The 72089-nt window shown below is 48.3% G+C and overlaps 2 protein-coding genes across 2 annotated transcripts; one reads left to right on the forward strand and one right to left on the reverse strand.

Annotated features, from left to right (window-relative positions):
* Positions 1-1509: 1509 nt before the first annotated feature.
* On the reverse strand, positions 1510-14586 carry POMGNT1 (protein O-linked mannose N-acetylglucosaminyltransferase 1 (beta 1,2-)). The gene is made up of 22 exons (XM_069981181.1): positions 14396-14586; positions 13052-13243; positions 12164-12266; positions 11976-12091; positions 11827-11892; positions 9756-9869; positions 9417-9534; positions 9216-9314; positions 8761-8888; positions 8111-8181; positions 7743-7818; positions 7361-7444; positions 7183-7224; positions 6672-6730; positions 4344-4416; positions 4136-4264; positions 3923-4048; positions 3491-3555; positions 3149-3193; positions 2922-3057; positions 2189-2298; positions 1510-1796 (listed from the first exon to the last, which is right to left on the reverse strand). The coding sequence occupies exons 2-22, from the start codon at positions 13157-13159 to the stop codon at positions 1709-1711; spliced, it is 1956 nt and encodes a 651-aa protein (XP_069837282.1). The 5' UTR covers positions 13160-13243; positions 14396-14586; the 3' UTR covers positions 1510-1708.
* Positions 14587-27350: 12764 nt separating this feature from the next.
* On the forward strand, positions 27351-36098 carry LURAP1 (leucine rich adaptor protein 1). The gene is made up of 2 exons (XM_069981182.1): positions 27351-27604; positions 35267-36098. Exons 1-2 carry the CDS (start codon positions 27434-27436, stop codon positions 35798-35800), a joined length of 705 nt encoding a protein of 234 aa, XP_069837283.1. The 5' UTR covers positions 27351-27433; the 3' UTR covers positions 35801-36098.
* The last annotated feature ends 35991 nt before the right edge of the window (positions 36099-72089 follow it).

The following is a 72089-nucleotide window of genomic DNA, read 5'->3' on the forward strand; positions in this document are numbered from 1 at the left end:
CCAGCATGTGACAGACTGTGATACGGACAGTGGAAGATAACTGGGGCCCAACTACTGTGACACTAGGGTTTAGAAATAACGTCATATTTATAAGGGGAGTTGTTTTACCAGCTGACAACTGTTTACAAGCACTTTTATCCCCTTCCTGGTGGGCTGGCATAATACTGTCTTATTCCTTTAGGCTCCTGTTCTCCAGACTTCATCTTCTTTGACCAGACTCCTTGGCACATCTGAGCAATCCTGTGTGCTCTATGGCAGTGCTTCTCAATTCCAGTCCTCATGGCCCACCAGCAGGTCAGGTTTTGAGGATATCCCATACAAAGAACACCTGTGATAATGCCTGATGCACAGAGTACAGTTACATCACCTGTGAAATACAGAGGAAGTCTTCAAAATATGACCTGTTGGTGGCCATGAGGCCTGGAATTGAGAAACACTGCTCTATGGGGAGGGTTAGGCCACAGTCGGTAAGCTCTGGCTGTGGCTTATCTCTCCCAGAACAAAGGGGTCGGTGGTGATTTTCCTACATCATTTGTTGGTGGATCCCTCAGGGGAGAACTTTATTTCTTCAGAGCCCTCGGGTCTTTCTCTATACCCTTGTGTAAAAAGACCCCTGTTGTAGCCACTATACACTCCAGTTCCATTAAATCTAATCAAAATGTGTCATTAGTGGCATTTATTAAGTCACACAAACATTAGCGTCTGTGGGGGAGTGGAGAAATCGGTTTCTCAACCAGTCACATAAACTCTTCATCACTTCTGGGACGTCCTAATATCATATCTCATGTCCCAGGGCAAACCATGTTTACCTTAGTGTATTAGGCTCTGACCACATGTGGCAGATTTGCTGCAGAAATGTCTGACTGTCCCAGTCACATTACTCCTGCAACAAAAGTGCCACAGGTAAATGAACCCAGAGTGTGTGCACACTGTGCACTTCACACCTTATAGCAGCTGCACAAATCCTTCAGTGTACAAGACAACAATGTGCTCAAGCTTGTTATATATGGATCCAGGTAACATCACAAGACATGCAAGCTGGAACTGGTGAGGGGAGGGAAGGATGGAAACCACTATGGAACAGGGATATCCTGTCACTAATCCAGACCATAAGAGCGCCGCTGGACCACGCTGCCACCTACATGTATCCTTCCAGGACAATGATCATGTCTTTCACAGAAAGGACAGCTCCATGCCACGGTCACTTGCAGACAGATAGGGAACCAGGGCGCCAGGAACCATCACACTCACCAATGCACAGACAGGCTAACTGTAATAAGGCACTGAAAAAGGTCATCCCCAATAGTAAGCAGGTGACAGCTGAAGTTGTCTGGACGGGACGCTGCCATCCTCTCCTCATCAGAAACAAGAACAGGGGACATTCAGGCTGTTTCTCAATAAATTATATCACACATCTTTCAAAAGAGCAAAAAAAAAAAAAAAAAAGTCTGATGAGGTTAGAATCCTCCTCTGGTTCAGTTTAAACCCATCATTGCTGATAAAAGTCAGTGGACGAGTACTCAGCGGTCATGCTCTTCCAGACAGCAAGGCTTCCAGTGGATAAACCCAGAAAACAGAACAAAGTAGTCGATGTACAAAATGCTACCACCAGAACTGCTCGCTCTGGCATTGCGTGCAAGAGTAACGGGACTCTCCTTAAGACTGGCACCAGCTCTAAGCAACAGGACAGCTTGTCAGAACCCAAGTGTCAGGACTGGTCTACTCCAGCAACAGCAGCATCTTCTTTGGGCGGAGGCTCTAAGTAAATCGGGGTTACAGACAGAGGCTTCTTAGTCCTAGAACAAAGGAGACAAGTCAATTTTCTTAGAAGGGACAACACTTTCTGTGCCCACCCTACAAAAACACCAGATCTCTGAGGCCCCCTTTTCCAGGATGCCACTGCTCAGGATCTCTCTCATACATATTTTTGGACATGGCTGATGATCTATCATCCTCCATCGGACAACCATAATCTGCAAACTATGAGCAGCCTAAATGCAGGACTCTGGTGCTGGAGCAGGGATAATGTGACCACCTCACTAAAACTGCATCCGCTGGTAGAGGATCACTGATAGCCGGGAGAGAGGGACGCTGAAGTCCCTGGAGGAGACATGCTGCAGACACTACCTACATTATTTTACATCTGTGATTTCTTTAAGCTCTGGTGAACTATAGAGAGAGGACTTACGAGTAAGGAGAAGAAGGGAATCCGATCACCAAGAAATGATTCTTCTTTCGGAAAAGACGCCAAAGTCCCTTATGGTTCCCTCTTACATCAAGGTCCCAAATGTGAAGGCACTAAGGGCAGATACAGAGAAAATATTTTATTGCACTCCACCATGGGCAATTTATCAGGTCTAAATGTACAATATGTGACCCCTAACAGATGATGCTAACAGAGGCTGAAGATCCCAGAGGCAATCAGTAGAGGAGGTGGCCGGGGAGTAATAGCCACAGGGGCACTCAGGAGAGGAGGCGGCCGGGGAGTAACAGCCCCAGGGGCACTCAGGAAAGGAGGTGTCCGGGGAGTAACAGCCCCGGGGGCAATAAGGACAGGAGGCAGCCGGGAGTAACAGCCCCAGGGGCACTGAGGAGAGGAGGCGGCCGGGGAGTAACAGCCTTAGGGGCACTAAGGAGAGGAGGCGGCCTGGTAGTAACAGCCACAGGGGCACTCAGGTGAGGAGGCGGCCAGGGAGTAACAGCCCCAGGGACATTAGGGAGAGGAGGCAGCTGGGAAGTAACAGCCTCCTGACATGCTTCAATCACATGATAGGTGTAATAAAAATGTAAAGCTTCATGTATACAATTACTTGCAGTAGGATAATAATGGAGGTTCTACATGTAATCTCCCTGTGTGACCTGAAACTAATAAAGGATTTATTTGCTCCTATGGTCTCATCATGCTGTAATGGGTCACATACCTTTGCCAGTTGAGACCAGGTGGTAAAATCCGCTTCCTGCTCCATGCGAATGTACATGACGTACGTCTTCCCTTCTGTATCAGGGATGAAGGAGTCCTCACAAGGATTCTTGGCATGATCCAGGACCTCTGCCTCACTAAAAAAAAAACAACAAAAAAACAAAGCTGTATAAGCGCTAAGCCTGACAGAGTGACCATCGACATAGTGAGGGCGCAGGGAAGTCATACCTGAGGATTCTATGCAATTCTATCTCATAGGCATCCTTCCTCAGGCTGCAAGAGAGAGAGATACAAGTAGCATTATATACAAGCCCTACACATCAATGGAAAGCATCCTGAAGCCAAACATACACCCACCAAGGAGGTGTAGGAGTCGGGGGGGGGGGGGGGGGGGGGCGGGCCTCCTAAAATGTTATATGCAGTCATATGGCTGACCATCGTCACTGCATGAAACAGATTACGAGTATTTGACAGGTAAAAGTAATCTATCAATGTAATGGCCTAAAATCACATAAATCTTCCCCCATCCCCAGCACATTACGATCACACACAGCAGAGTTCACATCCCACCTTTCCACATTTGAGAGCAGCACATTCGGGACAGTGTTGAACTTGTGTTTCTTAAAGTAAGCTTCCTATGAGAGAAAGATAAATGGTTATCACATGATAAATCCCTGACAAGACTACGAGGCTGACACCCGTTATCCAAACCACCCCAAGATGATGGGAACCACAATGCAAGGGGAACCATGAACAGTCGGTGGAGCAAGGATCTAGTATAATAGCCCAATGGTGTAGACCCTACAGAGCCTGGTATGTGACCCCCACAGACCAAGGGTTGTTCCTGTAGGGTGGTATTGGTTGGGGGTCAGTCAGTATAACAGGCTGAAGATATAAACTCTACAGCATGTAATGGAAAATGTTAGGATTAGGACTGTCCCACTATGGTATCATATCATCACATTGAACTCTACATCACACATAGTCATATGTCATACTCACATGGAAATATCCATTCATGTTAAGACCTACGATACCGAAGTGATAGGATCTGGACACATCTGGGATCAGACATTCACGTCCCTTCCTCTGTTCTGGCATCCGCATCCACATATCCCAGTCCCACAACTAGCCAACCCAGAGAGAAAAAAGACATCAAAGGTTACAATGTACAGATACCTCTTGCTAGTACTGCTGTGAGCTACTGCCACTTACTTTCTCTGGAGTCGGCCATTTTGGCTCCAGTTCATCTTTGTAAAGGCTTTTCCTGAGCACCCAGCCCAGACCGGGCATGGTCTCCACCCGATAAAGGAGTGATGGGTCCTCTGCAGTGTGTTCATACCCCTGAAAAACACAGCAGCAGTTACTACCTGTACAACACATCTGGCCATCACAGTCTATATAGAGAGCGGGAGCGGCGTACCTGGTCATTCCAGGCAGATATGCAGTACAGGCTCTCGTCTTCATCCAGGAGATGGATTGTCTGACTAAGGAAACTGAGAAGGAGACAACAGTAAACATCACTATCAAGGAACATTAAAGAATATTTGTCATTAACTTTCCCCATTCACCGGCATTTGTCTAGATAATGTAACATAACGCTTACACTATTTCTGTTGGTCTATGGTAGCCAAAATGTCGCATTTCATATTCAGTTTTCTGTTAGTTAAAACTTGAATTGACAATGTTGCCTCTTTTATGTCAGCACAACCGACATGTACGAAGTACGGTTATGCTGGGTTGATACTATGTGGATCTTGCTTAGTCAGTTGTTTATTTATGTTGTCAATTATAAGACCTGTAAAAACTCAATAACACTTTACTTAAAAAAAAAAAATAATAATAATAATACTAATAATAATAATAAATAAAATAATAATAATAAATAAAATAATAATAATAATAATAACTTTTGACTTGTCAAAAGTTATTGATGGCAATGGGTCTCACTGCTGAAATCTGCAGTGATCAGGAGATATGGCCAGGGAAAGAGTGCGGCGGCCATGCCATCCACTCCCCAGCTGCATCTCCTGATCAGCTAATTTAAACCATCTAGGTCTATGAGGCTACACTGTCAGAAATAGAAAACGGTTGAGGTGGTGGATATCACATTGGCTCATAGCCAATGAAAAATATGCCTATGAAAAAAGAAAGGCTTTAAAGAAATTTGAGCCCGATGGCTTGACATCTTTGTCACTTACTGGGAACAGGACCGCTCACTCATTGGCAACTTGAATGTCATTGTTATGGGGACGATGTTGGGAGAGGAGGCTGATTTGTTGGCTTGTTGGGTCAAACTGTTTATGCGCGTGTGCTAGAACGGAAGACACCAAGACTCTTCTTTGGATGAACAGTTTATTGAGATCTAATTTCCACATTTTCATTGGACTTTTCATGCAGAGTACGGGACATTGCCAAAGGTTTTTGTACTGTCGCTTACTTTTTTTTTTTGCAGGGATGGGACTTCTATGTGCTGTCCGTCCCTGTTGTTGTATTTTTATATTACTTGTGTAAAAATTTTTAATAAAAAAAAAAAGTGGATAGCACTGCTGCGGCGATCTTTCCCCAGCTATATCTCCAGATCGCAGCGAGGTCTTATCTGCGAGACCCATTGCAATGAAAAACGTTTGACAAGCCTGACAACATTTCCAAAGTTATTTTTAATGAGAGGTAATATTTAAAGACACTACAGGGCCTCACCAACCAGTCCACATGTGTACAGACAGCATGGGATATCATTACCTGCATGGCACCCCATGTGTACAGGCAATACATGATAACACCACCTGCAGCACAGGTACCACGTGTACAGAAAATACAAGAAGTTACTACACGCAGCACAGATAACAGACAGTACAGGGCATCATGAACCGCAGCACCGACACCACAGGATACATCACATGTGTATAGGCCATACAGGGCACCACACATGTACAGGCAGTACAGGATGTCGCTACTCGCAGCAGACACCCCAGGATGTCACTACTCGCAGCAGACACCCCACATGTACAGACAGTACAGGACGTCATTACTCGCAGCAGACACCCCACATGTACAGACAGTACAGGACGTCATTACTCGCAGCAGACACCCCACATGTACAGACAGTACAGGACGTCATTCCTCACAGCAGACACCCCACATGTGCAGACAGTACAGGACGCCATTACTCACAGCAGACACCCCAGGATGTCGCTACTTGCAGCAGACACCCCACATGTACAGACAGTACAGGACGTCACTACTCGCAGCAGACACCCCACATGTGCAGACAGTACAGGACGTCATTACTCGCAGCAGATACCTCACATGTACAGACAGTACAGGACGTCATTACTCGCAGCAGACACCCCACATGTACAGACAGTACAGGACGTCATTACTCGCAGCAGACACCCCACATGGACAGTACAGGGCGTCACTACTCGCAGCAGACACCCCACATGGACAGTACAGGGCGTCACTACTCGCAGCAGACACCCCACATGGACATTACAGGGCGTCACTACTCACAGCAGACACCCCACATGGACATTACAGGGCGTCACTACTCACAGCAGACACCCCACATGTACAGACAGTTAAGGACACCTCAAAGCTGACATACATTTCAGTGAGCGTGCTGGTGCCTCTTACTAAATCTGCTGAAATAAACGGCAGCAGGGTTTTACAAGTGATCAGTATGAGACATGTTGGTCTTCGTAAATTGCCCCCATGTGTGTACAGACAGCTCTTTAATCATTTACTTTACCTGAAGAAATCCACAGAAACATCCAAGTCTTCTTCAAGAACAATGGCAAACGTGGCATCCTGACAATGAAGAGAGATTATGCTTGTAATTCCTCTACATCATCCTGAAGTACTGACCCTAACAATAAGCCATGGTTGGCAGGCCCACACACTGACTGCTTGTGTTTCTCACATACATTCAGCTTATATGTAAAACACAAGAATGGCTACGCTTCAGCTACAACGCAGCAACTGTATATGCAGCCCGACCGCTTCATTCATTGTGCCTTCTGAACGCACTGCAAACTTCATGCATGGCACTATATCGGGTCATGTAAAAGGAGCCTTACTCACTACACAGAAGGACTGAACACTGTGCACATCTAGTATGAGCCATCAATGCTGAAGGTTGGGATTCAAACTACATCCCTGACAATTGGGCAGTCAAGATTTTGTGTTATTTCCCCATGAATAACAACCGCCAAGTACATGCAGAAGGGGCACAATGTATGGCGACTGTTACGATCACTCACCGGGTGAAGGTTGAAGGTGGCAGTCAGGCTGGCCTTGTAATGCTAAGAAAGAGTAGATACAATTTCACTACAGGATCAAAGTGCAGCGGGAACATCGCCAGCGTACACTGACAGGTACAGCTGACCACTCAGAGTTATTACACTCATGCTCTGAAGTCATAATCACTGTGGACATTACCTGCGCCACACGGGCATTCTTGATGCTTATAGGCGTGTGCTGGATGCCCTTTAGTCCAAACAGCTCTACCACATCCATTGGTTCCTGCAAACAGCACAACAAAAAAGGAACTCAAGAGGCAGATGATATGCAACAGTAACCGCTGTACATCGCACATATACCCCATCCCATACAGGGACATTACCTGGAGACTGTGAAAAGGATAACTCCTACCACCATAAAACTAATAGCGCCTGTTACCTCCTCAATGTAAACCTAATAGAGATGGTAACTCCTCCCACCAAGAATCTAATAGCGACTGTAACCCTCCAACTATAAAAGCAATGATTCAGATTGCACTGGTGCATATAACTAGTGACCAGAAGCAATAATGTTTCCTTACCTCATAGTATCCATCAATGAAGACGGTAATCATCTGGGGGTTGACTCCTTGTGCGGAGAGGAGAGACCGCAGCATCCTGCAAGACAGGCAGATCATGTTAAGATGCATAAGGGACCAGACAACTAGAAACCACTGTCAGCACCAAGGAGCAACAGTGCCCCCTCCTGTCAGCAGACAGGAACTGCAATACACACTGCAGTCAGCACAAGGCACTAGAGCACCCCCTTCTGTCAGAGAGGAATTATATCACATTAAGATAATAAGAAAATACAAAAAGGTGGACAAGATGATCTTTTTCTGCAGACAATCCTGTTTATAGTGCCCACTTCTGTCAGGAAACAGTACAGTTTATCTTCAGGAATGCTCACCTGTACAGGTAATTTGGTCTGTTCCCAGCAATCACCGCCACCGGCACATTGATCACTTTGTTATCTTTAAGCTGTAGAGAAAGTAAGGCCGAATAAAACTCCATTAAACTGTCCACTACATGGGGCTGTCTACAGTGCAGTGGGGTAAACTCTCTGCTTTGTGGGGCTGTCTACAGTGCAGTGGGTGAGGAGGGGGGTAAACCCTCTGCTATATGGGGCTGTCTACACTACAGTGGGTGGGGAGGGGGGTAAACCCTCTGATATGTGAGGCTGTCTACAGTGCAGTGGGTGGGGAGGGGGGTAAACCCTCTGATATGTGGGGCTGTCTACAGTGCAGGGGGTCTTCCTATAGAGAAGACTACAATGGACTATTCACATGTAACGAATTTATAGCATACACACCCTATGACCGCAGATCTGACCTTTGTAAACGGCTTCTGCAGCCAGGACTGGGATCCTTACAAACCTCATTCAGATATGTGAAACAGTCACATAAATATCTGCAACAATGATGACTCTTTGGGACAGTGGGTACAGAGCATTATCACATGCACCCTGGTGGCAGAGCAGAGCCCATCAAATTACCCAAGTTTTTGTCATTGGACATTACTACAGATGTGTGACCCTAAAAAGGATAGGACAATACTCACAGCCATGGGGTTAAACTCAATAGGAGTCGGGTCCTTGCAGCTGCACACACTGCCATATCCTTCTACTTTGCTGCAGAAGCGTCTCCGCCGGCGGTTGTGCTCGGTGTCTGGCCAGTGACATTCTGCATCTGGAGACAATAGAAGGTTTAACTAAGCGCAAGTCAGGAAAGCCCAAAATCAGGTCATATACCAAATGTAATAGAAATGACATAGTGGCAAAGGAGCTCACAGCCCAGAGCCCCATACTGATCCCCCTAATACAAAAAAGGGGGTCTCCTCATGAGCAGGGTCCAGAGTGGGTGTGCAGGGGAGGAGGTGGTGACTGGAAGCACCAGGAGTAGAAGTTATAGCTCCATAGCACAGATGTGTTCAGTATAATGCTGCAGCCTCCTACATGGGTGAGGAGGAGATGTTCTTTCTCTCTCACTACATGAACCAGCAGTCACAGGTCTCACCCTCAGGGGGAACAAGCTGGATATCAGTCTTCAGCAGAACTGGATCTCCCCACGTGAACAGAGCTCGAGACTTGGAGTGCTTCTCGCCATAGATCTGCCCTACAAGAGACCATCCACAGGTTTGTGTTACACAGTCCCTGCTGCAGCCCAGACACAGGCATGGCCTCAGTACTGGGGGAGGGGAGGGGAAAGTGGAATTACCTCCTTTCTTTACTACAAATGTCCACATATCCCTCCAACCAAGGCTCTGCGCTATCTGACTGCCCAGACTCTTCAGCAGGTTCTTGGCTGTGTCCTTTAGATGGAAAGAGCCTTCATCCTGTCAGGTGATATAGAAGGCTTAAACACACAAAGGGCTTTATCATCCTGAGGCTGCACTACTGAGATGTTCTGTCCACCACAACTGCAGCCATGATGGATACTGATGTGGATGATGGCGGTCAGTGGTGCAGTCTCAAGTCTCCAGCCAAGATGAAGAAATGACAAAGTGTCTAAGTAGAAGATGATAAAGTAAGAAGAACGGGAAACTCCAGGAATCACCTTGACTGTGAAGATGAGAACACGACCTCGGGCAACCATGTTAAGGAACAGTACCATGGCCTCATCCTCATGTGGGGAGTACGTGTCAAACACCCTCTTAGCCATGACGTGACCCTGCACACAGAACACAAAGCCTTCACATCAACAGGTTTGGTTAGTGAGGGGTGACGGCTGCAGCCTGACTAGATGTCCCTGCGATTACTCATAGAAAGCCGTCAAAAATATAAGAAAAGGGGTCAGATGTGTGACCAAAACTGCCATATGGAGCAGCAGTATATAGGAGAAGCACAGATCTCTTCAATCACTATGGCATCCTCAGCCTGTCAGTCTCTGAGGCCTTGCCTGGGTAAACTATGTACATAGGCTACCTTAAAATTTAGGGATATTTGGCTTGCGGGTGAAATTTATGGAAAATATAAAATGTTCCGGCTACAGTGATATCGTATGATGGGGCTTTTTAAATAGAAGCAGCAAAGGTGATTTCCTCATCTCAAACATTATTGAAACAAAAGCCAACACCAGTGGTGGGAATACCCCAACAACATGTCACTGTCTCTACAACTTGTCAAGTGACCTTGAGCATCAATTAGAGCAGTCATGTCAAACTCTGGTCCGCGGTGCCATTATTTTTGGCCCACCAGGAAATTCAGAGTTTGAATTACATCTGGCCCACCATGGCTACTATAAATGAGACTATGGAGGAGGGCTGGCTACTATATGAGACTACTGGGGAGGGTTGGCTACCATATGAGACTACAGGGGAGGGCTGGCTACTATATAATATACTATGGGGCTGGCTACTATATGAGACTATGGGGGAGGGCTGGCTACTATATAAGACTATGGGGGTGGCTTCTATATGAGACTACAGGGAAGGGATGGCTACTATATAATATACTATGGGGCTGGCTACTATATGAGACTATGGGGGAGGACTGGCTACTATATGAGACTATTAGGGAGGGCTGGCTACTATAGGAGACTATTTTGGAGGGCTGGCTACTATTTGGGCACTACTGGGAGGGCTGGCTACTATGTCGGGCAATTTTGGTTGGGTTGGCTACTACATGGGGCAATATTAAAGGGGGGGGGGGGGGGTTAATCATATCATATCATATCATGTCATTTATTATAGTGCACAGTGCTGAGAGACGCACACGGCTGACAGTGCCAGGACCGCCACATTAACACGACCTTGTCCAATTTTTTTATTTTGGCCCACTGTGTATTTGAGTTTGACACTGCTGAATTAGAGCTTGACAACAACATCTTAACATACTGTTTACTGTGCTTAAAGGGTAACTAAACAAAAAAACTGCCACTATTCTCCAGCTTCAGGCACATGCCAGAAACACTCCTGCAGCACAGTTGATTGCGTTGCATCAAGAGCGTGGCGGCAGGTTTTTAGATAGCACATCCTGCGGCCCGCTACAGATTATAGTCACCCTTTAAGGGCACTAAACAATTTACTGAGAAATTAACTTTTTCACTGGGGTATACCCACCACTGGTGTTGGCTTTTGCCTCAATGAATTTTGAGATGAGGATATCATCATATAGCTGGGGAGAGAGCGCCGCAGTAGCAGGATCCACTTGTCAGCTCTTGAATTTCGGTAATGTAGTCTCATAGACTTACATTGTTGGAATTAACAGATCAGGAGATATGGCCAGAGAATGCACGTCCACTCCCCATCCACCTAATGACACTTTCTGAAACCAGATGATATGAAAAAAAAAGATTTTCGCTGGAATACCCCTTTAAGTGCCCTATTTTGATGATATAATATCGCTGACTGACACATTTCCATAAATTTTACCAGCCAACCAAATGTCACAGTAGTAGTGTATATCACAAACACTGTAAAATAGAGGGGATACACCAGTAGGGCACGAGACTCGGGCATGACTCTTGGTGTATTCATGGACACAGCAGATGGCTCACTCATCACCAGCCAGAATATCTTGTCCAGCCAGTGATCAGAGCCAGTGCTCCCACCAGGGTAATGCAGGCCTGGTGATGGGGCAGGACCCCCGCCATATAGTATGCAGCACACTAGCAGAAGTCTTTATACCGTTGCCTGATTCAGGACGATGACGTGGATGCCTCTTCCTTGCTCTCTGGCCTCATCTTCCAGCACCTGTGAGATACAAGAGGTTAAACAGCATCCCCCCCGAGATGGCGCAGTCCTGACTCATCTCATCTCCAGAATGCCACACTCACTGTTGTCCCATCCACCGCAATGTAAACCTTTGAGCGACTGGAGTAAACTTCTACGTCCAGCACTTTCTTTCCACCAGCGACTCGATGAGGGAACTCCACGCTCTGCGCGTTGTCATCTGCATAACACAAATACATAGAGAAATATCCTGTGGTAGACAAGGGCAAACATGGCACAGAGCAGCACTCACCATAATCCTGCTCCACGTCCTCCTCATTCACTGCTCGCCGCGTGTCCAAGATCAGCTTGATGTTCACAATTACAGTTACGAGCAGGAAAAGAACGGCTGCCGTCTGCAGGAAGAAAGATTTATACTGAAGCATATGGCAAAGAGGAGGTGCTACAACATATTCATCAGTAATCCTGTGTCATACTCCAGAGCTGCAATCACTATTCAGCTGGTGGGGTCATTGTGTACATTACACTACTGATCCTGAGTTACATTCTATATTATACTCCAGAGCTGCACTCACTATTCTGCTGGTAGAGTCACTGTGTACATACATTACATTACCTATGTACTGATTTTGAGTTACATTCTATATTATACTCCAGAGCTGCACTCACTATTCTGCTGGTAGAGTCACTGTGTACATACATTACATTACTTATCCTGTACTGATCCTGAGTTACATTCTTTATTATACTCCAGAGCTGCACTCACTATTCTGCTGGTGGAGTCACTGCGTACATACATTACATTACTTATGTACTGATCTTGAGTTACATCCTGTATTATACTCCAGAGCTGCACTCACTATTCTGCTGGTGGAGTCACTGTTTACATACATGACATTACTTATCCTGTACTGATCCTAGTTAAATCCTATATGATACTCCAGAGCTGCACTCACTATTCTGCTTCACCCCCTGCATTATTGGAGCTCAGCTGTCAGGGTGTCCATTACTAAGCATATCCGGCAGCACTTTACAATTCTGGGGGTACATACATATACAGTATATATAGACAAAATCAGACATTACAGAGATTTACATGTAACCATCAAGTGTAACGTGAAGAGTGAGGACTGGTTCTTACAGTCTATTTCATGTACAGGCTTGCTGATTGTTTCCTCACCTGGCACATTTTCCGCACAGCCCTCTGGTTGCTCAGCTTGTATTTCCAGGCCAGGTACCAGCTGCGTTTCTTGTGGGGTATGGGGGGCTTCCCCTGGAGGCTCTCCATAGTGACCTGGGGGGCTGGATCAGTCTCTGTCCTCTAGTCATGGGCATCTGAGGGGCCCCGTAATCCCAGGAGGGAACATGAAGGCTGAGGAGATAAGGGGGACACTACAACAGGAGCATTCAGCACTGGGGAGGGGCCAGGGTGATGTGTGGCTCTGTGCTGCAGAGAGGGAGTGCAGAGCATCACCCCCACCCCCTACTGTGAAGAGCATCACCCCCATCCCCTACTGTGCAGAGCATCACCCCCACCCCCTACTGTGCAGAGCATCAGCCTCCTGTGCACAGCATCAACCCCACCCCCTACTGTGCAGAGCATCACCCCCACCCCCTACTGTGCAGAGCATCACCCCTACTGTGCAGAGCATCACCCCACCACCCACTGTGCAGAGCATCACCCCCCTGTGCAGAGCATCACCCTCACCCCCTACTGTGCAGAGCATCACCCCACTGTGCAGAGCATCACCCTCACCCCCTACTGTGCAGAGCATCACCCTCACCCCCTACTGTGCAGAGCATCACCCCCTGTGCAGAGCATCACCCTCACCCCCCCTGTGCAGAGCATCACCCTCACCCCCTACTGTGCAGAGCATCATCCCCACCCCCTACTGTGCAGAGCATCATCCCCACCCCCTACTGTGCAGAGCATCATCCCCACCCCCTACTGTGCAGAGCATCACCCTCACCCCCTACTGTGCAGAGCATCACCCCACCACCCACTGTGCAGAGCATCACCCTCACCCCCTACTGTGCAGAGCATCACCCTCACCCCCTACTGTGCAGAGCATCACCCCCCTGTGCAGAGCATCACCCCCACCCCCTACTGTGCAGAGCATCATCCCCACCACCCACTGTGCAGAGCATCACCCCCCTGTGCAGAGCATCACCCTCACCCCCTACTGTGCAGAGCATCACCCCACCACCCACTGTGCAGAGCATCACCTCACCACCCACTGTGCAGAGCATCACCCCCCTGTGCAGAGCATCACCCCCACCCCCTACTGTGCAGAGCATCACCCCCCTGTGCAGAGCATCACCCTCACCCCCTACTGTGCAGAGCATCACCCCACCACCCACTGTGCAGAGCATCAGCCCCCCGGGCTCCTCGGTTCTCTTTATAATAACGGGTGATGATCAGTGACCGCATATGGGGGAGATCCTGCCACCCACACCGGATTCAGCGCGCTAGAGATAACCCCGGTGTGTACAGAGCCTGATGTACAGGAGAAGCCGCTCTCACCTGGTGCGCTTCCCCGGCCGGCTCCCTCCCAGACGCCGGTACCGGCTTTTCCTCTCATTCTACACCAGAAAACAGAGGCTGCGGCCGCAGAGACGGGCACGTACACACGTGACACACGGACGTACCGAGACTGACCAATCAGAAGGGGCAGACGTCAGCCAATAGGAGGCGATCTAGCGTAGAGGTTTGTTCCTTCCAGGCCTCCCTACACTGGGCTCTAAGGACATTTTAACTCCGCCCTCCTCGTCTTGTCGCCTATAGCAACCAAGCTTATGGCGGCGCGCGGCCGCGTCTGGTAGGAGAGGTGGGCGTAACGCGTGAGATACCGGAGCTGTGACCGCTGGGGATTGAATCAGCTGCCGGTAACCGAGCCATTGTGGGGACATGTTGCGTGTATGGTCAGCGACTGAAAGACAACGCTGCCACCTATCATACAGGTACAGGTACACGCTTCAACCCACTGACCGACACCCCAGCTGTTATCAGCCATGTCAGGCTGGGGAGAGGTGACTGTAGGACAGTTATATACAATCTATTACTCTCTGTTATCAGCCATGTCAGGCTGGGGAGAGGTGACTGTAGGACAGTTATATACAATCTATTACTCTCTGTTATCAGCCATGTCAGGCTGGGAGAGGTGACTGTAGGACAGGTATATACAATATATTACTCTCTGTTATCAGCCATGTCAGGCTGGGGAGAGGTGACTGTAGGACAGTTATATACAATCTATTACTCTCTGTTATCATCCATGTCAGGCTGGGGGGAGGTGACTGTAGGACAGGTATATACAATCTATTACTCTCTGTTATCAGCCATGTCAGGCTGGGAGAGGTGACTGTAGGACAGGCATATACAATATATTGCTCTCTGTTATCAGCCATGTCAGGCTGGGAGAGGTGACTGTAGGACAGGTATATACAATCTATTGCTCTCTGTTATCAGCCATGTCAGGCTGGGGAGAGGTGACTGTAGGACAGTTATATACAATCTATTACTCTCTGTTATCAGCCATGTCAGGCTGGGAGAGGTGACTGTAGGACAGGTATATACAATATATTACTCTCTGTTATCAGCCATGTCAGGCTGGGGAGAGGTGACTGTAGGACAGGTATATACAATCTATTACTCTCTGTTATCAGCCATGTCAGGATTGGGAGGGGTGACTGTAAGACAGCTGACTACAATCTATTACTCTCTGTTATCATCCATGTCAGGCTGGGGGGAGGTGACTGTAGGACAGGTATATACAATCTATTACTCTCTGTTATCAGCCATGTCAGGCTGGGAGAAGTGACTGTAGGACAGGTATATATAATCTATTACTCTCTGTTATCAGCCATGTCAGGCTGGGAGAGGTGACTGTAGGACAGGTATATACAATATATTGCTCTCTGTTATCAGCCATGTCAGGATTGGGAGGGGTGACTGTAAGACAGCTGACTACAATCTATTACTCTCTGTTATCAGCCATGTCAGGCTGGGGGGAGGTGACTGTAGGACAGGTATATACAATCTATTGCTCTCTGTTATCAGCCATGTCAGGCTGGGGAGAGTTGACTGTAGGACAGGTATATACAATATATTGCTCTCTGTTATCAGCCATGTTAGGCTGGGAGAGGTGACTACAATCAGCTCTGTGCTGCTGCTGGCCAGTGCTCTGAGTTTGGGGTCTGCTCATTTCTGTCAGGGAGGAGTGGGCTTTGAGGTGCAGGAAGAAAGTAAGACCCCGGCCTCTTTCCCCAGCTAGGCCAGCAGAGCCTATTCGGAGGAGGTAAGGTGACCTGGTGGTGGGAGGATACTAGCCACAGATGAGAGGCTGTTCTAGATGTGGGGACTGGTATGAGTAGGCCTCAGGAGTCTGTAAGTGACTACAGTGGTGCCTTGGATTATGAGCATAATTCGTTCCGGGGCCGTGCTTGTAATCCAAATCCACTCTTAAACCAAAGCAAATTTTCCCTTAAGAAATTATAGAAATGCAGACAATTGGTTCCACACCCCAAAAATAATGATTTATTATTCTGAATAATATGTAAAACAGATGAAAAAAACATTCAGAAACAGCAGAATATGTGATATTATAAGTTACTGTACAGTAATGGAGAGGATGGGAGAAACAAGGGCGGACAGAGACTGCAGGAAGGAATGAGCAGGACAGATGTGGGTACATACATGCAGTGCTCTCTGTCCGAGGAGAGAGGGGTTACAGCTATGAAGAGATTACCTCCACAGTCCTGTCCCCTGATGTGAGCCCCAGCCTGAAGTGGATCTGCTATTATTTGGAAGGTGAGGGAGACCTCCTGGGTCAGAGTACAGTGCTGTAGACCCCGCTATGCAGACCATGCCCCTCCTCCACTCACACTCCCACAGGGAGCTCTTAAAGCGACTCCGTACCCACAATCTGGCCCCCCCCCCCCCCCCAAACCACTTGCACCTTTGGATAGCTGCTTTATATATATATATATATATATATATATATATATATATATATATATATATTTATTTTTTATTTTACAAGTTTATACAGACATCAACACTGAGAAAGGAGACAATCTCCCGACAAGGAGAGCAGTAAAGGTTATCTTAGAACAGCAAAACATCATCATATCACAAAATGTGGAGTTAGAAAAACTGCACACAAAGAAGATGCGAACAGAACAAGCCAGAAAATAACCAACCAAACAAAACCCCCTCCCCCCCTTCCCACCCCATGCTCACATGCTTCAGTAACAAAACCAGCTACACCCCTGCGGCACCACGTCTGACAATCTACCGCTGTCGTGTTGTCGTAGGTAGTTTAATTTACCCAGAGTACCTGCCACATCTTTTTTCATGTACAACAATGTATCTTTGAAAGGTAACACAATCTTTGCAATATGCTCTTGAGAGAGGAAAGTACAAATAAAGGTTGTCCACTTTTTGAAAAAACCTTGTGTAGACTTCTCCTTGTTGCATAAGACCTCTAACTGGTCATATTGCATGTAGCGAGTAACTAGTAGAATCACATCGCCAAGGGTAGGCATACGCGGGACCAACCAATTAGCAAGGAGACATCTCTTAGCCACTAGTAAGAATATATGGGTTAAGGAGGAAAGGTGGTCGTCAGTCCGTGGCACATGGAAAAGAAGGAACAGTGGATCTAGGGAAAGGTTAACCTTTAGTTTATTACGCAGAAGTTCTTTCAATTGGACCCAAAAGAGCCTCGTCAAGGGACACAAGACCAGGCCATGCACCAGGTCAGTCCTCAGCTCGTTACAGTTTGGACAAGTCTCGATGCGCTCAGGGTGAGCGAGTGTTCTGGGAAGAGTGAAGCCGTAAGTGGCTTTATGCATGATTTTGAAGTGTGTTTCTCTCCACAATTCACTTACTAGCGCCTTGCGAATTGCGGACCATGCATCTAAGATTGGTTTGGAGAGATCAGTTTTCTCAAAATAAGATTCCCAGTGTGCGAACACCCGTGGAGCTGAATTCAACAAGATCTGCCTCCTCACTGACCACGATAGGTATGAAAGAGAGTGAATGGGGCTCTCCACCCGCTGGAGGTCATCTAAAAATGACGGTTGATATAGAGGTGAAAGCCCCCTTAGCCTGGGCTTCAAGAAGGCCATGAGTTGAGTGTAAACCAAGAAGTGTCCTGGACCCAGGGAATATTTGGCTCTGAGTTCGTCAAAGGTGAGATACCTATGGTCCGTGTCATGCAATACATGCTCAACTAGCAAAATACCCTTCTCTTTCCATTTATGGTATAACCTACTTTTGATCTCTGGGTGAAGTTCGGGGTGTGGCCATAGGGGCATACATCTGCCAATACAATAGGGCAAACCAAGATCCTAGCTTTCCATGCTACCAGGGTATCTCTAAGAAGTACACTTTTCTTTACATGAGCAGGAAGAGCAGGAAATTTTGTGTAGAGAACCGCTAGAAGTGACCACGGTTCTGCCATTGCCTGTTCCAGGCGCACATTAGAATAGGGCCCTCCCCCCCTCATCCAGTCGACCCCATGTCGTAAGAGACATGCGAGATTGTAGTCGCGTATGTCGGGAAAATTTAAACCCCCCTGATCCCTGAACAATTGTAGTTTCCTCAAGGCTATGCAGGGACGCTTCCCCCCCCCCCCCCCCCCCATATAAATTGTGTAAAAGCTGACGTCAACCTACGAACGTCATCATGTCTCAACAGTATTGGGATAGTTTGCATCGGGTAAAGTAAGCGAGAGAAGGCTAACATCTTGATAAGATGGCATCTGGCCATTAAAGGTAAGGGAAGTTCTTTTCAACGGTCTAAAGAGGACAGTATCGACTGGATAAGAGGGGGAAAATTAAGCCCGTACAGCGTACCTGGACTAGTGCCCACCAGGATACCCAGATATCTCATGTTAGTTCTAGAGATAGAATCCTCCGTACCCAAAGATTGTTGCGTTAGTCTGAAGGAGGAAGCCCTCAGTTCTAATAATACACTTTTGGCAATGTTTATCCGAAATCTTGAGCGGATGCCAAAATCCAGCAAGCGCTCTAATACTCGCGGCAGGTCTCAAGTCGGGCTGGCCAAGAAGATCAATAGATCTGCAAATAACGCTGTATTGACAGGGATGCCCCCCACCCGAATCCCTTCGGCAGTATCCTGGCGAGCTAACACCCTCGAAAGAGGCTCTAAAGCTATATTAAATAGGGGTGAGAGGGGGCATCCCTGTCTGGTTCTTTTTGTCGGGGAAAAAGGTAATGAAAGGAACCCCGGTGTCCCCACCCTGGCCTGTGGAACAGTGTATAGAGAGTGTACGTAGTTCAAGAAGGACCCCAAGAACCCCATTGCGCCCATAACATCCCACACCCACTCCCACCGCACACTGTCAAACGCTTTTTCGGCATCTATAGACAGTATGACGGGGGAGGGGTGTAGGTCAGGCCTCAGATGCACCTCATCCAGTACAGCTATCACCTTCCTCAGGTTAGTCACGGCTGACCTCCCCCTGTACAAACCCCACCTGATTCGGAGAGATGAGTCTGGGTTAAACCACTGGTAATCTGTCCGCCATAATTTTGGAAAATATTTTGAGATCTATATTGATCAAGGAAATTGGTCTATAACCTCCAGGAGAGGTGAGGTCTTTCCCCTCTTTGGGGAGAACTTTGCAGAAACAGGTATGCCGTCTAGGTAGGAGCTGTACATTGATAGCAGCGTGGGGCCAATTTCTTCAGATAACAATTTCGGATAGCTGCTTTTAATCCAAGATCTGTCCTGGGGTCCGTTCGGCAGGGGATGCAGTTATTGTCAAAAAAACAACTTTTGAACGGCCAGGGCTTACGTTTGTGTATGCATTAGGCTGGCACAACCTCTCTTTCCTCCCCACCCTCCTCTGATTAACCCCCATCGCTTGCACACAGAACATCTTCATACTGCAGCCACACCCTGAGGAGTCTCTATCAAATGAAGATCAGTAGGATGAGCAGGGGGGAGACCCAGAGTCCCACCACCAGAGAGCAGGGGAGGACCTGACACGGTGCCCTGTCCCCATCACATCACCCTGTAACTACTACTTTTAACTGCTGCTGCTGCTACTACTTTCACTACTGCTACTCCCCTCATCTACTACTACACCGCTCATCCTTAAAACCTCTACTACTTCTCCCACTACTACTACACCCTTTATCATTAGCAAATAAAAAAAATCAAGATTTTAATTTTTTTGGCTTTATTGCCCTGCCCTACTTGAGGGGTATAGTGTCTTAAATGGGGTGTTGTTTGGGGTGCTTCCTATGTTTAATCCATTAGGTGCTCCTTCACGGCAGGACTGTGGTTGAGCCAAGTAACACCCTAGGGCCACATATGGGATATCTCTGAAAACTTAAGAATTGGGGCTATGAGTATTGAGTTGCACTTGCATAGGACTATGAAGCCACTGGGTGTAGCATAACACGTGGGGACTTCTCTACATGCTGTTGTCCCAGGTGCCAAACTTCCAGGTCGTATTTTCATGGATTGATGTTCATGCACTTTACTTGGATATTACAGGTATGGATGGGTGATATGGCCAAAAAAATCTCTATTTTCTTAATTTAAATCTTGATCATTGCTAATGATAATGTGTGTATTAGTAGTGGCATAGTGGATGAGGGGTGAGGTAGTAGATAAGGGGAATAGCAGTAGTGCGAGTAGTAATTGTAGTTACTTGGGAGGGGCAGGGCACTGTAGTAATGGCGCTGTGGGTCTCCTCAATGTCCGGCTGCTGTATATCTTGTGTGCGGGCGGCAGGGATCTCCTGTGCACTGTATCCAGAAGGGGGCGCTCTGACCTGCAGGAGGAGCAGCTTGTAGCTCCCGGGCCTGGTGAGACTCTGTTTAAGCTGGAGGCGGCTTTGAGCGACACTTTTGTTTTTTTGTTTTTTGTTTTTTTTTTATATAATGAAAATCAAATTTGTAATCTTGAAAGAAAAAAAAAATCAAGTTGATTTTAAAGTTAAGGGCGAATTAATGGAATTAATGCTCAGCCCGAATTACAGGTGTCCATGAATGCCTTACATATGCATATTTCTTGTATTTCTGTTTACCTGGGAATCTTTTAGAGGTGTATTGTGCCACACAAGTGTTGCCACATTTCCTCATTTAAAAAAATAAATAAATTTGTAGCCGGAATTAATAAAGTTTATTCATGCATACAGGTTTGCATTTATTATTTATAATTTATGTGGCATATCTAAAAAATGTTTTGTTTTTCACAAAATTTGAAAAAACAATTTAGTTTCAACCTTAATTTACCACTAACATAAAGACACATGTCAAATTTTTCTTGGTCCTTAAAGGGATACTCCGTTGAAAAATAATTGTTTGTAAATCACTTGGTTGTCAGAAAGTTATATAGATTTAGCTGCTCCATGTGAGGTCCCCCAGTCTCCAGCAGCCATTTCCTAATGATGCAACTTCGATGAGCTGGAGCATTGTCCTCCATGAAGATGATAGGCGGCTGTGCTGTTCATGCAGAGGCACAATGACTGGATTACTGATGACATTCTGGTAGTACGGGTCTGTCACTGTACTGTTCACAAAGGGCAGTTCTCTATTGACTGGACACACCTGCCCACACTGTAACACCTCCACCACTAGACACACCTGCCCTGTACACTGTAACACCACTACCACCACTAGACACACCTGCCCTGTACACTGTAACACCACTACCACCACTAGACACACCTGCCCTGTACACTGTAACACCACACTGATTCATTGTTATGGTGGTTATGCTTGTTTTATGTACTGTTTATATGGCTCACTGTTTTTAGCCATTTCAGGTTAGAGACAGGTGAATGCAACATATTTTGTAAATACAGTTTCTGACCAGTAGGTGGCTGTGATATAACACTATATTTGAACCTACTGTTACATATGGAGGTGCTGCGGGGCACCTCCCAGTGGCCCTGATGAAATTCGACCTGATCGGGAGTAGAATTGTTCTACCTGAGACCGAATATCCGGGGGGGTAAAAGAGGAGACAACTTTTCATGATGAGGGGCAGATTAGAGCTATGTACACACTGCAAGAAACCAATGAACTCCCGAGGGAAGAGGCAGTAGCTCAGGAGATGACTGAGGAGGTCCACGTATTACAGTCAAGGTCTGCAGTGATGTTGGGTGACAAAGCTGCAGTAGATGGAGGGGTTGCTATGCTAATGCTGGGGCATGAAGCTGTGGTAGATGGCAGAGTTGGCATGGTCTTTTGGTCATGAAGCTGTAGATGGCGGAGTTGGCATGGTCTTTTGGTGATGCTGGGTCATGAAGCTGTGGTAGATGGCGGAGTTGGCATGGTCTTTTGGTGATGCTGGGTCATGAAGCTGTGGTAGATGGCGGAGTTGGCATGGTCTTTTGGTGATGCTGGGTCATGAAGTTGTGGTAGATGGTGGAGTTGGCATGGTCTTTTGGTGATGCTGGCTCATGAAACTGTGGTAGATGGCAGAGTTGGCATGGTCTTTTGGTGATGCTGGGTCATGAAGCTGTAGATGGCGGAGTTGGCATGGTCTTTTGGTGATGCTGGCTCATGAAACTGTGGTAGATGGCAGAGTTGGCATGGTCTTTTGGTGATGCTGGGTCATGAAGCTGTAGATGGCGGAGTTGGCATGGTCTTTTGGAGATGCTGGGTCATGAAGCTGTGGTAGATCGCAGAGTTGGCATGGTCTTTTGGTGATGCTGGGTCATAAAGCTATGGTAGATCGCAGAGTTGGCATGGTCTTTTGGAGATGCTGGGTCATGAAGCTGTGGTAGATCGCAGAGTTGGCATGGTCTTTTGGTGATGCTGGGTCATGAAGCTGTGGTAGATCGCAGAGTTGGCATGGTCTTTTGGTGATGCTGGGTCATGAAGCTGTGGTAATGGTGGAGTTGGCATGGTCTTTTGGTGATGCTGGGTCATGAAGCCGCTGTAGATGGTGGAGTCGCAGTTATACCAAATTGGGAGCCTTGTTGCATTTCAGATGTGCATGGGTGATGCTGCATTCGCTCTTCAGGAGTTTATCCTTTTTTTTTTTTTTTTTTTGTGATTTTGCTGTTTTCGGGGTCTTTTATGAATCCCTGTACACGCTCACCTACCTAGCGTACGCGTATGATTTGTGGGAGCTGAATATATGGCCACTGTCTGAATGTGATCAGCTTCAAGTATACCTCTGTAGTATGCGCATCCCTCCCCTACAGTATGGGAGTCCAACCTGCAACCTTCCAGCTGTTGCCAGACTACAATTCCCATCATTGTACAGCGCTTTTGGCTGTCCAGGTTGTGCTCTCGTGCCCTACAGTTTCTGCGAGGTCTGTTGTGTAGCACGCTCCTCAGTACAGATGGTAACTGTCTCTAGAGCTGCGATATTTTCAGATTGTCGCCTACCTCAGTGCAGCCTCATTGTGTCACTGGTAGAGATCAGGGGCCGCTGGGTGACCTAGTTCTCGTGGTGTCTGGTGGGGGGGGGATTGCTGAGCTCAGAGCAGGCTGGTCTGCATTACTGATCTCCCTCGCATCACTGAACCTTAAAGGTCATTGCTGCCCCCCCACACCCTGTGCCCCCTCCCCCGCCAGAGGACATCCACCCCTCCTGTGCCAAAGTACTGTTCCTAGACTAATCCCAATATGGTGGATTGAAAAGTCACTGCTCTCTGGTATCAGCCACATTAAGTGACAGGAAGTCAGAAGTGCGCAAAGAAATATTACCCCTCTTTCCCACACCAGATAAATTCCGCAGTCACACAAGGATTGTTAGATAAAGGACAGAAGCAGAGAGTCCTGGGCACCTGTTCACTGGTGACAACAGCAACCACCCCTCCCCCCAGATAAAATAATGGTATAGCCCTTGTTACATTCTGATTTGCATATCAGTGATTGCTCCATAAATCTGAATAAAGTCCCTTCCCTGTGTACAAACGAGTCACATGTACCTGTTCTGCTGCATGTGAACAAAGCCGCTCCCACACATGCTGAGGGAACGGCGAAGCAGAACAAGAGCTGGGGGAAGATCCCCGCACAATGCTCACTGCCTGCCCCTCACATACCACATCCATAATATTGCATCTGCAGATCAGCCATATCAATAAAACCACTGACAGGTGAAGTGAAATAACAAATTAGTTGGGAGCAATGGCTTCTGTGGGTGGAATTACCAGCATGAATGACCTGTCAGTCCTGTGGAATGATCTGTGTGACTGTGATCAGGGCTGAATAGTGATGTGTATAGACACCGCCAAGGTCAGAACCTTTCGTGGGGTGTCTGCAGTGTGGAGGGTTAGTACTCGCCAAAACTGTCCAAAGAATGACATAGGGTAACAGAGAATGGGGTCATGGGGGGCCAAGGAAGAATAACCAGACCCCCCCCCCCCTATACTTGTCTGTAGGACTCTCTAATGGCAACGGCCTCTTTCAGAAGGATAATGCCCCAACCACACTGTTAAAAATTGTTCAGGAATGAGGAATATGACAAAGACATCAAGGTGGCGACTCGAAGGCCGCACCTCATATATTACAGGATCTACTTCTAATGCCACAAGGGGCATCACAAGGTTATGGGGTGCAGGCCCTGGGACACGTCACATGGCTATGGGTCCTGGGGAGGGGACATTACTGAGCTATGGGGCCTGGTACTCAGGGGGACACATCACTGGGCTATGGGGAGCGGGCCACAGGGAGGGTCACACAGGGCTATTAGGACCCCAGGCAGAATGACTGATCAGTACAAGGGAAAATATTACTAATACAAGTACAGCAGATTGTCCACAGACAGACAGACTACCATTACACCTGACATCCCCAGTACAGCAGCTCTCCCATAGACTACCATTACACATAACATCCCCAGTACAGCAGCATTCCCATAGACTACCATTACACCTGACATCCCCAGTACAGCAGCTCTCCCATAGACTACCATTACACATAACATCCCCAGTACAGCAGCTCTCCCATAGACTACCATTACACATAACATCCCCAGTACAGCAGCTCTCCCATAGACTACCATTATGCCTGACATCACCAGTACAGCAGCTCCCATAGACTACCATTACACCTGACATCACCAGTAAAGCAGCTCTCCCATAGACTACCATTACACATAATATCACCAGTACAGCAGCTCTCCCATAGACTACTATTACACCTGACATCACCAGTACAGCAGCTCTCCCATAGACTACCATTACACATAACATTCCCAGTACAGCAGCTCTCCCATAGACTACCATTACACATAACATCACCAGTACAGCAGCTCTCCCATAGACTACATTACACCTGACATCACCAGTACAGCAGCTCTCCCATAGACTACCATTACACCTGACATCACCAGTACAGCAGCATTCCCATAGACTACCATTATGCCTGACATCACCAGTGCAGCAGCTCCCATAGACTACCATTACACCTGACATCCCCAGTACAGCAGCTCTCCCATAGACTACCATTACACATAATATCACCAGTACAGCAGCTCTCCCATAGACTACTATTACACATAACATTCCCAGTACAGCAGCATTCCCATAGACTACCATTACACCTGACATCCCCAGTACAGCAGCTCTCCCATAGACTACCATTACACATAATATCACTAGTACAGCAGCTCTCCCATAGACTACTATTACACATAACATTCCCAGTACAGCAGCATTCCCATAGACTACCATTACACCTGACATCACCAGTACAGCAGCTCTCCCATAGACTACCATTACACATAACATCACCAGTACAGCAGCTCTCCCATAGACTACTATTACACCTGACATCACCAGTACAGCAGCTCTCCCATAGACTACCATTACACCTGACATCACCAGTACAGCAGCTCTCCCATAGACTACCATTATACATAACATCACCAGTACAGCAGCTCTCCCATAGACTACATTACACATACCATCCCCAGTACAGCAGCATTCCCATAGACTACCATTACACCTGACATCACCAGTACAGCAGCATTCCCATAGACTACCATTACACCTGACATCACCAGTACAGCAGCTCTCCCATAGACTACCATTATACATAACATCACCAGTACAGCAGCTCTCCCATAGACTACATTACACATACCATCCCCAGTACAGCAGCTCTCCCATAGACTACCATTACACCTGACATCACCAGTACAGCAGCTCTCCCATAGACTACCATTACACATAACATCACCAGTACAGCAGCTCTCCCATAGACTACCATTACACCTGACATCACCAGTACAGCAGCTCTCCCATAGACTACCATTACACATAACATCCCCAGTACAGCAGCTCCCCCATAGACTACCATTACACATAACATCCCCAGTACAGCAGCTCCCCCATAGACTACCATTACACATAACATCACCAGTACAGCAGCTCCCATAGACTACCATTACACATAACATCCCCAGTACAGCAGCTCCCCCATAGACTACCATTACACATAACATCCCCAGTACAGCAGCTCCCCCATAGACTACCATTACACATAACATCCCCAGTACAGCAGCTCCCCCATAGACTACCATTACACATAACATTCCCAGTACAGCAGCTCTCCCATAGACTACCATTACACCTGACATCACCAGTACAGCAGCTCTCCCATAGACTACCATTACACATAACATCCCCAGTACAGCAGCTCCCCCATAGACTACCATTACACATAACATCCCCAGTACAGCAGCTCCCCCATAGACTACCATTACACATAACATCCCCAGTACAGCAGCTCCCCCATAGACTACCATTACACATAACATCCCCAGTACAGCAGCTCCCCCATAGACTACCATTACACATAACATCACCAGTACAGCAGCTCTCCCATAGACTACATTACACATAACATCCCCAGTACAGCTGCTCTCCCATAGACTACCATTACACCTGACATCACCAGTACAGCTGCTCTCCCATAGACTACCATTACACCTGACATCACCAGTACAGCAGCTCTCCCATAGACTACCATTACACCTGACATCACCAGTACAGCAGCTCTCCCATAGACTACCATTACACATAACATCACCAGTACAGCAGCTCTCCCATAGACTACCATTATACATAACATCACCAGTACAGCAGCTCTCCCATAGACTACATTACACCTGACATCACCAGTACAGCAGCTCCCCCATAGACTACCATTACACCTGACATCCCCAGTACAGCTGCTCTCCCATAGACTACCATTATACATAACATCCCCAGTACAGCAGCTCCCCCATAGACTACCATTACACCTGACATCACCAGTACAGCTGCTCTCCCATAGACTACCATTACACCTGACATCACCAGTACAGCAGCTCTCCCATAGACTACCATTACACATAACATCACCAGTACAGCAGCTCTCCCATAGAACTAATATGACACGTAAGATCACCTATTCTCCTCACTTGGAATATTCCGCCCCCCCCCCCCTCTCCCTCAGCGCAGTGGTTGAGCCCTGGTTGCTCGGGCGCGCCCCCTGCAGGCAGTCTTGCACATCTCTCCGCAGCGCTCCTGGTAGCGCAGGTGGATCAGACCTGTGTGCGGCGCTGCCGGGAGTCATGGAGGCGGCTCCGGACCTGCGGGACCTGGAGAGCAAGGTGGGGCGGAAGACCCCGGAGGGCCTGCTACGCTGGATGAGAGAGGAGCCGGCGCTGAGGGGCGGGAGCGGCTGTAACGGGAGCCGGAGCCTGGGGCTGGGGGGCAAGATCGAGGCGCTGCGGCTGGAGCTGGTGAGTACCGGGAGACCCCCTCCCCCCCTCGGTGTATCATCACGACTCCTCCATCTGTGTATGATACCGACTACCCTCACCTCCCCCATGTATGATAGTATAACCCCCCCCCCCCCATGTATCATGTATAATACCGACAACCTTTACCTCTCATGTATCATATATATCCTCCATGTATGATACTATACCCCCAAATGTATCATATATATCCTCCATGTATGATACTATACCCCCCAAATGTATCATATATATCCTCCATGTATGATACTATACCCCCCAAATGTATCATATATATCCTCCATGTATGATACTATACCCCCCAAATGTATCATATATATCCTCCATGTATGATACTATACCCCCCAAATGTATCATATATATCCTCCATGTATGATACTATACCCCCCAAATGTATCATATATATCCTCCATGTATGATACTATACCCCCCAAATGTATCATATATATCCTCCATGTATGATACTATACCCCCCAAATGTATCATATATATCCTCCATGTATGATACTATACCCCCCAAATGTATCATATATATCCTCCATGTATGATACTATACCCCCCATGTATCATATATATCCTCCATGTATGATAATATACCCCCCAAATGTATAATATATATCCTCCATGTATGATAATATACCCCCTAAATGTATAATATATATCCTCCATGTATGATACTATACCCCCAAATGTATCATATATATCCTCCATGTATGATACTATACCCCCCAAATGTATAATATATATCCTCCATGTATGATACTATACCCCCAAATGTATAATATATATCCTCCATGTATGATACTATACCCCCCAAATGTATAATATACTCCATGTATGATACTATACCCCCCAAATGTATAATATACTCCATGTATGATACTATACCCCCAAATGTGTCATATATATCCTCCATGTATGATACTATACCCCCCAAATGTGTCATATATATCCTCCATGTATGATACTATACCCCCCAAATGTATCATATATATCCTCCATGTATGATACTATACCCCCCAAATGTATCATATATATCCTCCATGTATGATACTATACCCCCCAAATGTATCATATATATCCTCCATGTATGATACTATACCCCCCAAATGTATCATATATATCCTCCATGTATGATACTATACCCCCCAAATGTATCATATATATCCTCCATGTATGATACTATACCCCCCAAATGTATCATATATATCCTCCATGTATGATACTATACCCCCCAAATGTATCATATATATCCTCCATGTATGATACTATACCCCCCAAATGTATCATATATATCCTCCATGTATGATACTATACCCCCCAAATGTATCATATATATCCTCCATGTATGATACTATACCCCCCAAATGTATCATATATATCCTCCATGTATGATACTATACCCCCCAAATGTATCATATATATCCTCCATGTATGATACTATACCCCCCAAATGTATCATATATATCCTCCATGTATGATACTATACCCCCCAAATGTATCATATATATCCTCCATGTATGATACTATACCCCCCAAATGTATCATATATATCCTCCATGTATGATACTATACCCCCCAAATGTATCATATATATCCTCCATGTATGATACTATACCCCCCCAATGTATCATATATATCCTCCATGTATGATACTATACCCCCCAAATGTATCATATATATCCTCCATGTATGATACTATACCCCCCATGTATGATATATATCCTCCATGTATGATACTATACACCCCCCCCCCCCCCGTATAATACAGAGAATTCCCTCCATGTATGATATCCCCTGACAACCCTCCCCTTTCCATGTATGATAATATACACCCCCTCCCCCTTGTATGATTCAAACAACCCATCCTCCATGTATGTTAATATCCCCCCCCCGTATAATAGTGAGAACCCCCTCCATGTATGACAATATAACCCCCCCCAAGTGTATGATACCAGTCACCCATCCTTTATGTATGATAATGCCCCCCATTGTATGATACCAGCCACCTATGCTCCATGTATGATAACACCCCCCCCAATGTATCATCACGACTCCCCCATCTGTGTATCATGCCGACAACCCTCTGCTCTCCATGTATAATAATATAACCCCCCCCCCCATGTATGATACTGACCATCCATCCTCCATGTACGGTTCACCCCCCCATGTATAATACCAACAACCCTCTCCATGTATGATAATGCCCCCCCATGTATAATACCAACAACCCTCTCCATGTATGATAATGCCCCCCCATGTATAATAACAAACAACCCTCTCCATGTATGATAATGCCCCCCATGTATAATACCAACAACCCTCTCCATGTATGATAATGCCCCCCCCATGTATAATACCAACAACCCTCTCCATGTATGATAATGCCCCCCCCATGTATAATACCAACAACCCTCTCCATGTATGATAATGCCCCCCCCCCCATGTATAATACCAACAACCCTCTCCATGTATGATAATGCCCCCCATGTATAATACTGGCCACCCATCCTCCATGTATGGTAATGACCATGAACCCCCTCCCCTGCGCTCCATGTATGATAGGTCCCCCTTTTCGTGATCTAGCATAGTGATTCCCCACCATCTATGTATGATACTGGCCACCCCCTCCATGTATAATAGTGACCCCCATCGCTCCCTTTATGTATCACAAGAACCCCCCCCCCTCCATGTATGATACCAGCCAAATCCACCCTAATCCCTCCCCCCCTTTGTATGTTATTGACCCCCCTCAGTGTATCATAGCGACTCCCTCCCTCCCCCCTCCTTGTATGATACTGGCCACCACCCCTCTATGTATGATAATCACTCCCCTCCCCCTTATATATAGTACTGAATCCCACCATGTATGATGCTGCCTAAACCCTCCCCTCTCCCGTGTATGATAGTGACCTCCCCACCATGTAGAGATGCACCATAAGTATTTCAATACCCTGAGGTGCAGAGGAGGTGAGATAGGAGGATTCTCTGGTACTGTATGTGCACAGTGCAGACGTTCTTGCTCTGTACAGGTGCTGGGACTCTGTTCTGATCAGGGTTTCTTGCTTCTGCTCCAGAACAGCTCCATTGCCAGACACCAGTGGCCGAGCTCTTGTGCAGCCTGCTAAGAAAGAGTTAAAGTGAATGTATCATCAGGACTATGCACGTTTTGTTTCATTACCTTACCGGCGGTGGCAAGCCCGTTTCCCCGCACTTGGCCCGCCTCCAGTGCATATAGCAGATGAACAGTGCGCCGAGCACAGGAACCAGGCTGCGTTTTGAAAAAAAGACTGTGGCACCTTGATCCCCGCTCCTGCACCGATAAAGTACTGAAAGATTTTCCTTTTTGCGTAGTCCTGATGGTGGCCATTGTCACTTAAAGTGGTATACCAGCAAAAATGTTTCTCTTTCAAATCAACTGTGTGAGAAAGTGCCACATATTTGTAATTTGCTTCTATATAAAAATCTCCAGTCTTCCAGTACTTATCAGCTGCTGTATGTCCGTCAGGAAGTGGTGTATTCTTTCCAGTTTGACACAGTGCTCTCTGCTGCCACCTCTGTCCATGTCAGGAACTGTCCAGATTAGTAACCAATCCCCATAAAAAAAACCTCTCCTGCTCTCCAGACTGAAAAGAATACCACTTCCTGCAGGACATACAGCAGCTAATAAGTACTGGAAGACTGGAGATTTCTAAATAGAAGCAAATTACACGTCACTGGCACCATTTGATTTAAAGATTTCCGCTGGCGTACACCTTTAACTCTATCGGCCATAGACACTAAGCATATATCTAGTCCCGTAATGTAAACAAAATGGCGCTGCGGATCTTGGTGGTAGCAGGCTGGGAAAGGCCAAAGTAAAGATCCCTTCCCACCCTGGTAACATTTGGCTGCTGTGTTTTCTTTTTCTTTTATAGAATAAAAGGTGGTCCTACACCATAATTTAGATAGGGGGGAGAAATTAACCCCATCATGACCAAATGTCATTGATGCACAGATGTCCAGGTCACGCTGAATCTGTGCTCCTCACTTTCTGCCATAATGCTTTTATTTCTCACTTATGGGGCTGGTTGGGGCTTATTTTTTGTGCCATGATCTATTTAGCTTTTACTTGTACCATATTGCTATAAATGGAAGTCTTTTGTCGCTTTTTATTAACTTTTTTTTTTGTTTTAGATGGTTCACCGTGCAGGAACATCAATTATTATTTATTTTACATATTTTTATTTGAAAAGTGGGTAAGGGGGCGATTTCAGTTTTTTTTTTTTTTTTTTTTTAATTGGGGGAGGGGTTTTGTAATTTTAAACTTTTTTTTAAACACTTTTTAACTGCCTGTATCTTGCCATTGCGGTGAGCTGTTGCATTTTTTTTTCTGTATATCGGATATGTAACCCGGCCCTTTTAACCCCCCGCAGACCGCCACCCACAGCCCGGAGCATACATACTGGAGTAATATATGCTCCGGGCCAGGGGCTGCGGGGAGTTAAAAGGGCCGGGTTACATATCCGCAGTGGAATCGCTGCAAACTCACAGCGTGTGAAGGTACCTTTAGGGTATAAACCCACACACCGTATACGCAGCTTATTTACTGCTGCGATACGCAGCAAATACGCAACAAACACGCAACAAATACGCAGCAGATTAGATCTAAATAACTGGACACAGCATCAAATCTGCACCACCAAATCTGCTTCAAATCTGCAGCGTTTTTGCTGCGTATCTGCTGTGAATACGGTGTGTGGGTTTGTACCCTAAGAGTGATCAGGACCCCACAGCCACAGGGGTTCTGATCAGTGACAGATACTGCTTAAAATGCAGCAGTTGCTATAGATTGCAACGTTTAAGGGGTAATGGCAGGCAGCAGGATTGTCACTGCTGTCTGCCGTTCTGCACAGCCCCTCACACGTTAATGTGTGATCACACTGAAGCATCCCCGCACACATTAAAACCTGTTTGCATCCATGTGTTCATATATACATTCCTAGAGCACGGGACATCTGCAATAGGAACCTATATAGCTGTATGGCTGATGTACAGGGGTTAACAACAGAGTTGGACGGGCCCTGAATTTTGGCCCTTTTTACTAGCCTGCTACCTCTCCAAACTGCTGGCAGTGGGTACTGGGGTAATAATGCTGGGGTTAGCCATTTTACATGTTTCATGTAAAGTGGATAAAATAAATGAAACCTAAAACATGAACAGCCCCTCCCCCTTATTGACACTTTTTTTTATTGGGGAAAAAACTGCATCATTGATGTATTTCACCGAATCTCACATGGTTCTCAGGATACCGTTATCTGAAAAAAAAAAGTAGAGTAAAGGAAAAAGTATAGCGCAGGGAAGAGTACCAACAAAGTGCTAAAAAGTTTTGTTCCAATATTGTGTTTTTAACATAAAGCCAATGTGGACACTAAGTTTACCACTTACCCCTCCCTGCTCCTGTTTTCCTCTGCACTGCAGCCTGTAGTGGTCATGTGATGGTCAATAAAGGCAGTAGTACAGCTGAAGACACAGCAAGGATTAGGGAGGGGGAGAGTAATGTCCTACTAAGGGAGCAGAACACCTATCATTTTGACAGGTGTTCTGCCCCTCTACAGTAATTAGCTGCTTACTGTCTGCCCCCCCTTGGGGGATAAGTGGTGATGCTATGCATTGCCAATTAACCCCTTTTCTTCTGGGCCAGACAGGGTGCACTCAGCCCAGAAAGTGAGACTGGGAGGACTGTAATGATCTATACAGATGTTTGCTTAGTGTCTGTCACCAAAAGAGTTTAGTGGCCCCAAACAAGTACTCTGTATGGTATATGTCCTGTAGACTGAGACCCTGCAGAGGTTCTGCAGTTTGGAATGTTAATTCCAGCTGAAACATTCACTTATAAGTAGAAGAAGACCCTGCCCAGTAGCCCACAAGGGCTTAAAGGGGTAGTGCGGCGCTAAACAATTATTCACAAAATAACACACATTACAAAGTTATACAACTTTGTAATGTGTGTTATGTATTTGAATGTCCCCCACCCACGCTAGACCCGGAAGTGTGGTGCATTATACTCACCGGATCTCGTGTCGACCCCCGTCCACCATCTTGGGACGATGACTTAGGAGGCCGGCCGAACCGCTCCATCCGTCCCTCATGCTGGCCCCCCTCTGCCGCGTCATAACTGTGCTCTGCATGAGGGATGGATGGAGTGGTTCGGCTGGCCTCCCGAAGACTGTCATTGTCCCAAGATGGCGGACGGGGGTCGACACGAGATGCAGTGAGTCTAATGCACCACACTTCCGGGTCTAGCATGGATATAGGTATCTATATCCATGTAGGGTACTGGACCCTAACCCTAACCCCCACCTCTAATGTATAGTAGCAACTCTCAGCGCATGATTTCACCCCTGGTATATGATACCAACCACACACACACACACACACGCACGCACGCACCACCACCACAAGGAAATAATACTGCCCCCTACCCTGATTTATGCTACTGAGCCCCCATACTATAGAGACTGCATATATCGTAGATCTCCTATGTCTGTGTCTTACAGTTCACTTCACACCAAGTGTGTCTCCTCCCCCCGAGTACATATCAGCTCCGCCAAGCTGTGTAAATATTGATCTCGGGACATCATTTACATGATTATTAACCCCCTGTAGTCTGTGATCAGCTTATCTGAGGAGTCATCCGTCGCTGGTGATCTTTTGTGTAAGAATATTATCCCCCCCAAATCTCTGGTGATTCCTTGTGTCAGGTGTATATTATCCCCCCCATCATTGGTGATCTCTTGTGTATAAATATTACGCCCTTGTCACTGGTGATCTCTTGTGTCTTGTGTGTGTGTGTGTGTGTGTGTGTGTGTGTGTGTGTGTGTGTATACATATATATACACACACACACACACACACACACTTTATCTTTATTTAGCCTGTTTTTCCTGATCTAGTGACAACACAGGACATATGGTCCTCTGTATTTCACAGTGGTCTATGCAGGAGTACAGTCTTGTGACACTAAGCTCCCCCGAGTGCCCCCTCTAACTGTCACCTATCAGGGGGTGCTGTTGGGGGGCTGTGTGTGTGTGGGGGGGCTCGGGGTTCAGCCATGTGCCTATGCTGTTAATGATTTGTGTTCGGGCCCTTCCCCTGCTTGCTCGCCTTCACACTTTCTCTGGTTGCGTCTGAGATTACGACCGACCCTCTAATCCCAACAGATGGAAATCTCTTTATCCCACAAGACTGCTGGGGAGGGACGTGTAACCATGTCACTGCCAGATCTTATTTCACCCCACATCTTGTCCTGTGGGGCCCCCTCCTGCTAAGGCGAGGTGGTGTATACAGCACACAGAATGGGGTGGCTGACACTGCTGATTCTTGTTCTGTCTCCCCTTTTGGTTTGTGGTGGGTGGGCACAGCCGCTGTCGGTATACAGCACGCACAGGGTGTCTGGCAGCACTGATTCTTGTTCTGTCTCCCCTTTTGGTTTGTGGTGGGTGGGCACAGCCGCTGTCGGTATACAGCACGCACAGGGTGTCTGGCAGCCCTGATTCTTGTTCTTTCTTTCTGTTTAGTTGCAGTTGGACACCGCTGCTCTCTATACCGCACACATAAGGAGTCTGGCGCTGCTGATTCTCTCTCTTCTCCCTTCCCCCACAGGCCTGCCTTCGAGCCATTGACGTCCAAATTCTGCAGCAACTGCTGCTGGTGAACGAGGGCATTGAGGCTGTGAAGTGGATCCTGGAGGATAAGGGAGCGCTCACCAGTCGCTGCAGCAGCTTGACCAGCAGTCAGTACAGTCTACCAGGCAGCCAGGAGACGTCACGGCGCGGCAGCTGGAATAGCCTCCAGGACCCTGCGGACCGGCTGGACAGCATCTCCATCGGCAGCTACCTGGACACTTTGGCCGATGACATGGACGAGTACAGCCTGAGCACCAGTGAGCCTGTTGTCTCCTCCACCCCTCACCGCCCCACACTGACCTCCACCAACCATGATGATTACATGGCCTTGACCCCAGTCCCCCGGCCGACCATCGGCGCCTCAAAACAACAAGAGCCAGATGTGAAAACCCTTGAGGAGCAACCCAAACTCAGGCTGGGCCAGAATGGGAGGGCATCCAGCAAGGTCCATCTGGAGTACGATGCCCACTGGCGCTGGGTGCAGTCCCAGGACGATGTGACGTTTCTGTAATGCAGGTCAGGATGGAGCCTCAGACTCTTCTCCGGACTTCTCTCCGTATTGCAGACGATGGGTCCTCAGTCCTTGTGGGACGCGGCTGAGTAATAAAACTCATCAGGCTGTAAGATTCTCTCATGTACTGGGAGGTAAAGATGGAGAACAGCCAAAAATGCTGCTGGTGTGAAGAATAATATATAATAGTGTAATGGCGGAGGGCACTGCTGAAATGTGATTGGTCATTTGTCTCACAGTTGGCGCTGAAATGACTGAACATGCCTCCCGCTGTAATAAATGTTGTTTATTTGTGTCATCCATCACAGCTTTCTTGCAGGATTGTTTACTGTAAAACCATCTTCTGTATCTCAATGTGGGAAAGCTGGGTGACAGGATGGCTGCAATTATAGCTCCTATACTGAACATGTTATCACTTAGCTTTCCTAGGACAGGAGATCTACCTTGTATGTACTGTAGACAGTCTATTGCTGCACCTCAGGAGTGTGGGCAAGCTGGGTGACTAAGAGCCATAGAGCACTGTGTTTATGTCTCACCAGATCCTTTACCTTGATGTAATCCGAAGAGATGAGCGAACCGGGTTTGGGTGCGAGTCGATCCGAACCCAAACGTTCGGTATTTGATTAGCTGGGGCTGCTGAACTTGGATAAAGCTCTAAGGTTGTCTGGAAAACATGGATACAGCCAATGACTATATTCAATGTTTTCCACATAGCCTTAGGGCTTTATCCAACTTCAGCAGCCACCGCTAATCAAATGCCAAAAGTTCGGGTTCGGATCGACTCAAGCATGCTCCAGGTTCGCTCATCTCTAGTAATACGTTAAACCCACCTCTTATAGATGCCGCTGTCTCACCCACAAGTGACCCCCCCCCCTCCCCTCCAATCCTGCCCACAGTTCAAGTAATAACCCTCAGCAATCCTTCCTACAAGCGATTCCTTCCCTCAAAATCCTCCCCACAATTGACCTACCCCTAACAATCCTGTCCACTAATAATTTCCTCCTCAGATAATCCTATCCACAGGTTATCCTGCCCACCAGCCCACCAAATCTCAATCTTTCCTTTATGACCTGTTCTCTGTTAGTTTATAGTTTTTTTTTTTCTGGCTTTGGCTTCAAAGATCTGTCAGATAAATCTCTCTGTGTATATGCACCATTAGTTTATCTTGTTAAAAATTTCAGGTTTTCCAAGGTTAGGGAGAATTAGTCCAGGGTTTCCATATGGACATTGCAGGGACAGTGTAAGTTAGTAGGTTAGTTTAAAGGGGGGTTGCGCAGTACTAAAATTCGTCTGACTATTGCATGGTGGGTTGCAGCATCTGCTGTATAATTCAGCACCGTGCAACTTGTTATAGTCATACAACTCACCCTAAATTTTCCAATACATATCTATTTATATGACAGGGAGATTGTGATGCGGGCTGGTCAGGGATGGTGACAAAATCTAACAAACCCTCCTGTGACATCAGAGGATGATGCGTTGTTTACTGAGAGAGGGAGGAGCTGGAGACAATACACATTTTGTACTTATGTTATTTTCAACATCCTGTTTGGTGAAACACACTGAAGCCAGTACTATTAGTGATAACTCTGTATGTATTAGTAAGTTATACATCTTGGGGTGATACTGGAGTTCCCCTTTAGTACAGCAATGGAGACAGAACTATTGGAAACTGTGACTTTATTCACACCACAATTGCTTGTTGCCAAATGTTGCATGTGGTGTGAATAAAGTACCAGGTCACATTGCTGTATTTGATCTACTACTAATTGGGATCCAGTTTGATGAGGCGTGTAATGCATCAATTTATATATTTATCCTGGCCTGCTGGTTTTGCTTTTGTCTAGTGAGGTTAGTTTGGTATTAGGTTAGCGTTCAGGAAAAGATCTAGGGATAGACTAGGGTTACTCCAGTCTGCTAGCGTGAACTTCCAATTAAAAGTGTATCACAGAAAGGAAATATAAAACATAATGTATTAAATACTTACAAAAATGCTGACCTCTATCACAGCAAACCAATCCTAAAACATTAAAAAGCAATCTCAATCCCAATGAAGGTTTAATGTACCTAAAGTAAAAAAAAAAACGAAAAAAAACAAAACCTACTCCTACTAATGTGTCCCCATAAGCACAACCCTACACTCAGAAGGCCCTGGTTGGGACAGTGTTTAATGTGGGCGTCCAGGGAGGGGGGAGGAGAGGTGGATATGGGGCAATCAATGTCTCGATGACCCTATCTCAAACCCTTGAGCTATCATGCCCTAGATGGAGTTAACGCCCTAATAAAGGTGGCTCTGCATTGGGTCCTAAGGGCCCTATTCCACCGGACGATTATCATTCGAATAATCGTTAACGATAAACAATCCAAACGACCGCTATTACGAAAGCCCTGAAATTGTTCGCACAATTACATGAAAAGATAATCGTTACTTATGATCATTCTTGCGGTCGTCTTGTCATCACTATTGCATTCATCATTACTGCGAACGACCGAACAGTTTCTTATTCAATGCGAACGATTTGCGAACGAGCAACGATAAAAATAGGTCCAGGTCTTATTAAACGATCAACGATTTCTCGTTCGGTCATTAACTGCTATTTAAGCAAACGATTATCGTTTAGATTCGAGCAATTTAACGATAATCTGAACGATAATCGTCTGGTGGAATAGGGCCTTAAGGGTAGAAACACACTTGCCGGATCCGCAGCGGGTCTCCTTGCTGCGCATTTGCAGCAAGTCTCACTGCGGATCCTGTCCCTATACTTTCAATGGCAGACAAACACGCAGCAGGGATATACATCCCTGCTGCGAGTTTGTCCGCAGCCCGCCCCGTTAACCCCCCGGCCGCCGGAGCTGATACTTTACCTGATCCCGGCTCCGGCTTGCTTCGGCGGTTCCCGGTGTCTTCAGCAAGCCGGAGCGGGGACCAGGTAAAGTATATGCTCCAGCTGCCCGCAGCCCCTTTAACACCCCCTGACGCCCGATCGCCGGCGCCTCCCCCCGCAGCACCGATCGCCCCCTAGCAACCAATCTGATTCCACTTTTCATTCCTCACAGACTCTTTGGAAAAATGAAAGGTGAAATCTGATTGGTTGCTAGGGGCAACTGAGCCAGTTTCACTTTACACCATGTCTGATAAATCTCCCCAAGTGAGTATAACTTTGTGTGAGCAATAGAGATGTTCAACCAATTTGTAGGTATATTATACAAAGGATGTAAAATATACAAATGGTAAGTGTCAACAAGGGAACCAGGATATATATATAAAAGGTAGATGTTAGAAAGTGTCATACCCAAGGTAACTATATCCAAAATTACACCTGCTTGCGGTCAGTCAAGCCTAAGTCCTCTGGTAAGTTTCATTGGTCACAAATATAGACCAATACAGGACTTATAGGGGTACTCCAGTATTGACCCCCAGCTTCTCTCTCCCGTGTCAACGTATCTTCTCTGATGTCACAGGAGGCTTGGCTGGATCTCCCACCCCCTAGAGTGATTCACCAATTCACCATCTCTGACCAGCCCCTTCAGCCTACACCTGAGCAGGCAAGGAGTGACAGAAGCAGCTGCTGCAACTTCACTGACTGTGCAAAAATCTGCAGCGACATTAGGGCTATATTCACACATGTTGGAGTTTCATTGCAGTACTGCAGCGTCTTCACAAAAATGACGCAGTAACACAATAAAATAATACTAAACAGCAGAGAGGATCGGAGCCGGCACTGCCAATCCCACCTGCGCAAAAACGTTATATCCCATGTAAGATAATATCAGATAAAGGCCTTATTGTGGGGCTCAACTTCAAAGACAAAAGTTGCTTGATCATAATATATTACTCCAATATCAGCATTACAGTAAGAGAATACAGTGTGCTGTGTGGTAGTACAGGTAGAGAATACAGTGCTGTGTGGTGTTACAGGTAGAGAATAAAGTGCTGTGTGGTGTTACAGGTAGAGGATAGTGTGCTGTGTGGTGTTACAGGTAGAGAATACAGCATGCTGTGTGGTGTTACAGGTAGAGAATACAGCGTGCTGTGTGGTGTTACAGGTAGAGAATAAAGTGCTGTGTGGTGTTACAGGTAGAGGATAGTGTGGTGTTACAGGTAGAGAATATAGCGTGTTGTGTGGTGTTACAGGTAGAGAATACAGCGTGCTGTGTGGTGTTACAGGTAGCAAATACAGTGTGCTGTGTGGTGTTACAGGTAGAGAATACAGCGTGCTGTGTGGTGTTACAAGTAGAGAATATAGCGTGTTGTGTGGTGTTACAGGTAGAGAATACAGCGCGCTGTGTGGTGTTACAGGTAGCAAATACAGTGTGCTGTGTGGTGTTACAGGTAGAGAATACAGCGGGCTGTGTGGTGTTACAGGTAGAGAATACAGGGTGCTGTGTGGTGTTACAGGTAGAGAATACAGCGTGCTGTGTGGTGTTACAGGTAGAGAATACAGCGTGCTGTGTGGTGTTACAGGTAGAGAATACAGTGTGCTGTGTGCAGGGCTGTGGAGTCAGAGCTAGTTTTGGCTGGAGTCGGAGTTGGGAAAAAAATGTACTGACTCCGACTCCAGCTTTAAAAAAATCTTTAAACAGTTTAGAATTGAGTTTTGTTATGAATTTTATAAGTTTTGCTCATCAATATATTTTATGAGCAACATTCTAATAGATCACTGGCTCTATTACATAAGGGTGGTCAGGGACAAGTTGTCAGCCACTATTTGGCAGTTTGTTTCTGAGCTGGAAGAATCCATTGTGTGGGGGGAGATCTGTGCTTTTCTTTTTCCTGGATGCTGGATGATTGTATTTCAGCAGTAGTGTAATATGAAGATATCCTGTGTAATATAGAGGAGGAGGAGGAGAAGACATAAGTAGTGTGGCAGTAACCAGTCCTCAGTGTGGTGTTTTCTCTCTGGTAGAAGATTTGTGTGGTTTTCTTCAGTGTTCTATGGCAGCAGCTGTGTGTGTGTGTGTGTGTGTGTGTGTGTGTGTGTGTGTGTGTGTGCGTGTGCGTGTGCGTGCGTGCGCGCTATGGCTGCAGCAGGCTGTGTGTGTGTGTGTGTGTGTGTGTGTGTGTGTATATGTATGTGTGCTATGGCTGCAGCATGCTGTGTGTGTGTGTGCTATGGCTGCAGCAGGCTGTGTGTGTGTGCTATGGCTGCAGCAGGCTGTGTGTGTGTGTGTGTGTGTGTGTGTGCTATTGCTTGCCCCCACAGTGACCCTCAATATCACTATGTGTGACTCTATCAGTATGGCTGCCCCCTCTGTATCACAGGAATTTGGCAGTGTTAGCAGTGTTTCTTTGTGTATGGTGAATATTAGTTAGAAACATCGAAGATTGTCAGCAGGAAAAATCACCTGCTCCATCTAGTCTAGTTCTGAGTTGTTCAGGACACGGAGGCTGGAGACTGGCTGCATCCACTGCACACACAGGAGAATTTGCTTTATATACAGTTTTTCTTTATTCACTCAGAAGTTGCACCAGGATCATGTAGGACATTAGGGAGAAGCTCCTGAACCAGTGTGATAAATAACTCCCCTAGTATCGGACCGGCCATTTATGAAGGAGCAGGAGTCTGAGTCGGTCCTGATAAAATTCAGGAGTCTGAGTTGGAGTCTGTAAGCCGCAGCCCTGGCTGTTACAGGTAGAGAATACAGTGTGCTGTGTGGTGTTACAGGTAAAGAATACAGCGCACTGTGTGGGTGGGACCACAATGAAATGATGCAGGACTATGATTAAATAATTCCATAACACAATGAAACTGCAATGTGTGAACACAGCCTAAATGTTTAACAGATTTGGGCAGGGTGGAGGACTGTGATGAACAGCTGAGGGAAAGCATTGCATTCTGGAACTTTTAGTACTGAGCAGCTGCTGAGCCAGGAAGTACAGCCACAAAATACAGAACGAAGACCCCCCCAAAAAATTGATTTTTGGTAGTTTCAGAACTAAGCTAAACTATGTGCTTCCGCATCAGGTTTATTTATTTTTTTTACCTCTATTTGTATTACCCCTTTAATATACAAGGTGGAATGCCATATGAACGCTTTCGGACTCACAATATATATAATGTATATTTAGTAACCAGGTCTACTGCATACATGATGCCCCAGTCATATATTCACGTATAGACATTAGTACAGCATATAGTGTCAAGAAAATAAAAATAGGTCTGAGTAACAGTAGGCTGATACAAGCTGTATACGCGTCTGACTGTTCATGTACTTCATAATGGTCTCAATGCATTTCATCTCCCGTATTCCTCAGGAGACCAAATGTTGGGAGTGATGAACCTGCAGTCATGGATGACATTGCTGGTACAGGATAGATATGGTGTAATGCAGGATAGACATGCCGTGCCTATCCTGTACCAGCAGTGCCTACCATGACCGCTGGATCCTTTATGGCATCCTGCAGGATGGTCACTTACAGATGTTACAGCTGGGCCTGTAGATCCTGCAGGCTTGTAGGTTGTGGCACTGGCTTGCCATAAATGCTGGATTGGTAATAAATCTGGTGACTGGGCAGACAAGAAGTGTTACAATCTGGCAGACACATTACTGGAAACCCTGGTGTGAGGGCGAGCATTATCCTGCAGCTGGAAGTTATGAGAGACAGTATGGGCCCACATGATGTCCTGTACATATCACTGACCTGTTAGTGTCCCTCCTATCACTACTAGGGGTGACTGACTCTCCTCAGACCAGCAGGGGGCAGTGTGTTCTCAACAGTGCAAGCAGGATTGACATGCTCTCCACATAATCACACCAGCAGGGGGCAGTGTGGTCCCCAGCAAAGGCAGGATTGAAGTGCTCACAATGAGGCTTCATACTTCAACCCCACCACCATTGGATCCCACAGAACCTGGGTTTATCACAGAATATGATAGGGCTACAATCCATAGCAGTCCAGGCTTCTACACACCACTGTGAAGGTGACTGGATATGTAATGAACATCTTCACAATAAATTTCCTTCTGCTAAACACCTAGTGATGGTGCGGGCAGAGACGGGGTGTAATGAAGGGGCCCTCTGTGTTTTTAGATGGTGGACAAGGACACTATAGAGTGGCTCATGTTTGTCGATCACATGATCCTCTCTGCTGGTGATCTGTCTGGGGCAGCCGGAGGCCGTTTACTGTGTTACTCCTAACATGTCAGAACAGTCTAGATGGCGGCAAAAGGGACAATCCTGCTCCTCTCAGTTTACTGATGCCCTCTCTTAGGGCCTGTTCACACTACGGAATTTGCGCTGAAATTTCGCTCTGAACAACCACCTTCGGACTCCGCGCCGAATCCCGCCTGCTATCTCAATGGGAGGCCTCGCGCCTCTGCTCACTGGGCCTCTCCTCTCAAAGAATTGACATGTTAGTTCTTTGAGCAGAGAGGCACGCTGGGGCCTCTCACTGAAAGAGATAGTAGGAAGGATTAGGCACGGAGTCCACGGGCGGGGGTTCCGAGCGGAATTTTTGTGCCGTTTACGTAGTGTAAACTGGCCCTTATAGTCAACTGGGCAACATGTCTTCCAGTGTGTCTTCCAGATACAGACATGTCTAGTGTCACCGATCTCTCACCAAGAGGTACACTACATAAAAGAAGCCTCTGAGAGCCTTTATATAGGGCAGTGGGGGAAGCGTCATTTCACTCTCTTGTGGCAGGAACCAGTATGTAATCCCATCACACCTGTAATCATCACATATCTGCTGGAGACAGGTGCGAGACGACCCGCGATCGGACATCTGTAGCGGTGTGGTTTTGTCTCTGAATTTATGGTGCTCAGTATAAGGGGATTATTTGTAGACTTTGGTTCAGATATTATTCTTGTATTTTGGATCTTAACCACTTGGGGGAGCTCAGTATTCCCAATATCTTCCAGTCTGACCCAGAAAATGATGAAACCTGAAGCCTGTTGCAGTCAGTGAGTGTCCATCATCCTGAGGTCTCAATGACACTGTAAAAAGGAGGTCCTCCTCTACCCCCTCATCATCATCCTACTCCTTTACCCCCTTATCATTTGTCTCATCTACCCCCTCATCATCATCTGCCCCATCTACCCCCTTATCATTTGTCTCATCTACCCCCTCATCATCATCTGCCTCCTTTACCCCCTCATCATCATCTGCCTCCTTTACCCCCTCATCATCATCTGCCCCACCTACCCCTTTATTATCATTTGTCTCATCTACCCCCCCATCATCATCTGTCTACTCTACCCCCTCAGCATCGTCTGTCTAACCCCCCATCATCTGCCTCCTCTACCCCCTCATCATCATCTTCCCCATCTACCCCCTTATCTTTTGTCTCATCTACCCCCTCATCATCATCTGCCTTCTCTCCCCCTCATCATCATCTGCCTCCTTTACCCCCTCATCATCATCTGCCCCACCTACCCCTTTATTATCATTTGTCTCATCTACCCCCCCCATCATCATCTGTCTACTCTACCCCCTCAGCATCGTCTGTCTAACCCCCCATCATCTGCCTCCTCTACCCCCTCATCATCATCTGCCTTCTCTTCCCCTCGTCATTATCTGGCTTCTCTACCCCCCACATTATTATCTGGCTCCTCTACCCCCTCATAATCATCTGCCTTCTGTCCCCCTCATCATCATCATCTGCCTTCTCTCCCCCTCATAATAATCTGCCTTCTCTACCCCCCACATTATTATCTGGCTCCTCTACCCCCTCATCATCATCTGCCTCCTCTACCCCTTCATCATCATCTGCCTTCTCTCCCCCTCATCATCATCTGCCTTCTCTCCCCCTCATCATCATCTGCCTTCTCTCCCCCTCATCATCATCTACCTCCTCTACCCCCTCATAATCATCTGCCTCCTCTACCCCCTCATCATCATCTGCCTTCTCTCCCCCTCATCATCATCTGCCTTCTCTCCCCCTCATAATCATCTGCCTCCTCTACCCTCTCATAATAATCTGCCTTCTCTACCCCCTCATAATCATCTGCCTCCTCTACCCCCTCATAATCATCTGCCTTCTCTACCCCCTCATAATCATCTGCCTCCTCTACCCCCTCATAATCATCTGCCTTCTCTACCCCCTCATAATCATCTGCCTTCTCTACCCCTCATCATCATCTGCCTTCTCTTCCCCTTGTCATTATCTGGCTTCTCTACCCCCCACATTATTATCTGGCTCCTCTACCCCCTCATCATCATCATCTGCCTCCTTCATCCCCCTCATAATCATCTGCTTCCTATACCTCCTCATTATCTGCCTACTCCCCCACCCCCTCGTCATCATCATCATCTGCTCATGTACCCCCATGATTATACCCTCACCACCACCACCTGTCTCCCCTGTGCTCTCATCATCATCATTAGCCTTTTTTACCTTCCTTATTATCCCCCACCCCTCTGCAGCTCTGGAGGTGACTGGAATATAACACATGATATAACAGCAGAATTTTGAGTGCAGCTCTGGAGCAGAAGACACGCTATAACACCAGAACAGTGAGTGCAGCTCTGGAGGTTCCATCTTTTCCATTTCCTCCACTTTCTGTAGAATTCACACTAACCCTGATTTGCACACTTTTTGCCTGGCATTTTTCAGGCCAAAAGAAAAAAAAAACGCAGATGCAGCGCATAGCGTTTTTTCCATGCATTTGCGTTTTTTTTCTGGCATTTTTTCTAGCGTTTTTTACTTTATACGTGAATGATCTTTTTTGTGGTTTAGGCGTTTTTGTGTGCTTAACTTTTTTCCCTCTGCCATCACATGTCCTAGCTGCCAGACCACAAGATGACAAAACCAGCAGAGAAAAAAAAAAAAGCCATACGCACAGCACTGGCGGTTTTGAGACAACCAGAACAATCCCATTGATGTCTGTGGGAGGCAAAAACGCCAGTTTGCAAGAAAAAACAAAAAAAACGCCACACCCTCAGCATGCTGTGTTTTAACAAAACTGCCAAAAAGCCTCAAAAATGCCAGAAAGGAGGGAAAAAAAATGCCACCCCCAAAAAAACGCCGTGTGTGTAATGAAAATAAAAAAAACTCCATTCAATTCCAGCTAACATCTGGCCGCTGGTGTTTTTGCAAAAAAAAAAAAAAGCCATTATTCTGAGAATTTTAGGCCAGCCTCACAATGCTTTTATGCACTCACCTGTTATTTTCTGTATTGCTACGCTGTACAGGGGCATAGCTAGGATTGACGGGGCCCCATAGCAAAAAAATTCAAGGGACCCCCTCCCCTACGGACAACACAAAGGACTGCTTATATATTTGCTTAACTGCTGGTGCACTGATAACCTCGGAGCTCTGCACATTTTATTTTCCTATTTGATTGCGCAGCTGGAGAACAGAGGTCAGGTTATTAGTGCAGTGAAGCAGAGATCTCTGTCTTCTGCTTGTTAACCCTTTTATTTTTGTGTTGTAAACATTAGGGCACTTACACACTACAGTAAATAAAGGGTTAAGCAGAAGGACACACGCTCTTACCTTCTCCCCGGGGCCCCCCTCCTGCATGGCCCCATAGCAACTGCCTACCCTGCCTCTATGGTAGCTACGCCACTGACGCTGTATATAGTCATTAGTGACCCGAGCTACTGGATATGGGCCCCAAGCCCCACAATCATGCGTTATATAATGGTCTGGTCTCTGATGTTCGTTACACAGAGATTTACAACCACTCCTCTTGCTCCTGATCGGACGCTGTTGACACCTATTCCTGTGATCGATGGCAGCATACGTAGGATAAAAGCCATATGTGTTGCTGGAGCTATACAAATGTAAGATAAGACAATAGGCTCAATACACTTCTGCCCGGAAGGTGTGAACAGCACCTAGGATGTGGAGCGCACAGGAATGTCATGTGGGCTGTAATCTACAGATCTGAGGTTTCATGGTGTGATGTCAGAGTTGTGCTGTGTACTCCCAGCCAATCAAATATCTCAGAGAGAGAGAGAAGCTGCAACTACATCTCCTTTTCCTCTCACAGTATGCAGCCTCACGGACAGGGAGAGAGAGAAGCTGCAGCTACATCCCCTTTCCCTCTCACAGTATGCAACCTCACAGACAGAGAGAGAGAGAAGCTGCAGCTACATCCCCTTTCCCTCTCACAGTATGCAACCTCACAGACAGAGAGAGAAGCTGCAGTTACATCCTCTTTCCTTCTCACATATGCAGGCTCATGGACACAGAGAAAGAGAGAAGCTGCAGCTACATCTTCCCCTCACACAGTATGCAGCTTCACGGACACACAGAGAGAGAAGCTGCAGCTAAATCCCCTTCCCCTCTCACAGTGTGGTGTCCCACCACTGGTGTTTCTTTCTCTCCTATGCACCTGTCAAAAATCTTTTTTTCTTTCAGTTTAAGTGGTGGATGAAGTATTAAAGGACAACTCCGGCGGGACCTAAAAAAAAAATAAAAAACACGGACACACACACAGATCATACTCACCATCCCTCCAGTGACGATTGGCTCTTGAATCTCCTGCCGCCCTGCCGCGACTTCAACACCTACGGCCGCCGTTTTTGGAACGCCCTCACTTCTGGGTTTGTGCCAATCAGGGCTGAGCAAGCTGGAAGTCATGTGATGTGCTCCAGCCAATGAAAAGGCTGCTGGTGCGCAAGTGCACCAGCAGCCTTTTCTCTCCCATTCACTTTACATGAAGACGCCTAAAAGGATAAGGACCTGGACCGCCCCCTGCTATGACGACATTGTCACAAAATGGCGCCCGGGAGAAGAGGACGGGGTCGACCATAATCAGGTATGTATACTTTATTTAACTTCCGGGGTCGGAAAGGGGGGGATCGGGGCCAGAGCGCTTATATAACTTTGTAATGTCTGTTAAATAAACTAAAAAAGAAAAACACTGGAGTTGCCATTAAAGTTTCCCCACTAGGTGCCAGTGTTTGTATTCTTCTATGTATTGCACAGCTGAAGTAAGTCATGGGTTAATGTTGTGTACCATGTGTTTTATGCTGACCAATAGGAGGTGCCCTTTTCTTTTCTACCTATCATCTCTCTTCTTTTTCCTTCCCACCACTCACAGGCAGGCATACAAAAGGCCCCTGTAGGAGGAGTTTTACTGGTGGGGGAAGTACAGTCAGTCTTATCCAGATTCACAGAGAGGTAGGACACAAAAGCAACCAGTTCCTGCAGAAGCTACACTAGAGCCTGGCTGATGCCAGGACCCCTGTCAGGGACGCAGTTGAGTTGAGTCTCGCCAGGAGTGTGAACATATGCCACTAGAGACCAACACTTCTTTCAGTCAAACCACTATATCTACTATGCAGTGCTAAGTACACAACAGGGAGAGTAGTCACCAAGGAACACCCTGACCCACGCCAGAAACACTTCTAAACAGAGCAGGGCAGGATCCTGAACAAGATAGGGACTAGCCTCAGGACAAAGTAACCAGTAAATAAAGGTCTATGTATCCTACTGCGCATCGCAGGTAAAAGCCCAAGGGACCCGCAACAACCCGGCAGGTTACCAACCATTTGGGGAACACAGCCAGCCATACAAACACCAGTGCCTACATTACACCTGGTGGTCACAACAACAGTATGCAGCCTCATGGACAGAGAGAGAGAGAAGCTGTAGCTTTTTACCCTTCCACAGTATGCAGCTACATCCCTTTTCCCTCAGAGTATGCAGGCTCACGGACACATAGAGAAAGCTGCAGCTACATCTTCCCTTCACACAGTATGTAGCCTTATGGGCAGAGAGAGAGAAGCTGCATCTACGTCCCCTTCTCCTCTCACAGTATGCAGCCTCATGGACATAGAAAGAGAGAAAGAAGCTGCAGCTACATCCCCTTCCCCTCTCACAGTATGCAGCCTTACAGACATAGAGAGAGAGCAGCTGCAGCTACATCTTCCTCTCACACAGTATGCAGCCTCATGGAGAGAGAGAAGCTGCAGCTACATACCCTTTTCTTCTCACAGTATGCAGGCTCACGGACCCCAAAAAAGAGAGAAGCTGTAGCTACATCCCCTTCCCCTCTCACAGTATGCAGCCTCATGTACACAGAGACAGAGAGAGAGAAGCTGAAGCTACATCCCCTTCCCCTCCCACAGTATGCAGCCTCATGGACAGAGAGAGAGAGAAGCTGCAGCTACATCCCCTTCCCCTCTCACGGTACACAGAGAGAGAAGCTGCAGCAGCTGCACTTACTTCCCACAGAGAGAGAAACTGCAGTTACCATGGTAATGATGATGCAGTACACACAGTACACACTTACCCCCTCCCGCTGTAAGAATTGGCAGCCAGAATTTCCTATGTCCTGCTCTGCTGACAAGGACATGTCTAATAAATTATCATCAGATTTATAGATTCATTAGTGGCCATCTGGTGTCCTCGCCTGTCCCTCTACTGTCATCAGGTGTACTAACCACCGTACATTTTACTTATACCAGAAATCTCACACCCATAATACCCTGCGACAACTCTCTACCCATCACATCGCCACATGCAGTGTATTAGGGATGTCCTTCATTATGCCGATATCTCAGTTACGTTTTTATATATCACTGATGGAAAGCGCTGTGGCCGCTTCTAGCACCTTATTATAACAATATTTATTAGGAAGTGCTGCTGAAAACACATTACACATATTTCACATAAAACATAGTTCCAAATTTCTCAACTCCACACTTTGTCTGTCTCCCCAATTCGCTGCCTCCTCCTCTCCTGACCTCTCTGCCTCCTCATCTTTTCTCCTCATCTGTCTCCTCTCCTTACCTCCCTGACTCATTTCCTAACCTCCCTGCCTCATCTCTTCTCCTCATCTGTCTCCTCTACTCACCTCCCTGTCTCTTCATCACTGCTTCTTACCTCCCTGCCTCCTCATCTTTTTTTCTCATCTGTCTCCTCTCCTCACTGACTACTCATCTCCTAACCTCCCTGCCTCCTCATCTCTTCTCCTCATCTGTCTCCACTCCTCACCTCCCTACCTCTTCATCATTACTCATGTTCTTGCCTCATTTAACACATCTCCTTGTGCCCTTCTCTGTGTTTCTTGTCCCCCATCCTCCTTGCTATCCTATCTACTTGCCTCCACAAGGCTCCATCTCCTTGTGCCCTTCTCCTTACCTCACTGCAGGGGCGTAACTAGAAATGGCTGGGCCAACTTTTGATTGGGCCCCCCCCCCCGACTGACCACTAAACGGTCAAGTGAAGTCACAACTACATAAATGCTAGCTCTGGTCAGGAGTGCTTGCAGTTAAAGGGACATTTGCAAAACCCAGGAGACCAGCAGGGCCACCCGGTGCTGCAAATGATGACGGCTCAGGGGGCCCAGTGTATTGCAGGAGCAGGCCATGGGGCCCCCTGATGTGGTGGGCCCCATAGCAGCCGCTATGGCTGCTATAGTGGTAGTTACGCCCCTGCCTCCCTGTCTTCTCATCTCCTCATCTTCCCATCTTCTCAACTCCCAATCTCCTTACCTCCCTGTCTTATCTCCTTATCTCAACATCTTCATCTTCCTGTCTTCTCATGTCCCAGTGTCTTGGCCTCCTTGTCCTCTCACCCCCTTACCTATCCACAATCTCCTCTCCCTGTCTTCTCATCTCCTCGTCTCCATCTGCTTATCTCGACATCTCCTCACCTTCCTATCTTCCCATCTCCTCGCCTCAATCTTCAGCCCGCCTCCCTGTCTTCTCATTTCCCCATCTCCTTATCTCCTTGCCTTCTTATCTCACCTCCATATCTTCTCATCCCCTCATCTCCTCACCTACCTGCCTTGTCATCTCCTCACCTTCCTGCCTTCTCATTTTTTCACCTACCCATCTTCTCACGTCCCTGTCTTCTCATCTCTTAGGCTTCCTGTCTTCTCTTCTCCCCATCTCCTCGCCTCCCTGTGGTCTCATCCCCTCATCTCAACATCTCACCTATCGGTTTTCATGTCTCTCCTTCTTCTTGCCTCCACGCCCCCTGATCTTTTTTTTAAATATTGAACAGTCAACAGAAGACCTCCATCCCCGTGCAAGGGGGGGGGGGGGGTTCCAGTCTCTCTCTCTGCCATGACCAGGAAACCTAAAAGCGACGCCTGTATTTCTTAATGGCCATCTCGCTGTGATGGAGCAATAAAGCAGAAGAGAGGGGTATGGTGAGCCCAGTGATTTTACCCATCACCCTCTTCACTGCATCCCCAAAGGCCTTCTCCGGCACCACAACACCAACAGGCATACCCTCTCATCTCTCCACCCCCTCGCCTCCCTGTCTTCTTCTCCACTCATCTCTCCATCCCATCGCCTCCCTGTCTTCTCCTTCACTCATCTCTCCATCCCCTCGCTTCCCTGTCTTCTCCTCCACTCATCTCTCCATCCCCTCGCCTCCCTGTCTTCTCCTCCACTCATCTCTCCATCCCTCGCCTCCCTGTCTTCTCCTCCACTCATCTCTCCATACCCTCGCCTCCCTGTCTTCTCCTCCACTCATCTCTCCATACCCTCGCCTCCCTGTCTTCTCCTCCACTCATCTCTCCATACCCTCGCCTCTCTGTCTTCTCCTCCACTCATCTCTCCATCCCCTCGCCTCCCTGTCTTCTCCTCCACTCATCTCTCCATCCCTCGCCTCCCTGTCTTCTCCTCCACTCATCTCTCCATCCCCTCGCCTCCCTGTCTTCTCCTCCACTCATCTCTCCATCCCTTGCCTCCCTGTCTTCTCCTTCACTCATCTCTCCATACCCTCGCCTCCCTGTCTTCTCCACTCATCTCTCCATCCCCTCGTCTCCCTGTCTTCTCCTCCACTCATCTCTCCATCCCCTCGCCTCCCTGTCTTCTCCTCCACTCATCTCTCCATCCCCTCGCCTCCCTGTCTTCTCATCCACTCATCTTGACTTCTCCTCCCCTCCCTGTCTTCTCCTCCACTCATCTCTCCATCCCTCGCCTCCCTGTCTTCTCCTTCACTCATCTCTCCATCCCCTCGCCTCCCTGTCTTCTCCTCCACTCATCTCTCCATCCCTCGCCTCCCTGTCTTCTCCTTCACTCATCTCTCCATCCCCTCGCCTCCCTGTCTTCTCCTCCACTCATCTCTCCATACCCTTGCCTCCCTGTCTTCTCCTCCACTCATCTCTCCATCCCCTCGCCTCCCTGTCTTCTCCTCCACTCATCTCTCCATCCCCTCGCCTCCCTGTCTTCTCCTCCACTCATCTCTCCATCCCCTCGCCTCCCTGTCTTCTCATCCACTCATCTTGACTTCTCCTCCCCTCCCTGTCTTCTCATCTCCCCATATACTCACCTCCCTGTTTTCTTACCCTCTTATCTCTACATCTGCTTGTCTCCCTGTCTTCTCCTATCTCTTATCTCCTCACCTTTCTGTCTTCCTATCTGCTCATCTTCCTATCCCCTTTCCTCCCTGTCTTCTCATCTCTCCATCTTCTCTCCTCCTTGTTATCGCATATCCTCATCTCAACAAATCCTCTCCTTGCCTCCCTGACTTCTCACCCCCTCATCTCGCTCTCTTCTTGCCTCCCTGTCTTCTTATCTAGACATCTCACTTCCCCATCCTCACAATTTATCATCTCCCCATATCCTCACCTTCCTGTCCTCTCATCTTTCTGCCCCTGGCCCCCATTTTTCCTGAATATCTACAAAGTGAAGCTACAAATCCCACCATTGCCTGCCCTCCTGGGTGGTGTGATTCCCCCAGTCCCTGTCCTGAAATCTATGTACAAGTCACAATTACAGCACAAGATACAGTGAGACGATTGTACAAATCACAGATCATAAACAGTTCAGTGTGAGTAGTTCGGTGCCACAGGCCAGTGCTGGGGGATCCCCGAGTGATACACAGGACACATCCTTGTTTTTGCTGCCACCCGGCCTCCCATCTGCAACATTTTCCTTCGATCACTGGCCAGAAGGACACTGAGAATGAAAGTCCAAGGACTGTAAATCACAGGAAAATGAGGCCGCTGCATCAACAGCTCCAGAACAATATGGATTATTCCAAGGATTTCCATCCAAATGTTACCCCAGACAGTATCCACGACACTAATGTGCATGGACAGCATTGCGGCAGGACTTGGCCTCAGATTTGTTGGGGCAGGTATGTAATCTCGTCCAGAGAGATGAGGATCTCACCCAAGTGCTGGGGGGGCCCCACTGACTGTGAACACGACACAGAAAGTTCCAGATTCTCCCTGGTGTCATTTTCACCACCACTACTGATTGCAGCTGGGTTAGAGCCAAAAATCCAATCTGCAAAAGAAGGAAAAAAGATAAAGAACTAAAAGCATCTGCTGTCCAGTCCCTCTATCACCTGGATCACTGCCCCAAGTACCCAGTCCCTAAATCACCTGGACTGCTCGTCCCCAAGTGCACAGTCCCTATATTATCTGGACTGCTGTCCCAAGAGTGCCCACTCTCTGCCTCACTTGGAACGCTGCCCCCTGAATTCCCACTCCCTTGACCACTGCCCTGTTTGCCCAGTCCCTCGATCACCTGGATCACCGAGTACCCCATCTCTCCGTCATCTGGATCACTGCTCCCTGAATGCCCCATCCCTCCCTCACCTGCGTGCCGTCCCTTCATCATCTGGATCACCGTTCCTGACACTCCATCCTTGTAACCCCTCCGGAGTGAATGTTTATAAATGACCCGCCTGCTCCGACTTGAAGGGAATGTGTCATCAGAAAATTACTTATTTAAATAATATTTTTATGTTGAAATCCACAATCCCAGTTGGCTGCCCCTAAAGCCAACAGCATTTTTGTTGTGTATTAAAAAATGATCTGAAGCTTTACATAACAGCAGCGCAGCCTAGTCTGGAATATACAGCTCAGCTCTGTGACGTAAAAACGATGGTGTAACACTTATATGTACGAGTGTGTGAGTGATTGGGCACTCAGGGGCAGAGGTCCTGCTGATGGTGGAACTGGGCTCCTGGAAGGCAGCGATCAAGGTGATGGAGGGACTGTGCACTCAGGGGGCAGCGATCAACATAATGGAGGGACTGGGCACTCAGGCGCAGTGGACCAGGTGATAGAGAGACTGGCCAACAGGGGCAAAGTGGTCCAGGTGATGGAGGGACTGGGCACTAGGAGTGCAGTGAGCCAGATGATGGAGGGACTATTGGGGAGCAGGGATCAAGCTGATGGACTGGACACTCGGGGGGCAGTGATTCATGTGATGGAGGGAATAGACACTTGGAATGCAGTGGACCAGGTGATGATGGGACTGGGCATTTGGGGGGCAGTGATCCAGGAGATGGAGGGGCTGGGCACTTGGGGGGCAGTGATCCAGGAGATGGAGGGGCTGGGCACTTGGGGGGCAGTGATCCAGGAGATGGAGGGGCTGGGCACTTGGGGGGCAGTGATCCAGGAGATGGAGGGGCTGGGCACTTGGGGGGCAGTGATCCAGGAGATGGAGGGGCTGGGCACTTGGAGGGCAGTGATCCAGGAGATGGAGGGGCTGGACACTTGGGGGGCAGTGATCCAGGAGATGGAGGGGCTGGGCACTTGGGGGGCAGTGATCAAGGAGATGGAGGGGCTGGGCACTTGGGGGGCAGTGATCCAGGAGATGGAGGGGCTGGGCACTTGGGGAGGGGGGCAGTGATCCAGGAGATGGAGGGGCTGGGCACTTGGGGAGGGGGGCAGTGATCCAGGAGATGGAGGGGCTGGACACTTGGGGGGCAGTGATCCAGGAGATGGAGGGGCTAAGCACTTGGGGGGCAGTGATCCAGGAGATGGAGGGGCTGGGCACTTGGGGAGCAGTGATCCAGGAGATGGAGGGGCTGGGCACTTGGGGAGCAGTGATCCAGGAGATGGAGGGGCTGGGCACTTGGGGAGCAGTGATCCAGGAGATGGAGGGGCTGGGCACTTGGGGGGCAGTGATCCAGGAGATGGAGGGGGTGGGCACTTGGCAGGCAGTGGTCAAGGTGCTGGTGGAACTGGGCACTCTGGGGTGGTGGTCCAGGTGATGGAGGGACTGGGAATTCAAGGGGCAGTGAAGCAGGTGATAGAGGGATTGAACACTGAGGGGTGGAGTGATCCAGGTGATGGAGAGACTGGGCACTCAAGGACAGTGGCCCCAGTGATGTACAGACTGGGCACTTAGGAGGCAGTGGTCCAGGTTATGGAGGGATTAGGCACTTCGGGGGCAGTTACCAGGTGTTCCACTTCAATCTGATCCCCATCATTTAGCTCCCAATTATTCCCCATCATTCAGCTCCCTATCATCCTACTTATCATTTTGCTCCCTATTATTCTTTTTCTCATTATTTTGCTCCCAATATGATTGCTCCCCCTCCCTCGTCTATCTTTTTCTGGTTGGGGGTCACCAGCCAGGTCCACGGAGGGGCCACTTACCTATAAAGTCATGGATGAGATCCTTAATGAAATGTCCTACAATGGCATAGGCCACAGCCACCATGATGAGTGCGGCCATGAGCAGGTAGAGCACAGCTTTGGGCAGGGGCACAGGCTCCTTGGGGGGCGGCTTGTAATCCTTGTAGAGCTTATCCTCGTCTGAGTCTGAGTAGTGGAGGAGCCGCTCCAGCCCTGTAGTGAAGTTGCCCTCTGTCATGGGCTCAGTGTAGCTGGGGGACTCCGGTTCCTGCAGGACACTCACCACTGAGCTTGTTGTTGCCTCTACTCTATTGATGCCCTCATGAACCAGGCTGAGGGTCTTATTGACCCCAGGCAGGATCTGAGACAAGACAGATCCACTTATATTACAAAGGATCATATTGCAGAGAAAGAAACACAAAGGGAACGGTAGAGACAATGCTGTGTCTTAAAAGCCTCCTGGTGGTGCCACATGGTCTGTTCAGTCACCAACTGATCTTCAACCCATCCTGAAGAGTGACCACAAGAAGATGCAACAAAACATCTCCAATGCAGAGGCCCCCATTTCATGTCTACTCATGGGGAACACTGAACTTGATCAGATCCCCACATATCAGTCCATTCAAGATCTTCTACACACAAACATCCATCAGTAAGGACCAGAGGATAAGGCCATCTGGGGAGAACTTCTGTGATCTCTCCACCCAGTGCAGAACCCCCAGATCAATTGATCCAGTGCAGAACCCCCAGATCAGAACCTGCAGATCAGTTCATCCAGTGCTGAACCTCCACAGCTGTACAATAAGTGAAGAACAATTTCAATGCAGAACCTTCAGAACATTTCAGTACAGAACAATCTGCCCCATCCAGTGCAGAACCTTCAGATCAGTCCACCCAGTGCAGAACCTCCAGATCAGTCCACCCAGTGCAGAACCTCCAGATCAGTCCACCCAGTGCAGAACCTCCAGATCAGTCCATCTAGGGCAGAACCTCCAGATCAGTCCACCCAGTGCAGAACCTCCAGATCAGTCCACCCAGTGCAGAACCTCCAGATCAGTCCATCCAGGGCAGAACCTCCAGATCAGTCCACCCAGTGCAGAACCTCCAGATCAGTCCACCCAGTGCAGAACCTCCAGATCAGTCCACCCAGTGCAGAACCCCCAGATCAGTCCATCCAGTGCAGAACCCCCAGATCAGTCCATCCAGTGCAGAACCCCCAGATCAGTCCATCCAGGGCAGAACCTCCAGATCAGTCCACCCAGTGCAGAACCTCCAGATCAGTCCACCCAGTGCAGAACCTCCAGATCAGTCCACCCAGTGCAGAACCCCCAGATCAGTCCATCCAGTGCAGAACCCCCAGATCAGTCCATCCAGGGCAGAACCTCCAGATCAGTCCATCCAGGGCAGAACCTCCAGATCAGTCCATCCAGGGCAGAACCTCCAGATCAGTCCATCCAGTGCAGAACCTCCAGGTCAGTCCATCCAGGGCAGAACCTCCAGATCAGTCCATCCAGGGCAGAACCTCCAGATCAGTCCATCCAGGGCAGAACCTCCAGATCAGTCCATCCAGTGCAGAACCCCCAGATCAGTCCATCCAGTGCAGAACCCCCAGATCAGTCCATCCAGGGCAGAACCTCCAGATCAGTCCACCCAGTGCAGAACCTCCAGATCAGTCCATCCAGTGCAGAACCTCCAGGTCAGTCCATCCAGGGCAGAACCTCCAGATCAGTCCACCCAGTGCAGAACCTCCAGATCAGTCCACCCAGTGCAGAACCTCCAGATCAGTCCACCCAGTGCAGAACCTCCAGATCGGTCCATCCAGGGCAGAACCTCCAGATCAGTCCACCCAGTGCAGAACCTCCAGATCGGTCCATCCAGGGCAGAACCTCCAGATCAGTCTATCTAGGGCAGAAGCTGCAGATCAGTTTATTCAGTGTGGACCTTGGATTTTAGCATCCAGCGCAGACCCCCGATCTGTTCATCCAATGCAGACGCTCAATTTGTGCATCTAGAGACCCCCGATCTGTGCAGTCAGTGAGGACCCCCGATCTGTGCAGTCAGTGAGTACCCCCGATCTGTGTCAGTGAGGACCCCCGATCTGTGAGGACCCCCGGTCTGTGCAGTCAGTGAGGACCCCTGATCTATGCAGTTAGGACCCCGATCTATGCAGTGAGGACCCCCGATCTGTGAGGACCCCCGGTCTGTGCAGTCAGTGAGGACCCCCGATCTATGCAGTTAGGACCCCGATCTATGCAGTGAGGACCCCCGATCTGTGCAGTAAGGACCCCGATCTATGCAGTGAGGACCCCCGATCTGTGCAGTAAGTGAGGACCCCCGATCTGTGCAGTCAGTCAGGACCCCCGATCTGTGCAGTCGGTGAGGACCCCCGGTGTGTGCAGTCGGTGAGGACCCCCGGTCTGTGCTGTGAGGACCCCCGGTGTGTGCAGTCGGTGAGGACCCCCGGTGTGTGCAGTCGGTGAGGTCCCCGGTGTGTGCAGCCCCTCAGTCCCCCTGTAGTCCGGGAAGTTGCAGTCGTGTCTGTTGCGCCTCCTGATCCGGGGAATCCTCTCCGCGCCGCCTCCCGTCCTCTTCTCTTGTTGGGGTCTCTGGCTGCACGGAGGCTGTGGGGGTCTCCGATCCGGTTACATTGAGGTGTAGCGTTTCAGGAGTGTTGGGGCCAGAACCGAGGAGGGGGGGGGGGGGGGGGGGGGGGGGGGGGGGGCGGAGGTGTCGCCGGTCTGGGGGGGGTTCCCCCTGTCTGAATGAGAGATCGGAGCTGTCCGGTGCTGAGCGTCTCCTCAGGTGAAGTGGATGGGGGTCTGTACTGTAGATATGGGGGGGTCTGTACTGTAGATATGGGGGTCTGTGCTGTAGATATTGGGGGGGTCTGTGCTGTAGATATGGGGGGGCTGTGCTGTAGATATTGGGGGGTCTGTGCTGTAGATATGGGGGGGCTGTGCTGTAGATATGGGGGGGTCTGTGCTGTAGATATGGGGGGGTCTGTGCTGTAGATATGGGGGGTCTGTGCTGTAGATATGGGGGGGTCTGTGCTGTAGATATGGGGGGGCTGTGCTGTAGATATTGGGGGGTCTGTGCTGTAGATATGGGGGGGCTGTGCTGTAGAAATGGGGGGGGGTCTGTGCTGTAGATATGGGGGGGGTCTGTGCTGTAGATATGGGGGTCTGTGCTGTAGATATAGGGGGGGTCTGTGCTGTAGATATGGGGGTCTGTGCTGTAGATATGGGGGGTATGTGCTGTAGATATGGGGGTCTGTGCTGTAGATATGGGGGGTCTGTGCTGTAGATATGGGGGGGGTCTGTGCTGTAGATATGGGGGGGGGTCTGTGCTGTAGATATGGGGAGGGTCTGTGCTATAGATATGGGGGGGGTCTGTGCTGTAGATATGGGGGGGGGGGGTCTGTGCTGTAGATATGGGGGGTCTGTGCTGTAGATATGGGGGGTCTGTGCTGTAGATATGGGGGGGGGTCTGTGCTGTACATATGGGGGGGGGTCTGTGCTGTAAATATGGGGGGGTCTGTGCTGTAGATATGGGGGTCTGTGCTGTAGATATTGGGGGGGTCTGTGCTGTAGATATGGGGGGGGGTCTGTGCTGTAAACATTGGGGGGGGGGTCTGTGCTATAGATATGGGGGGTCTGTGCTGTAGATATGGGGGGTCTGTGCTATAGATATGGGGGGGTCTGTGCTATAGATATGGGAAGATCTGTGCTGTAGATATGGGGGGGTCTGTGCTGTAGATATGGGGGTCTGTGCTGTAGATATGGGGGGGGGGTCTGTGCTGTAGATATGGGGGGGGGTCTGTGCTGTAGATATGGGGGGGTCTGTGCTGTAGATATGGGGGGGGGTCTGTGCTGTAGATATGGGGGGGTCTGTGCTATAGATATGGGGGGGTCTGTGCTGTAGATATGGGGGGGGGTCTGTGCTGTAGATATGGGGGGGTCTGTGCTGTAGATATGGGGGGGGGTCTGTGCTGTAGATATGGGGGTCTGTGCTGTAGATATTGGGGGGGGAGGCTGTGCTGTAGATATGGGGGTCTGTGCTGTAGATATGGGGAGGTCTGTGCTGTAGATATTGGGGGGGTCTGTGCTGTAGATATGGGGGGGTCTGTGCTTAGATATGGGGGGGTCTGTGCTGTAGATATTGGGGGGGTCTGTGCTGTAGATATGTGGGGGTCTGTGCTGTAGATATGGGGGTCTATACTGTAGATATGGGGGGTCTGTGCTGTAGATATGGGGGGTCTGTGCTGTAGATATGGTGGTCTGTGCTGTAGATATGGGGGGGTCTGTGCTGTAGATATGGGGGTCTGTGCTGTAGATATGGGGGGTCTGTGCTGTAGATATGGGGGTCTGTGCTGTAGATATGGGGGGGGTCTGTGCTGTAGATATGGGGGTCTGTGCTGTAGATATGGGGGGTCTGTGCTGTAGATATGGTGGGGTCTGTGCTGTAGATATGGGGGTCTGTGCTGTAGATATGGGGGGGTCTGTGCTGTAGATATGGGGGGGGTCTGTGCTGTAGATATGGGGGGGGGTCTGTGCTGTAGATATGGGGAGGGTCTGTGCTATAGATATGGGGGGTCTGTGCTGTAGATATGGGGGTCTGTGCTGTAGATATGGGGGGTCTGTGCTGTAGATATGGGGGGGGGTCTGTGCTATAGATATGGGGGGGTCTGTGCTGTAAATATGGGGGGGTCTGTGCTGTAGATATTGGGGGGGTCTGTGCTGTAGATATGGGGGGTCTGTGCTGTAGATATGGGGGTCTGTGCTGTAGATATGGGGGGGGTCTCTGCTGTAAATATTGGGGGGGTCTGTGCTATAGATATGGGGGGTCTGTGCTGTAGATATGGGGGGTCTGTGCTATAGATATGGGGGGGTCTGTGCTGTAGATATTGGGGGGTCTGTGCTGTAGATATGTGGGGGTCTGTGCTGTAGATATGGGGGTCTATACTGTAGATATGGGAAGGTCTGTGTTGTAGATATGGGGGGTCTGTGCTGTAGATATGGGGGGGGTCTGTGCTGTAGATATGGGGGGGGTCTGTGCTGTAGATATGGGGGGTCTGTGCTGTAGATATGGGGGGGTCTGTGCTGTAGATATGGGGGGGGTCTGTGCTGTAGATATGGGGGGGTCTGTGCTATAGATATGGGGGGGTCTGTGCTGTAGATATGGGGGGGTCTGTGCTGTAGATATGGGGGTCTGTGCTGTAGATATTGGGGGGGCTGTGCTGTAGATATGGGGGTCTGTGCTGTAGATATGGGGGGGTCTGTGCTGTAGATATGGTGGGGTCTGTGCTGTAGATATGGGGGGGTCTGTGCTTAGATATGGGGGGGTCTGTGCTGTAGATATTGGGGGGGTCTGTGCTGTAGATATGTGGGGGTCTGTGCTGTAGATATGGGGGTCTATACTGTAGATATGGGGGGGTCTTTGCTGTAGATATGGGGGGTCTGTGCTGTAGATATGGTGGTCTGTGCTGTAGATATGGGGGGGTCTGTGCTGTAGATATGGGGGTCTGTGCTGTAGATATGGGGGCAGTCTGTGCTGTAGATATGGGGGTCTGTGCTGTAGATATGGGGGCGGTCTGTGCTGTAAATATTGGGGGGTGGGGTCTGTGCTATAGATATGGGGGGGTCTGTGCTGTAGATATGGTGGGTCTATGCTGTAGATATGGGGGGTCTGTGCTGTAGATATGGGGGTCTGTGCTGTAGATATGGGGGTCTGTGCTATAGATATGGGGGGTCTGTGCTGTAGATATGGGGGGTCTGTGCTGTAGATATGGGGGTCTGTGCTGTAGATATGGGTGTAGTCTGTGCTGTAGATATGGGGGCGGTCTGTGCTGTAGATATGGGGGGTCTGTGCTGTAGATATGTGGGGGTCTGTGCTGTAGATATGGGGGGGCTGTGCTGTAGATATGGGGGGGCTGTGCTGTAGATATTGGGGGTGTCTGTGCTATAGATATGGGGGCGTCTGTGCTGTAGACATGGGGGTCTGTGCTGTAGATTTGGGGGTCTGTGCTGTAGATATGGGGGTCTGTGCTGTAGATATAGGGGTCTGTGCTGTAGATATGGGGGGGTCTGTGCTGTAGATATGGGGGGGCTGTGCTGTAGATATGGGGGTCTGTGCTATAGATATGGGGGGGTCTGTGCTGTAGATATGGGGTGGGGGGGTCTGTGCTGTAGATATGGGCGTCTGTGATGTAGATATGGGGGTCTGTGCTATAGATATGGGGGGTCTGTGCTGTAGATATGAGGGAGTCTGTGCTATAGATATGGGGGGTCTGTGCTGTAGATACGGGGGGGTCTGTGCTGTAGATATGGGGGGTGTCTGTGCTGTAAATATGGGAGGGGTCTGTGCTGTAGATATGGGGGTCTGTGCTGTAGATATGGGGGTCTGTGCTGTACATATGGGGGTCTGTGCTATAGATATGGGGGGTCTGTGCTGTAGATATGGGGGTCTGTGCTGTAGATATTTGGGGTCTGTGCTGTAGATATGGGGGTCTGTGCTGTAGATATTGGGGGTCTGTGCTGTAGGTATGGGGGTCTGTGCTGTAGATATGGGGGTGGTCTGTGCTGTAGATATGGGGGGTCTGTGCTGTACATATTGGGGGTCTGTGCTGTACATATTGGGGGGGCGGTGCTATAGATATGGGGGGGTCTGTGCTGTAGATATGGTGGGTCTATGCTGTAGATATGGGGGGTCTGTGCTGTAGATATGGGGGGCGGTCTGTGCTATAGATATGGGGGGGGTCTATGCTGTAGATATGGGGGTCTGTGCTATAGATATGGGGGGGTCTGTGCTGTAGATATGGGGGGTCTGTGCTGTAGATATGGGGGTCTGTGCTGTAGATATGGGGGCGGTCTGTGCTGTAGATATGGGGGGGTCTGTGCTGTAGATATGTGGGGGTCTGTGCTGTAGATATGGGGGGGCTGTGCTGTAGATATGGGGGTGTCTGTGCTATAGATATGGGGGCGTCTGTGCTGTAGATATGGGGGTCTGTGCTGTAGATTTGGGGGTCTGTGCTATAGATATGGGGGTCTGTGCTGTAGATTTGGGGGTCTGTGCTGTAGATATAGGGGTCTGTGCTGTAGATATGGGGGGGCTGTGCTGTAGATATGGGGGTCTGTGCTGTAGATATGGGGGGGGTCTGTTCTGTAGATATGGGGTGGGGGGTCTGTGCTGTAGATATGGGCGTCTGTGATGTAGATATGGGGGTCTGTGCTATAGATATGGGGGGTCTGTGCTGTAGATATGGGGGGGTCTGTGCTATAGATATGGGGGGGTCTGTGCTGTAGATACGGGGGGGTCTGTGGTGTAGATATGGGGGGTGTCTGTGCTGTAAATATGGGAGGGGTCTGTGCTGTAGATATGGGGGGTCTGTGCTGTAGATATGGGGGTCTGTGCTGTACATATGGGGGTCTGTGCTATAGATATGGGGGGTCTGTGCTGTAGATATGGGGGTCTGTGCTGTAGATATTTGGGGTCTGTGCTGTAGATATGGGGGTCTGTGCTGTAGATATTAGGGGTCTGTGCTGTAGGTATGGGGGTCTGTGCTGTAGATATTGGGGGTCTGTGCTGTACATATTGGGGGGGGGGCGGTGCTATAGATATGGGGGGGTCTGTGCTGTAGATATGGTGGGTCTATGCTGTAGATATGGGGGGTCTGTGCTGTAGATATGGGGGCGGTCTGTGCTGTAGATATGGGGGGTCTGTGCTGTAGATATGGGGGGTCTGTGCTGTACATATGGTGGGTCTATGCTGTAGATATGGGGGGTCTGTGCTGTAGATATGGGGGTGTCTGTGCTGTAGATATGGGGGTGTCTGTGCTGTAGATATGGGGTGTCTGTGCTGTAGATATGGGGGGGTCTGTGCTGTAGATATGGTGGGTCTATGCAGTAGATATGGGGGGTCTGTGCTGTAGATATAGGGGTCTGTACTGTAGATATGTGGGGGTCTGTGCTGTAGATATAGGGGATGTATGCTGTAGATATGGGGGGTCTGTGCTGTAGATATGTAGGGGTCTGTGCTATAGATATAGGGGGTCTGTGCTGAAGATATTGGGGGGGTCTGTGCTATAGATATGTGGGGGTCTGTGCTGTAGATATGGGGGTCTATACTGTAGATATGGGGGTCTGTGCTGTAGATATGGGGGGTCTGTGCTGTAGATATGGGGGTCTGTGCTGTAGATATGGGTCTGTACTATAGATATGGAGATTCTGTGTTGTAGATATTGGGGGTCTCTGCTGTAAATATAGGGGTCTTTGATGTCCCTTCTGCCTCCTCCCTCAAGCTACCCTGTTGCCCTCTACCTTCAGCTATCCCCTCCTGTGGAGCTGCCCGCCCCCCACAATTCTAGCACATGGGGGATCAGGTTGTATGATCTCATCAGGTCCTATTTGGTTAGCACACTGGGATCTGGTTGTATGATGTCATTTGGTCTTGTGGGGTCAGTATATTAGGATCAGATTGTATAATGTTTTCCCCCAGTGAGGGGTGTCATTCCTAATGTGCAACTGTGGTTTGGATTCTTGCTGAGTTGCAGAGTTTATATGACACCAGCTAATGAAAAACCTTATGTGTCCATAGACCCCCCACCCCCATCCCAGTGATCATGCCCCCCCAGTCTCTTTGGCTGATAACCTCCTTTTGGATTGGCAGTAAATCTCACAGAAGCCACTGTCAGACAGAGGCCTGAGCCAGTGATTCACTGATTCTGAGTCACAACCAAAAAAAAAAGAAGAGATTAACCATGTGACAACCAGAGACAAAGCGACAGAAGTGAAGACAGCGTCCAAATCATCATCAGCCTCTTTACTGTGACACTTCCCTCCTCACTGCCTCCTGCCTCCCCCCCCCCCTTATGCTATATACATCTTTTCTTCTCTCTTCCTTCACCTTTTCTTTCTCTCACCACACTCTGCATTCCTCTTTTCTTCTCTGATGTTTTCTCTTCCTCTCCTTCTCTCTTTCTCCCTTCCACCCTCTCTTTTCCTCTGTCTTCCTCCTCTCTGTCTTCCTTCCTGTCTTCTTCCCCTCCTCTCTGTCTTCCTTCTTGTCTTCCTCCCTTCCTCTTAGTCTTTCTTCTTGTCTTCCACCTCTCCACTTTCTGCCCCTTACCTCCATCTTCTCTCTCTTCTTCCTCTTTTCCCTACCTACTCTATTCCTCCCCTCCTCTCTCTCTCTTTTTCCCATCCTCTCTCTCCTCTTCCCCTACTCACTCTTCATTCTCTCCTTTTTCCTTTCCTTTTTCCTCTATCCCTTCTTCTCTCTCTTCTTACTCTTTTCCCTTATTGCTCTGTTACTTCCCTATCTCACTTACTCACTCTTGTCCACTTCCTTCCTATATTGTTTCTTTTCCTCCCCTCTCCACTCTCTTTGTCCACTATTTCTTCTTCTCCTCTCTCTCTTCCTTCTCCTGCTCTCTTCCTCTCCTCCGCTCTTTCTTCCTCTCTACCCAGAAGTGAAAGAATTTTTATCTCCCATTCAGTGTCTTACTTCTCGGGTTCTTAAGGACCTGAAACCATCACAGCAGATTTCATGTCATTGTCAGGTAGAGAAGGAAGAATCAATTCGCCATGCCTCTGGTTCTTAGTGACATGAAGAATCAATAAGGAAAGGATTCACCTGTGTTTTGTAGGTGTCACAGACAAATAGAGGCGTCATTCACACTGGTCAGTGCCAACCCCTGAAACCTGTGCCCATTCAACTGCCATAGACCACAAGTAAACCACAGAATCCAACCATAACTGTGGTGGAGGACCATGAAGGGGGCAGGGCTAAATGCAAAACAGACTGATTGTGGGTGTGGCTAAGAAGACATAATGATGGGGACCCATCTCTATCATCTTAGAGCCCTAAAACTAACCTCTTAGTCACCATAAAAACCCAGTATGCCCAGTCCGGAGTTCTTTCCTCTTTTCTTTCCTTCTCCACTCTTTCTTTCTAGCCTCCTCTCTTCTGCTACCTTTGCACTCTTCTTCCCATCTTTCCTCGCCTCCTCCCTGTTCAGATTTATCTTCCTCTCCCTCTTTTCTTCTTCCTCCTTTCCACTTTTCTTCCCCTGTTCCTCTCTCTCCTTCTCTCTATCCCTTCCTTCCTTTCCTGCTTCAGGAATGAGGTCTACCTATGTGGGTCCAGTATGTGGCTAGTGAGTGTTTTCCACACTTGTGGGCATATTTGAGGCCTCTTTGGTCAATCGGTAATCACGAGCTTAGCATGTACGCCATCCATGTGTCTGATGAATGTGAGCTTAAATATTATGCATACACAAGTCACCAGGAGGGTGTGGAGCCACATTTACTGCCCCGAGTATTGTCTACATTCACGCGCCTATCTTTGTGCTTCCGCTGTTCCCTTAGCAACAAACAGCCGCAGTTATTGGCCTCAGATGCCCGCACCCATCTACAATCTCGCCAAAATATTTCTCTACCCAGAAGCGACAGTATGTTTATTTCCTGCAGAGCATCTATTTCTCGGGTTCTGAAGCACCTGAAACCATCACAGCAGATTTCATGTCACCGTCAGGTAGAGATGGAAGAATCAATTCGTCATGCCCCTGGTTCTTAGTAGAATCAATAAGAAAAGAATTCAACTGTTTTGTAGGCGCCACAGACAAGTAAATGAGTTATTCACACAGGTCAGTGCCAGTCCCTAGAGCCTGTGCTCATTCAGCTGCCATAGACCACAAGTAAAATACAGAATCCAACCATAGTGGTGGTGGAGGACCAAGAAGGGGGCAGGGCTAAATACAAAATAGACTGATGGTGGATGTGGCTAGGAGCATAGTTATTTGCGGGCCTGTCTGTATCATCCCAGAGCCCACTGTCACCATAGAAACCCAGTATGCCCAACCATACCTGACCATGGTGACTGCAGAGGCCCAACCAACTATGCATTGTGGTCGCTGGTGGTAGGGTCATTTATGGTTGCTCCTGTCATGTGCAGGATGCCACATGTCATGTGTCGTGAATATTCTTGTTACAACAGCGGTTCACTGTTTCTTTGAATGTACAGAAAGTTCCAGTGTAGTGACCTGGTATGGGCCTCTTAGTCTTTATTGCGCCTGAGTAAGGTAACTCCCTCGGATTCACACAGTTGGGATGAAGTATCCACTGCAGTTAGTGTTTTCCCCACTAGGTGTCACTGAGTTGTCTGTTGTTTCTAACGCACGGCTGAAGGAGACAAAGGGTTGACTGTTTTATGTCACATGTATTGTCTCATCCACTCACAGGTGCAGGTGCTTTCCCTCCAGTTCTGTCCTATCCTCTGTCCTCTTTTTTTTTTTTTTTTTGCACACACAGCCCCGCCAATCACAGGAAGGTTCAGTTAGACTCCTGTAGGAAGAAGTTAGTTCCTGGTGGCAGGAGTTAGTCTAGTTGATTTTGGTCGGTGTATGAGGGAGCAACCAAAATCAAGTGTGGTGTCCCACAGTTAAGTGCCTTAGGCACCTGTCACAAAGTTCTCTCTTCAGTTTAGTGGTGATGAAGGAAGCATTGTATAGTTTCACCACTAGGTGTCAATGATACTTTTAAGTCTTGTTATGTGTTGCACAGCTGAAGTAAGCAAAGGGTTACTGTTGTTGTACCATGTGGTCAGTCTGATCAGTCTAGTCTAGACAGTGTGTTAGTGAGGTAGTGAGACACACGTGTATGAAGCAACCATACACACTCATTTTCTCCAGTCTATCCGCTGTATCAACAATGCAGTGCTAGACACTACAAGAAGAAGAAAGTCGGGGATAAACCCAGCCCACGCCGAGAACCACTCTAAAAAGTGCAGGGCAGTATCCTGATATACATAGGAAATAGCCTGAATAGAACAAAGATATCGGAAGGTCTACGTATTTTATCTCGCAGTGCAGGTGACATCGGGGCACCTTCGGACGCTTCACCCAGGTAACCACAGCTGGGGCTTGTATTACCCTATTAGGACGGGAAACTCGACACTGTAGGGCAGAAGGTGGTCATACAATAGTCTTAACATGGGTACAAGTAAACGTCTCACTCTCAAGTATATCTTTAAAGTTCCGGCAGAGCACAAGTACTACATTGGGCTGGGACTCCCTTGACAAACTACTTTCCTCTACACTGCTCCACTCTACTCTACGCTATACAAGCACTGCTGTATCTAACTCTTCTATATTCAGCACTTTTAAGTATCTCTGCAGAGGTTGAGCACTATTACCTTTACAAAGATTATGTATTTGCTGCCAAAAAGTTCTGTATTATTCAGAGACTGCACAGTAAAGCTGTTCACTTCCTCTGTACCAGCACCTATACACATTCGCTACACACCTTGGGTCATTTTCCCCCTTTCTGTGGGTGGTGGTACTGATAGTCCAGGTGGGTCAATTGCCACTCAGGACTACCTTGACAAGAGCCCAAGGGACCCATCACTGAGCATTTTGGGGAGTACAGCCAGCCTCACCAAAAAGCAGGTGCCGACATCACACCTGTGTGTTGGACTAGCACTGACGTCATGACATTACCATCCCTGGCTGAGCTGTACAGCACAACCGACCAACCACCACAGAAGTGGCATCACCAGGAACACCTTAGTACGTGAGCGGTCGATTATACCACACAAATCTCTGCTGCAGTTAAGCCAGAGCCTGGCTTAGGCCAGGTCCTCTGACAGGGACACAAGAAAGAAACCACAGATTCTTTCTATGCAAGCCACCACCACTGTGCAGTGCTAGAAAGTACACAGGGGGAGAGCAGCCATAGAATGTACACCACGCCAGGAACCTCTCTAAAAGTGCAGGGCAGTTACCTCAGCAGTCATAGGAACTGACCCCAGTGGAACAAAGTTATAAAAAGTCTAGGCATTCCACTGCACAGTGCAGGACGACCGGGAAGTCTTGGAAGTCTGCTTAGCCTAGATAACTATATGAAAGTAAGACAGCACTCCGCTGCGGTGGTGGTGCTCGTGGTAGGCACAGGTCCCAGCAAGTAGTAGAATAAAGTCCTGGCACTCACCAAATTCTTTGTGTGTTTTAATGTGGTATTTAGATCATACAGGTACAATAATAGGAGGACGCAGCGTTTCGACCTATGGCCTTCATCAGCTCTGTACCTGTATGATGTAAATACCACATTAAAACACACAAAAGAATTTGGTGAGTGCCGGGACTTTATTCTACTAGCCTAGATAACTAGGCCTGGGGCTCGCACTACCCTGACAGGACGAGTAGCTCTTAACTGTAGGGCAAAAGGCAGTCAGACACACTCTAAACATGATTATGAGTATTCTATCTATATGCTCTTCAGTGAAACTGTTCCAGGTAGAGAACACTTCTATTGCACAAGGCCCTTCAGGCATCCTCTCTCCTCTACTCTTTCCTCTGCTAAACTTTCTATTACAAGCACCTTATCTTTACCACAACCACTTGAGCAACTTCAAGTCCTGTATTGTACTGAACCATATTGTTGCCATGCACAACTTGCAAGTTTTTGCCAGTAAACTGTTCCAATTTTCCGAGCGTTGGACTCTGGCCTATACTTGCACACCCGCACCTACACACATCTACACTTGGGTTAAACTTTTCGCACAGGCAGAGCACTAAGCTGTCCAGGGTGGGTCCTATACCACTCCAGGCTACCGTAACAAGTGCCCAAGTGACCAAACACACTCTCAGCTACCACACCACTGTACCCGCTGACCCGGCAGGGCACCTAACACCACCAGTGCCACACACCACTCCACTGCACTGCAGTCTCTGCTGATACCAGAGGAAAAAACAGAGATGCGTGCAATAAAGAAGCAGTCATGTGCCTGGTATCGCTGCTGCTCTGATCTCTCACTCTCAATTTTCACGATTTTTGAGTATAAATCAGGAGGGAGACGACTGGCACAAATATTTTTAATAACACAATAATCTGTTTCGTGCAGAGTCGTCTCTTCTAAATGCTGGGGCTGGAATAGCCATGCTCCCTCACATTCGTCACCATTTAGTCTGACATGGAAACAAAATTAAGAGCCGGCGCAGAGAGGCCAGATGAAAACCAAGGATGTTAAATCGCTTTAATCACAATAAGAGTCGCTCGGAGAGATGAATGTATTGTATGTGACAGCAACGTGACGGCCTTGTATGCTGCTCAGTGCAGGCCTCAGTGACACTTCCAATAATGGATGTAATGTAACAGCTCCCCGGAAGCTTCTAGTCTTTTCCTGTCATTGCCATCTTTTGCACATTGCAGATTTGTTTTTAAGTCAGTTGTTTCTATAGGGCTCTGTTACCTGGAAGAGTGACCTTTGACTTTTATATATTTTGACAATAGGACCCTATTACACACTGTATGCATTGCAGCCTTCCATTAGAGGTATAGACTAATATTTTTTTCTAACATTCCTTCCAATCCAACACGCTCCCGGCCAGCCAGCTCCACTGATAATCATTAGAAGGGGCGGGCCAGTTGGGGTGGATTGGTGCTCTAGGGGCAGGGCAGTGATCTAAAGGGCCCTACAAGACACAGGACTACAATAAAACTGCTCAGGATCAGTGCTGAGGATGAAGGCAAGAGACATACCTTCATTCTCTGTGCCCCGTGCGCAATAGGGAGCTATCAGCATTTTACATTTGTCTAACCTGCGGATAGTTCCCCTTTAATAATATAGGGATGAGAGGCCTTTTAGGAAACGCTGATTATCATTAAAGAGCGTTCCTAGAAACACTTGATCATTCACCCATCAGCATCTAGAAATACCAAAACCACAGTGAGGATGAAGGTGCAACAAGAACTATCAAGGAAGCTCAGCAAGTGGCTGAGGAAAGAAAGGACTGGAGAGTGAATGAGAAGAGGGGACCAGGGGCTCAACCACAAGAAATTGCCTGGTCCAGACGTTCTAACATCCATATTTTTTAAGACTTTTAAGCCTCTTTGGTTCCTCACTGGACAGGAATAAGATGTGTACCTTTCCCTGGTGCCTGGATGAGAATGTCCATTCTAATGACCCATTTCTGGTGGCTGGGTGCAGTGGCGTAGCTACCATGAAAGCAGGGAAGGCAGTTGCTATGGGGTCTCAGCTGCAGGGGGCCTGGGCCTCTCCAGGCCTGTCTCCCCTGTCTTCTTGGTGCTACAGCAGAAGACGCAGAAGGGAGCATCTGCAATCCCCTCTCAAGCACCTCTCCTGACACAGACTCACAGCGTCCTGCATCAGCGTCCCCAGTGTCCACAAGTGGCAAGAGTCCCGGGTAGCTTCCGCTAAGCTCCTCCCCCAGCGCCCACAGTGGGTGAGATATTAGCTCATAGCAGAGTGCACAGACCCAAGGAGGAGAGACACAGCAGGAAGAATGGTAACTATCACTGCCAGCTGGAAGTTAGCAGCTTCCCTGGCATCCTGTATAATGGGGTCTCTCAGCTTTCCCAGCATTCTGTGTAATGAGGTCACTCAGCTTCCCTGGCATCCTATATAATAGGGTCACTCAGCTTCCCTGGCATCCTGTATAATGGGGTCACTGAGCTTTCCTGGCATCCTGTATAATGGGGTCACTCAGCTTCCCTGGAATCCTGTATAATGGAGGTCACCCAGCTTTCCCAGCATCCTGTATAATGGAGTCACTCAGCTTCCCTGGCATCCTGTATAATGGGGTCACTCAGCTTTCCCAGCATCCTGTATAATGGGGTCACTCAGCTTCCCTGGCATCCTGTATAATGGGGTCACTTAGCTTTCCCAGCATCCTGTATAATGGGGTCACTTAGCTTTCCCAGCATCCTGTATAATGGGGTCACTCAGCTTCCCTGGCATCCTGTATAATGGGGTCACTTAGCTTTCCCAGCATCCTGTATAATGGGGTCACTCAGCTTCCCTGGCATCCTGTATAATGGGGTCACTCAGCTTCCCTGGCTTCCTGTATAATAGGGGTGACCCAGCTTTTACAGCATCCTGTATAATGGGGTAACTTAGCCTCCCTAGCATCTTATAAAATGGGGTCACCCAGCTTTCCTAGCATCTTGTATAGTAATCAGTATAATGGAGGTCATCCAGCTTCCCTAGCATCTTGTATAGTAGTCAGTATAATGGAGGTCACCCAGCTTTCCCAGCATCTTGTATAGTAGTCAGTATAATGGAGGTCACCCCGCTTTCCCAGCATCTTGTATAATAGGGTAATCCAGCTTCCCTAGCATCTTGTATAGTAGTCAGTATCATGGAGGTCACACCCCCCCCCCCTCCCTGCAGATGTTTTCATAGGGCTCTGTTACCTGGCAGTCCCTAAAACCTTCCCCCCCCCCCCCCACACACACACTGTCTTAAAGCAGCCCGCACCCCGCAGGTGTCTCAGAGCTGCCCCAACCAGCAGGGACTCCAAGCAGCCTGCTACCCCCCACCCCAGGGCACAGCGTCTCAGAGCTGCAGAAGGGGGGGGGCAGCTCCATATCGCTGGGACAGGTAATATGTTGGGGGGCCCCATACACTTTTTGCTATGGTGCCCCATGAATCCTAGTTGCGCCCCTGGCTGGGTGATAGACATAGGCGTAGACATTCATCCAGTTCTTCTATCAGTACTTCTCTTTTTTGTATCTTTGTAGATTTCTTACATTTACGCAATGTCACAGTCCCTTCTTCCTTCATCCTGCAGTCATGTGCACAGTGAGTCCACAGACATCTAGTTGTCATCACTGTGTCTTCTGCTGGGACCAGGGTTCTCACTCAGCGACAGCTGAGCCCTCCATGTAGAGACCCCAGAAGTGATTTCCAGGTTGGGATTCTCTGCTGTGATAAACTCAGGAGCCAGACTCCAATCAGCATCTCTGCAGGTCATTTCCAGGGGCCCCGTCTCATCAGCAGCCTCGGGGTCACCTCCCATGGGCCCCTCCTCATACACAGCTGGAGATTTAATTAAAGCCTCCTCGTTGTTTTGTCATTTCTTTCACAGAGTAAATTAGAGAAATTTGCATCATATGAAGCTCATTAGCATAATCCTTCCTGTGGATTCTGACAGAGGTGAAGATTAAGGAGTCACATCCCTTGGGAGGCGATAGATGATGGGAAATCTACAGATAGTATCTTCTAGAAATCCTTCATCTTATCTCCTTAACCTAAAATCTGT

Source organism: Dendropsophus ebraccatus, chromosome 8 (assembly GCF_027789765.1).
Source record: "Dendropsophus ebraccatus isolate aDenEbr1 chromosome 8, aDenEbr1.pat, whole genome shotgun sequence".
Taxonomy (NCBI): Eukaryota; Metazoa; Chordata; class Amphibia; order Anura; family Hylidae; genus Dendropsophus; species Dendropsophus ebraccatus.

What these genes read in the sequence shown, in the direction of transcription:
- LURAP1 (XM_069981182.1), top strand. Translation starts at nt 27,434, where the DNA reads ATGGAGGCGGCTCCGGACCTGCGGGACCTGGAGAGCAAGGTGGGGCGG. An exon ending in AGGCGCTGCGGCTGGAGCTG is followed by an intron (nt 27,605 to 35,266) that starts GTGAGTACCGGG and finishes CTTCCCCCACAG; the next exon opens with GCCTGCCTTCGAGCCATTGA.
- POMGNT1 (XM_069981181.1), bottom strand. Translation starts at nt 13,159, where the DNA reads ATGGAGAGCCTCCAGGGGAAGCCCCCCATACCCCACAAGAAACGCAGC. An exon ending in TTGCGGTGGATGGGACAACA is followed by an intron (nt 11,893 to 11,975) that starts GTGAGTGTGGCA and finishes TGTATCTCACAG; the next exon opens with GTGCTGGAAGATGAGGCCAG. An exon ending in AGAATGCCCGTGTGGCGCAG is followed by an intron (nt 7,225 to 7,360) that starts GTAATGTCCACA and finishes ACTCTTTCTTAG; the next exon opens with CATTACAAGGCCAGCCTGAC.